The 72089-nt window shown below is 42.7% G+C and overlaps 1 protein-coding gene across 3 annotated transcripts; it reads left to right on the top strand.

Moving 5' to 3' along the window:
• The first annotated feature begins 28592 nt into the window (after positions 1-28592).
• Positions 28593-49737, top strand: KCNS3 (potassium voltage-gated channel modifier subfamily S member 3). Of its 3 annotated transcripts, XM_081264766.1 has the most exons (4): positions 28593-28730; positions 43704-44889; positions 45975-46037; positions 47750-49737. In XM_081264766.1, the coding sequence occupies exon 4, from the start codon at positions 47803-47805 to the stop codon at positions 49276-49278; it is 1476 nt and encodes a 491-aa protein (XP_081120892.1). In that variant the 5' UTR covers positions 28593-28730; positions 43704-44889; positions 45975-46037; positions 47750-47802; the 3' UTR covers positions 49279-49737. The 3 variants fall into 3 exon arrangements, with proteins under 3 accessions (XP_081120892.1, XP_081120893.1, XP_081120891.1); XM_081264767.1 differs by lacking the exon at positions 45975-46037; XM_081264765.1 differs by lacking the exons at positions 43704-44889; positions 45975-46037 and having other exon boundaries at positions 28645-28730.
• The last annotated feature ends 22352 nt before the right edge of the window (positions 49738-72089 follow it).

Raw genomic sequence — 72089 nt, 5'->3', positions numbered from 1 at the left:
AGTTTCAGGAACTTAGTTATCAGTCCATCTGTTTGCCCATCCAGCTATCCACTCATCCATCCAATCATTTACTTTTTCATTCTTAAGGCATTTGCTGAATATCTATGTTGGGTTACAAAGATACACACAGTTCCTGCCCTCAAGGACCTCCCTCTCGATGCATGAGACTCCATTCAAATACTAGTACAGAAACATAACTGTAACTGGAGCTTTGTACAAAGTAAAATGGGAACTAGTAAAAGCAACCAAATTTGGTTTTTGAGTCAGAGAAAGCCTTACAGAAGGGGTGACACTTGGCATTTTCCAGGTGCAGAATGGATGCATTCATTAAGGAGCAGGACACAGAAAGGGCCAAGACTCAAATAGCATACTCTGGAAAGATTGGTTAGTGCTGTGAGGCTGGAATGCAAAGGGCTTGCAGAGGGGAGGGAAAAGATGGGGTGAAACAGGAAGAGAGAGTGTAAAGAGCTTGAAAAAGTTAAGCTGTGGCCAGATTGAGTCCTCTGGAAGGCCATTTCATAGACTGACTTCTCAGACAGAGCCTTTACTAGGCTAACATGTGACGAGTATCCACCAGAATACAGTATGTGTGCTCAAAGGCTCTGAACAGGCACAGGCCGTCAGTAGAACTCATGCTGGGAAATCCCAGAGCATCCTCAGAGGGCATCTCCAAGTACTGGATGTAAACATTCTTTTGTGCCTGGAGATGTAGGCCCTATTCTGTCACAGGGTTCTTCTTTCTTTAATAATTTATACACTATCTCCTTTAATCTATAGAAATATAAAGCTTTTAGAGCTGGCAAGGACCTTACAGATCACATTATCCAAAACCAAAGAGGGAGCCAAAGAGGAAATACCACTGAGCTCATCAGGGCAGAGGTGAGCCCGAATTTAAACATTTGGACTCTAAGACTATGAAGATTTAAAGGACATTTAATTATGAAAATATGAGAGGGCAGTTAAGGTAAGCATATAGAATTTCATGAAAGAATCATGTTCCTTGTTGAAATAATCTGGAATAAGATCATTCTAGCTAATTAACAATTTAATTTAATTTAATATGAGTTTAGTCCTGAGCTTCCTGATATCCAAGCAGAGACAGATATGATGGTTTATATATTTTCTTCTTCCTGGTAAAAGGTAGCCTGGAAATAAAGGATTGAAGAGCCCACTATGAGAAGATAGAAACCAGCAGGCCCTACAACAGAGCCTTTGGTTATTCACTTCATAAACTTGCAGACATCCTGGAAATACCGTCTTGCAGGAACTCTCCAGTACTTAAAGGCCAACACATCAGGTGCCATGAAGGAAGGAAGCACAGGACACCGAGGCAGTGTGGAGAGGAGATATGCAGCCCATGGTGGGAGAGGGACCTCCCAGAGGGTCCTAATTATCAATTGGGTTATGTCAGTTTTCTGTTGAGCAAGAAAGGGGTTGGTAGATGGGAATGGTACTGTAAACAGAGGCAGCCCCATTGTGAATGCAGAGAAACCTGGAAAAAAAATCTGGTAAGTTTCAGGAATTGCAGGTTTTTCATGTGCTCAGATTGGCTGAAGCGACATTTAGTCTGCCAAGTAAAGAGGCATGAGTAAGAGACAGACTGAACGAATATTAACCATTATTACTAAAACTCCCTTGCTGTCCACTTTTCTTCTGGAGGTGAAAGCATCTTCATTTTCACCTGTAGATCTGTTCCGATTTAAGAAGCAAATTAATACTTCCCTTACCTTGTGTGTTGGGGGTGGGGGCAATATCCAGTAGATTTTCCGTCACTTAGACTTTAGTGAGAATTAAAGGTCAAAGACAGATTTGGGTGTAGAGAGAGCAAGGAGTGAGTATATGATAGGTGGGTAAGAGACAGACTGCCCAAAGCAGGTAGTGTCCAGAGCAAGGGGATACAGAGGTCTGGAAGACAGACTGGATGCATTTCACACTGGCTTTATATATCCCCAAAGACTTTGACTTTTCGGAGTCCTCTTTGAAACCACAGAGGAGTAAACAATATTGTCAGTGGATGAGTTACAGTTGACAAGTTAATGTGAGGTTCCCTTGAGGCTTTCCCATAGGTGTGATTAGTTAAGAGGGGAGTAGGTATCATGTCATGCATCCTGAGGATATTTTGATGGGTTAGGAAGTGGATCTGTGGGGGAAAGAAGGCAATTAGGTCAAAGCATGTCCCCACTGTGGTGGGGACAGATTGGAGGAAGGGGATCCACACACAGAGGTTCTCTCTCTCTCTCTCTCTCTCCATCTATCTCTGTGTGTGTGTGTGTTTTGAAATAAATTAACCACGTTTCCTGGCTCAACTGTGGTCAATGTTCAAGGGTAAATATTCTGGGAACAGACATGCTTTATGGTCCCTACAACATATTCCTGTTTATTATTTCATTTGTTTCACATAGTTATCCTATGAGTGAGAATGACCTTACAGATAATAGTAGCAGGACTGAAAGACTAGATGACTGCTCACATCCTTCAGCAGGCAGAGAACCAAGACATCTGACTCAAACCTGTGCTCCTCTGCATATGCATTCTACAGGCCCACAATGGAGGCTTACCCCTTTCCATCCCCAGCTCCTGCAGATGCTACAGGGCCCTTCCTGACCACTCCTACCAGTGCCTTCCCTCTTGCTGACACCCAACTAGACTCTCCTGCAGCACAGTTGCCTTCTGCGGGGCTTAGAGATGCAGAACATGATTCTTTGCAAGCAAACAGCATGGGCTTTTGGGATAAACTTAGTGATTTTGGAATGATTAAGTAGCTAACTGCTGGGGGAGACCTGAAATCATTCTTCTTAAGGTGCTGATAAAATGTAAACATCTTAGGTATAAACTTAAATCTTAGATGAAAGATGATGAATTGTGTATAAAAATTACCTTTTCCAGCCTCTTGCTAACAGCAATGTAGACAAAAGCTTTGGATCCTCCCTTTACTGGACAGGAGGCAGGCTTGGGGGAACCAAAGAACCACGGAATCAGGGACAGAGGAACCAAAGCATGGGCTCTGCAGCTACCTTGCCTTCCATGAGCCAAATGAAAATGCTGGAGACCAGTGGTCCCCAGTCCTTCAAGGGAAGATCATCTTATGCTTTGGTGGCTACCTCTCCTCTGGGCCACCACCATTTAAGGTTCAGGTTTCACCTCTTTGAAGCCTACAAGATACTGTAAGCATTGCCCCCCCCCCCCCAGTGGGTTTTGATTGAACAAAGTATAATTAGAAACCCCACAGATCATCATAGGGTACTTCCACGAGGTCAAGAAAATGTCTTTCACTCATTCCACAGATTCCTTTGAACCCATCCTCGAATATGTGTGGTTTCGCTAAGCGCTTCTCTGAGGTGGTGGTCAGCAGATGGTGGGTTTGGGGCGCCGGGTTGAGGGCAGCTGGCAGAGCTAGTGATGTCGAGTGGGAACCCAGGGAACACTGGGCGCCTACAGCTTGGAGCAGCTGACTCTGAGGAATTACTGCATGTCTGCACAATTTAAAAATCTGCAGTCTGGGGGTGGGAGGGGGAAGGCGGGGGTGGGTCCCCCAGCGTCCCATTTCTCCTCCAGTCTGTTGGCTGAGCGTTCTCGGATTGGTGGAGAGAAACCAGGAATGCCTTTTGAACCACACGCTGCCTTTTCTGGGGTCCTGTTTGTTCCCCAATCTGAGCGAAAGGCATCTCTTTCTGACTCTCTTCCATTCGTCCTTCTGAAAGGTGACCGGATTGGTTCCCCCTCTGCATATGAGGTGCATATGCTTGGTGCATATGTCCAGCCATCTCTTCTGACTTGGTAAGTCGAGGAATGGAACAAACCATCTTGTGAGTCTTCGAACAGCGGGAGGTGGCAAACGTTGGCAGAACTGGGGCTGTTTCCTCCTTCGCACTTTGTTTTAAAACAAGTTGGGGCCTCGCGACTTCCCAAGAAAATCCCGGCAAATTTGCTATGAGTTGCTTGGGCTGCGACTTTTGAGAAGTATTTTAACCCCAGCCGCTGAAGTCGCGGGGGAGTTGGTTTTCTTTGCGGGGCCGCGGTGCTCTCAGCCCGGGTGAGGCTGGCGCGCGGGTGGGAGGCCCGGGACGCGCTCTAGCGATCACTGGGGCAGAGCAAGTTGCTCCAGGGGTGACTGCACTGGCCTGGGCGCGGGAGAGGGGGGCACTTGTCCTGCAAAGCTGCGTTTCAATCCAATCATCTGTCCTCTTGTCTCGCGGTCTGACCCCGCAGTCCGCCACTGCCCGCGCTGGAGCACCGCGCCCTTGGCCAGGGGAGCCCAAGTAAAAGGCTAGATTCGAGGCAGCGGGCGGAGCCGGGACCAACGGGGCGGTGACTGAGCGGCGGGCCCCGCCCGGCCCCGCCCGCCGCCCTCGGGCGCCTCTCTCAAGCCCGGCGGGACCGAGGGACTGACCGACCGACGCGGGCTACCCCGCTCTCCTCGCCGCCAAGGCGGCGGGCGCGGGGCGGCGCGGAGAGGCCTGATCCCTGCAGCACTGGCGCGCAGCTTTGCAGAGCGGAGCAAGCCAGACGCACCAGGACTCCTGCAGGTACCTGCTCCTCGCGTCCCCACCTCGCTGCACCCTCAGGGGACTTCTGCGTGAGCCCCCTCAACTTTATTGCATCTTTCCCCACCTTTGATGCTCCAGGCTCCGGCGATTCGGGTTGCGGGTGCAGGTCTACTCCCGCAAGGGACTTTGCATCCTACTGGACGCCTGTCTGCAGGCGTCCCCCATCTTCCAGTCCCCGGAGCGTGCCGTCGCTGGAGTCCCAAGTCTCTGCCTGTTGCGCGAGCTGCGAACAGCCGAAACGGTGTGTGAGTCCCTTTGAAAGCCGCGGGGAAGGTATCTAGGATCAGCTTTCGGGGCTTTGGGTGGGTTGGAAAACAGACTGGAGGCGGGAGAATAGATGAGCCGCGGAAAGGCGGCACCTCGCGTAGGGGCATCCCCGGGGCGTTTCCTTAGTCGGGAAGCCCTTCCTTCCCTTTCTCGAGAGGAGGCGCTTTCCTGGCAAATGTAAGTGCTTCCCGGGCCGCCTGCTCCGCCTTCTTCCCTGTCATTTCTCCCCTCCCCTTTGCCCTGCAGCGGAGCAAGGTGCCCCGCGACAGTTGCAGGGAAGAGCGCACCCATGGCCCTTGTCCTGGTGCATCGTTGCGCCCAAGGACTGCGGGCACGCTCTGGGTGGGGGCGGCTTGGGGCTTGCGGAGCCGGCGTGGAGTCACCGGTAATGTCTCAGCATATAGATAAGCGGTAGTGGTGCGGGTCGGTGCCTCGGGGTCAGGAACTCTTTTTTTTTTTTCCTCGTGCCCCTCTAGATAGCTGGGTGCCTGACCTCCGGAGGCTCTTCAGCCTGCGAGAGATCCAGACCTGCCGGCAGGGGCCGTGGCGAGCCGGGCTAGGCGCCTGCCTTTCGCATTGCAGAGCTTGTCCCCCCTTCCTGCCCCCCCTCCCCGCCCCGTGTCCCTTCTCTTCGGATTTGGGAAAGAAACATCTTTTGTCCTCTTGTTATTTTCCTCTGTCTGGGCTGAGGAGACCGAGAGGATAGTTTAACTCGGGTAGCCTCTTCTTCAGCTGGTGAGAATGACCCCAGGGGCTCTGGTTTGGTGCCGAGGTGCAAAGAGCCAGGGGAGGTTTCTTATGGTCTTCCTGGAGAGTATTTATGGTTCTCCCAAGGATTTGTCTTTCACCTTAACCTCTGAAGAGTGTGAGGCAGGCGAGGGAAACCAGACCAGAAACCTTTCCCTTTGCTTTTCATATATTTGCTCAAGCGATTTGCATAATCGTGCGTTTAGAACTGTGTAAGTTACTCCTAGATGCTCCCCTTCTTACGCCACTTGCAAATACCTGCCCACGCACACAGGAAAGGAGTATTTTCCTGAGCACCTGCCTCTTTGCTAAAGGTATGAACCCTCATGCGAACTCTTCACCTGGGCATCGAACTCTTTGAGGACATTGATTCATTCACTGTGCATTTATAAGGAGCCCACCATGGGTAAGGCCCAGACCCCAGGCTGCACTATGGGGATGGGTTAGTGGAAGAGTTTCTGTTCCTTTTATTAACTGTTCTTTCTCACCAGATTCCTTCCTTCTCCTTGTTCGTCATTTCAGAACGAGATTGTCAGTATTAGGAGAGGAAGGAGAAGGATGAGGAAGTGCATTGGAACTCCGAGTCCAAAGCATGTTGTGAACATTCTAAGGAGTCTGGTGGGATCTGATGTAACTGAATCTGTGTCTGAGTCATCATTATTGCCTAAATACAGTCATTGATGAATGCAGCCAAGACAAACGTTTGCAGAAGAGAGCAAGTTGGGTGGTCAGAAGTAGTCTTTGCGTTGTTCCTATTATTACATTATTAAAAATCCAATGCTCTGACGTTTGGATTTGTCAGCAAAGTTCCAGCTAAGGTGGTTCTTGCTCCTTCTCCTCCTCCTCTTCTTTGGAAGGGGAAGAATGGGGATTCCAGTCTCCTCCTGTCTGTAATGAATTCACTGTAATCCTTCCCAGATTCTGCATTTCTCTGTTCTTCCCCACATCTCAATCTGCCCCCTATTTGGCATTTGGAGTTGAAATGTGTGTCAGCTTTGAGAAACTATGCACCAAGCGCCCCCACCCCCTTCTTTTAATAGATAGCATTTATTGGCTGCATACTATATATCAGATACTCTGCTAGAAATCTTTCCAGGCATTATCTCATTTAATCCTAGCAACAACCCCATGAAAAAGTGAGGCATGGGAGTTGCCAGCAGATGGAGCCTCTAGGGTGAGTCCTGAGTTTCATGGAAGCCCAACAGGATAGAGTGGGACTAAAGTCTCAAAAGTAGGGAAGAACAGCTCTCCAGGGCAAATCCCTGCAGAAAGAAAAGTGGGTGTATTTATTTCCCCTGTTTATCAAGCATCAAGATGGTGTACTCCTCCAGAGTCTCACTCCTCCAGAGTTATCTGGAGGTAATAGATGTAAGTAGAGAACAGCATATGATTTGGGGATCTGAGTTCCAGCCTTGATTTCTAATTCTTTATCTCCTTGACTTGACATCAGTCACTTTTCTTCTCTGCATCTTATCTGTTTAGCTATAAGGATAGATTTCTAATATTTATTGTCACCTTTTGCTAGGCACTACAAGCTAAAAACTTTTACATGTATTAACTCATTTCTTCTTGATGATAATATAGCAGATATTTCAAATGAGGAAAAAGACTGAAACTGAGCACATAATTGTGTAAGGCCACACAGCTAGGAAAACATGAAGCTGGGATTCTATCCCCAAAAGTCTGCCTGCAGGACCACTGGGAGATCGAACCCTTCCTTGTTTATTCTTAGTAGGACCTCAATCTTAGTAGGACCTAAGACTGAGTTTATTGAGTGGTGATTGGTAGAGCTGGCTTGAAGTTTCTGGTTTTACATCTCAGCCTTAAAAAGAATTTTGAAGGTTGCACTAGAAAATGAATCTCTTTCCTTTGCCAAAATAGTCTGCTTTTCAATGCAAGTCTTCCCATCTGGTTAGAAAAAAAGAAAGACAGAACTTAGAGACCATAGGCTAGGAAACTTTATGATTATTCTAGAAAACACGGTGAACAATATGAGAAACTCAGAAAAATCACAGAATGCATTGCCTCTGAGTCAAATCCATCTAGTAAGTCAACCAGTAACCAACCCACAAATGTTTATTGTGTGGGTGCCATGTGCTTGGCCTATAGGCACTGAGGGAAGGTGAGATCTGATATGTAGTCTTTGAGCTTGAATCCACAGTGGATCTCAAGACTCAAGATTAATAAGTACAAGACAATACAGATTCTAATTATGTAACTCCAGGTAAGAATTACAAAGACTCCGTCACATACAAACAGTTTGCAGGAACTTTCATGGTAGTTATTTTCATAGTAACTGAGTGTGATAAGCCTGTACCAAAGGTGAGGAAAATAAGGCAAGGTGGGCCTTGAACTTGGACTTGGCCTGGTATCTTCTGACTCCAACTGCAACATCTTTCTTTCTCACTTCTGTCTGGTGTGGAAGACAGAACAGGAAGGCATGAGATAGGGAACTTCCTTAGAGATGGCTGAGTTTGAAATTTATCCTGAAGCTGCTTTTTTGTTTGTTGACCTTGGCCACCTGGGGGCATTTAGTAGGGGAAGGAGAGTAAACAGGCGAGGAGGAAGAGAAAGTATTTTGTTTTGGTTTTACTTTTTCAGGGACCTGATCCTATGTGAAGCATGGAGGGGACACCCAATTTTAAACATAGTCACAATGTTTAGAATCTGTAGGGAAAAAAAGGAAAAGCTTTCATCCTAGTTTATAGTTTCTGTTCTTCATCTTTTGAAACTTTGTAACATATGTGCATTGTAAAAGAAAACTCTCTTTTATAAACTAAAAATAGTTACTAGATTAGGTTGTTGGCAAAGGGTTTTCTCTTTATGGAGTCCTGCAGAGCCTTAAACCATGATTTGCTTGGAGGAGATACTGTATGAATATTACCTTCATTTGCACAAGTGTCCAATAATAAATGCTTAAGATCAGCTTCCTTTTAGCTCACAATGTTACAGTGAAGCAGTTAATGTTTACATCAGCTGCTTCAGTTTCCTTGCTAAAGTTCCAAATAAAGAATATAGTCTCCCATCAACTGAGAACCTATTAGATTTCATCAAAATTAACTTAATGGTTGTCTTATCTAGTCATAAATCTGTTATCTTTACATAGTTAAATATAAACAAGCATTCATTCAATAAGTGATATGTACTATGTCAGGAGCTGGGCAGACTGTGGTAAAGGAAACTGTGGATAGGGTGTGGGTGGTGGTGGAAAGAGAGAGACATTAAACAAATTAATGCAAAATTTGAGCAGTAGTAGTGCTTAAAGACTTCATGGAGTGACAAGAGTGGGGAGGGCACTAGTTCAGATGGGAGTATCAGAGAAGACCTTTCTTAAGAAGAGATTTCATTCTGAGGGGTAAACAGGAATTTATTAAGTGAAGAGTAGGGGAAAGAATTCCAAGCTGAGGATTCTTAGACGGGAATGAACATTGACCAATAGGAGAAGAAGTCTGGAGATGTTTGGGAGGAAGTTGGAGAATAGGGCAGGGGTCAGATCATGTTGCACCCTTTATATAAGTTGAGGGTCTTATGGTTTATCCAGAGGGATATGGAAAGAAATTAATGGATTTGCGGTAAGGGACTACCATGAGCCTATTTGCATTTGTAGTGATCACCTCTTATCAGCAGTTTTGCTCTCTATTTGGTTTCAGTTAACCCACAGTCAGCTGCCATTCAAAAATATTAAGTGGAAATTTCAGAAATGAACAATTCCTAAGTTTTGAGCTGAAGGCCACCCTGAGGAATGTGATGGAATGGCATGCCATCCCACTGCGTCCCTCCAGGGATGTGAATTATCCCCTTGTCTAGCATGTACATACTGTATTCCTACCTGCCTGTTATGCAGTCAGTGACCATCTCAATTATCAGATCAGCTGTAGAGGTATTGTGGTACTTGTGCTTAAGTGACCATTATTTTACTTAATAATGATCCCAAGCTGTAAAAGGAGTGATGTTGGCAATTTGGATCTGTCAAAGAGAAGCTTGAAAGTAGTTCCTTTAAGTGAAAAGGTGAAAGTACAATAAGACATTTTGAGTGTGTGTGTGAACCACAGTAACATAACTTTTATTGTCTGTATTGTTATAATTTATTTAGTTTATTGGTCATTATGGTTAATATCTTATTGTGCCTCATTTAGAAATTAAACTATCATAGATGTAGCAAAAAATATAGTATATATGAGGGGTTGGGTACATTTGTACATTCAGGCATCCACTGGGAACATATTTCCTGAGGATGAGGGGGGACCACTTTATACAGGATGGCCTGAAGTCTGTGAAGAATAGATTGAGAGGTGCAGGTATGGGACTTGGAAACCTAGTTTGGAGGTGGGACCTAAAACCAGATTGGACTGGGTTGAAAAGTGAATGGGAGGTGAGGAATTGGAGACAGACATGGATAGCTTCGTTATAAAAGGGAACAGAGAGGCAGGGTGGTGTGGGAACAGATTTGTGTCTATGTGAAAGGCGACCTTGGCTGAGGTTAGGGAGCTGAGTTCCCTAATAAATCCACACATACACATCTTTACATGTAGATTTACATGGTAGTAAACACTTCTAGAAGATTAATTTGAATTCTAGTTCTAGCTTTGTCTCCAGTTGCTGGGTAACTTTGAGAATATTACTTGTCCTTCCCTATGCTACTTTTTTCCTACAAAGTGGTGATTTTATGATTAATATATATATATACATACAGGTACTAGGGATTGAACTCCAGGGCACTCGACCACTGAGCCACATCCCCAGCCCTATTTTGTATTTTATTTAGAGACAGGGTCTCACTGAGTTGCTTAGCACTTAGGTTTTGCTGAGGCTGGCTTTAAACTCATGATCCTCCTGTCTCAGCCTCCCAAGCCACTGGGATTACAGGTATGCACCTCGATGCCTGGCTACAAGTCTTTTTTTAATTGCATAATTTATACACATTAATTTGGATAGTTTATATAAATGGACTTAGGGGAACTCTCAATGGGAATGGAGGAACAGTTGTGATAGGATCTAGGCATTTTCTCATTGATGATCATCAATAAGCTGCTTTCAAATTGGCTTAAAGGAGAGACATCAGTTACAAGTCTCGTGGCGAGGAGACACAAGCCCCTATAATATAGATAGAGGGAGACCTGGTGGAGATCCCTGGGTATAGTTGTAAACTTCTTTTTGTGTCTCAGTAGACTCTTTCCTATCACATGGGACACTTACTCTGTACCCATTGCTACATTGTAAAGACGTGGAAGAGAAGTACCTCTGTTCTTTTTCCTGAGACTTCCCAGGGATTCATTTATAGTCATAGGGAAGGAAGGTCCATAGAACTTATTCCACAGAACAGTTAAGTCATTTGCTGCCTCTAGAAGATCTCTTCTTAGGTTCTCCAGAGAAACAGAACCAATAGGATATGTATAATTTTAGAAAGGTATTTATTATAAGGCTTTGTCTTACACAATAATGGAGGCTGGCAGGTCTGAAACCTGCAGGGTAGACTATCATGGTACAGATCCAGGAGAGCCAGTACTCTGGTACAAGGCTGGAGACAGATTGCTGTAGAAGTGGGAAGAGCTGATATTCTAGTGAAATTCAAAGGCAATCTTCTGGAGAGTTCACTCTTGTTTAGAGGAGGCCAGTCTTCTTTGTTTCATTTAGGCCTTCAGCTGATTTGATGAGGCCCACCCATGCAGGGATAGCAATCCCCTTTACTTAATTTTTACCAATTTATATGTTTAGCTCATACAAAATGCCCCTTCAGAAACCTCAAATAATGTTTGACTAAGCATCTGGGCACCTAGCTTCCCAGCCAAATTGGCTTATAATATTAACCATCACACCACATTTAGCAGTATATGCTGAACTAAAGGTCCAAAAGAAGGAAAGAGTACTCCCCTGGAGTCACAAGGAGTGAGCATGAAATAGGGCCACTGGATTAAGAGTTACTTCAAAGATCTGTTAGGTCCTTTGCTGCCTCAAGAAGACTTTTGTTTTGGTAATATTGACCTAAGTTCTGGTAAATATTTAGTTTGTGTTGAGATAAAAGAATGCCAGCAGACTAAATTTGGGGGCTTGAGTATGCTTACTTTCAAAAAACTTTCCTGCTATGGGCCACTTGGCTTTCCTAAGCCCTGATGGATGCGTGGAGGTGAACCTAAAAGCATTTCCTATGATTTACTTGAGGTAAAAAACGTAATTGGCCAAAGAGATGGGAGGACCTCGTGGTTAAAGACTGTGGTTTGTAAATTTGGATTGAGAAGAGATGCCTGGGTTCTGGCAAGGAAATCTCACTGGTTCTTGTCTTGGAGGTCAATAAATCATATGGTGTGGACAAGGTTTTTCTTGCGGGTTTTTAAGATCCCCATTTTCTAAGTATGGTAGCCTCAGGAGGCCACTGACATTAAGTCCCCCCTCCCCCATTTCCTTGGCAATTAGACATTGTCTGGCTAAGATTCAGCCCTGACTTATGTTTCAGAGTTGAGCCTCCTTGGCAAAGTTTATTTCCTCTGGGCTGAGAGTGTAAAAGGGAAGTGTCATGTGTGACAGTATCTACCTTCCTACCTATCTACCTATCTACCTACCTATCTACCCACCTACCTACCTACCTACCTACCTACCTACCTAATCTATCTATATATCTGTGTATCTATTCATCCATTCATTTCTATCTATCCATCTGTCTTTGTTTTTCCATTCATCTATCTGTCTATCTGTCCATTTAGCTATCTTTGCCAAAGTGTGAAAAGGTACCAATGTCCCCATATCCTCTCATCATCTCTGTAAATTCTGGAAAGCAGGCTGGCTTGAGATGGGAAAAGGAGAATCATAGACATTCATATGGTGCCTAAGACGTCACCCTTTAAGCCATTTTCCCAGACTTCAGGAGGACTCAGAGTCTGTTTTCTCAAGCATGCATTCCTATTTACTATGGGGTGAGGACTTTCTTGCAGCATGGGAGAAGGAAAGCCTGCAGCTACCTAGAGATAATGGCTAAAGCTGCCTTCTGAAACAGAGCCTTGAGCTGTCAGATGCCCCTGCTGGGCACGCTGGAGGATCTGTTTCTTCCTTCCAGTTCTAGTCTGTCTTGGTCCTCTGTATATGGAGAACTTGGAAACTCAGAGAGAGGTGGGAGTATGTAGGAAATGGGTTGAAGAAAGGAGAGGTGTGAGAATTAATTTTAATAAGTCAAATTGAAAACTTTTTTGACTTGCATTGCCTGGGGATCTCATTATTTTATAATTTTTTTTTCATATTCATGAAGTATAGAATTAGTCATAGCAGATAGTTCTGGGCAAAGCATTTAAAATATCCTCCTAGGATGGCTTCCAGGAATTGGATATGGATGTTTGTGAAGCATAAACACATTTTTTTCCTATCTTCCCAATGATGGACTACCTATCTACCTACCTATCTACCTATATAAGTCATCATATTTATTTCATTATATCTTTAAAAAAGTAAAATGCCCCCCCTCAAAAAAGAAGTCACTGTGAGAACTTGCTGCAGCAAAAGACACTTGGCCCTCTGAGGGTTTCATTGTAAATTTGCTGAGGATTTATGGTTTGGCAAAAGCATTCTGTTTTCTTCTAGCAGCAGGAAACACTTTTCTGAAATCCGTTTTGGAAATGCCAGAACATGTCGGGTGCTCAGGCGGGGTACAGAGAAACAATAGCTTATGTTATGCTTTGCAAGTGTCTCCCAAAATTTCATGTGTTGAAATTTGGCTGCAACTTTGATGACATTAAGAGGGTGGGAAATCTGACTAAAATTCATGTGTTGGTATTTGGATGTGAGGGCTTTGGGAGGTCATTTGGACTGCATGAGGCATGAGGATGAACTCCCAGGATGGCACTAGTGACTGTGTAAGAAGAGGAACAGACCTGAGCTGGCGTACTTGCTCTGCCTCACTGTGTGATGCCCTCCCCCATGTCGTCATGCAGCAGGAGGGCCCTCACAGATCTGGCACCATGCTCTTGGACTCCCAGGTCTCCAGAACTGTGAGCTAAATAAACTTCTATATAAATAACCCGTCTCAGGTGTTTTGTTCCAGAAGCAGAAAATAGACTATGACAACTAGTGGTAGATCTCATCACAGTGTCCTGAGCCCCCAGGAAAGCAATATGGTGGGAAGGCACCTCCCAGGCAACCCTTTCCACTCCATTTTGAGCAGGAAAACCCTTGTTTTGTAAGTGGAACATTCATTTAGTCATGTTTCCACCAGACATCTCCCACTTATCTACCATGAATCAGCCACTGATATCACTCTATGTCAGGGATATTGCTAAGAAATGGCATTCTGCAAGTGCAAAGGAGAGGTCCCTATTTAGTATTAGGTGTGTGTGTGTGTGTGTGTTGATGGGATAAAGGAGTGCACTGAAAGCGTCCTGAGAGAGGTGATATTTGAGCTGATTTCTTGAAGACAGAACTTGACTTACCTGGAAAAGAAGGGGAAAGAAGAGGCCCTCCTGAGGGAGCAGCCTCAGTGAGGTTTGGCAGGGAAAGTGCATGGTGTGGCTGGGGATGACAGTCAGTCAACGGGACTGAGGCAGCCGAGTGAGGAGCAGGTGGGTGGATGCTGCGGACAGAGAGGCAGGACGGAATGCTCCTGCTTAATGTCTAAGGAGTTTAGACTCTGCCCTTGAGATGCTGGAGGATACTTTGACTTGTGGTTTAGAAAGTTCTACTGACTCCCGTGAAAAGGGAATCGGCATTATTAGTGAGAAGGGAGATAAGTCGGTGCCACTGCTCAACTGCTGGTGTGATTTTTGTGGGTACGGGAGAGGGTCCTCTGCTCCTCAGTGTCTGAAATTCTCTAGACTTCTATTTCCCTCCCTCCTTCCCTCCCTTCCTTTCTTCTTTTTGAATGGAATTTTTGGTCCCATGTGTGTTTCCTCTTCCTAAAGTCTCCAAATTTCCTTGGGGTAATTGTCCCTGGCCCTACTTAATATTGTCTTGTCAGGATAGTACCTGCTAAGGATGTCCCTGGAGGTTCCATTCTTTCTGCCAGCTTCTTTTCCATGCTCCAATATAGCCATTAGGTGGACGGGTGGCATGGGCTTAGCCAGTCATGAGCTTTGTTAATTGAGTGACTTCCAGACCCTTCAGAAGGACCTTGGGTCTTTCTTATTTCAGGTATGGTTCTTTGGCCTTCTTTTAGATTCTAGGAGCTTCATGTAGCCTTCTGAAAAAATTTCATTTGCGTTAGCCACAGCAGTTGTTGCTTGTATTCCAAGAACCCCAATAGATGTAGGGAATGTCCGAAGGCCTTACTTCATACCAGAATCTAAAGTAGCCTTTCCTGCTGGGTTCAAAGGGGAACAGGGAGAGAGCACAAGGGTGTATCTGCAGAAACGGAGCCAGGGATGTCCTGAAAGGACAGAGGGAAAGTATGTCTCTGCAGACCAACTTAGTTACTTCCCAGTATTACTGTAGGGTCCTGCTTCTGTGTCTACCTGGAGTGGGTCAAATTAGCATCAAATAAATGGAGACACTTCCTAAATACTTAGGATTCCAGTTCTTATTCACTTAGGACTAGTCCTAACTCAGGACTCTTGCAGTATTAGTGATAAAAATAGTTAAGTGTTGATGGAGCACTTACATAATGCATCAGACACTGTTATAAATGTGATGTATATATTAATCCATTTAATATTCACAGAGACAGATGGAGATTCTTCACAACTTTTATGGATGAAAATTCTATTGTCATCTTGTCCTTGTATGCAATGGTTATTTTGTTACATCTATCTATCTATCTACCTATCTATCATCTGTTTTTCTGTCAAAGACAGATGAGGAAACCTCAGAGAAGACTTTTAATAACTTAGCGAGGAAGTGGAAGATTGGCTGGGTACTGAGCCTGTGCCTTTATCTGTGGGTCTGAATCTCTTTCTGACTGTGGCCTCAGTTTCCTTGTTTGCAGAATGAGAGTAATAATAGCATTTATCCAGCACTGTACAGCATCAAGTAAACACCATACAATGTTTTCTTAGAATAATCACTTTGGGACAGACACTATCACAATGCCAGAATGCACATGTTTATACAAGTGAGCTCAGGACTCTTCTGTCTGTCCCTAATGCTTTGCAGAGTCTGGTAGCTCCTAACAGAAAGGACGGGAGGTGATACAAAGCCATTGATGTTGTTCCCACACTCATTTAGGAGGACAAGACTGAAGGAAAGTTTATTTCAGGGGCATGAGCCTGAAATAAAAGTGTGACTCCCCGACCTGCAGCAAGGCCCTTGGTGAGCTCTGGCCTCACCAACTCTGCTCTGTACTCAACCATCTTGAACCTCACTTTTCTTACTCATCAGTGGTAAATCATGAGGATGCCTGCCTCTCCAGGTTGATCTGGAGATTCAAGAAGCCATTCATTCATTCACACCTTCATTATTTCTTGCAGGATATTAAAGACACAAAGATTGAGAGAACAAGGCCCTACCCTTGCAGAGTTCCCAGTGCAGTGTGGAGAGAGTGAGGAAATTGTTCTGTTGTAGTGGAACAAGTTAAAAACTGTGGCAAGGCAGGCACAGTGGGTAGGACCCTAGGAGGGGCCTGGATTCAGGGATTGGTCCTAGAAAATATCGTAGAGCTGAGTCTGAGGGCATTCTGAACAGACAAAACAAGTATAGGGACCTGGAACCATGGGAAATTGGGGCCCTTGAGGAATTTCAATTAAGTTGTCTTGGTTCTAGAACTTGAGTTGAGTTGTGCCAGGCAAGCATAATGGATGAAGAGTAATAGTAAGAGCTGACACTTAATCGATCACCTACTGTGTCTGTAGCACAGATAGTTTTATTTGTATCATCTCATTTTTAATCTTCATAACTACCCCATTTGGTAGGTGATATTTAGTATCCATGCTTTAAAGAGGAACTGAGGGGCAGAGAACTTCAGCAGCTTGCCCAAGATCAGATAGAGGTGAGGCTGGCATTCTGACTCATGCATCCTTAATCCAGAGTTTATGCTGAAGGCCAAGGGGGCCATCAGAGGACTTTCAGCTGGTGCATGTGCAATAGAGCGTAATCCAGCCTGCTTGGTATGAAGGAGAACGTGGGAGTAGGAAATGCAGATAGGCCTAAGCAAGGGAGACAGTAAGGAGTCTACTGTAGAGAATGAGTGCCAAAACACCCAGTATCTGGACTGAAGTGGGGGAGGAGGAGGAACAGAGAAAAGAAGTGGTGGGAGAGGTCTTGGGGATGTGTCTTTGCCCATCCTTGCTGCTGGCTGGGTGTCAGCTGACCTGGGAGGACTCTGACATGATCTCCAGGTGTTTGGGTTGGGAGGCAGGTGCAGTGGGAATAGAGGACAAAGGGAAGCTTTGGGTATGTTTATTTTAAAGTCCTAATGGGACATTCAAATGGACATGTTCAGCAGGCAGTTGTAGGAGTCCAGAATGTAAGAGGGAGGTCTGGGTTGGAGACAGACACCTGGGCTCCATAATTACATGGGGTTAGATGGCACTGGCCAGGGAGAAGAGCAGAGGGACAGGAGGAAACGTGGGGTGAGGTGGGGGGTGAAGACCACAATCTGGAGGCCAGCAGATTGTATCCAGGCTGTGGGTTTCTTTGGTTTGGCCTACAGTATTAGCACATGCGAAACAATAGTGCCAGCATTTAAAAAACTGGGAAAGCGCCCATAAAAATAAGATTTGTGGGTGTTCTTGACAAATCGGGTGATCTGACCACCTGATGCCCATAAATGAGGGATGGCAGTCAGCAGCCAGGTCCTGTCAGCCAGCTGGTACTCCCCAGCGCGTTCCAGTAGCCAGGTGTCTTCCTCCTTCTCTCATTTTGGGCAGCTTCTTGGTCCCTGAAGATATTTAATTTGTAGACTCAGATTTAAGACTTGGGCAGAGGAAGTAGAGTTTCACAGGGAACTAAAAATGAGTAATCAGACAAGTGGGAGAAGCAAGAGCGAGTGGTGGTAGTTAATTGCAGGGGTGGGGAGATGGGGGGGCAAATGCTGTGGACAGTTAAGTCAGATGTAGACTGGGAAGTGTGCCTTTTAGGATGCCCTTCGCGAAAACACTTGGCGGGGTGCTGGGAGAAACTCGTCTTGAGAAGCCGTGCTGCAATGAAGAATTTGGGTTGGGAAACTTTGTTTTCTGACATTTTACAATGTGTGAGTGGAGTATATATATATACTCTCTCTCTACACACGCACATACATGTATATATATGTATGTATATATGTGCCTATATATACATATATACATCAGGATGACATATATATCAGGATATACATACACACACATATATGTGGGTGTATATATATGTATGTATATATATGTGTGTGTGTGTGTGTGTGTGTGTGTGTGTGTGTGTGTGTGTGTTTGTGACATAAAATAGTATTTATTTATTTGTGCTTGACTTACATTTTATAAGAGTGACAAAAAATCCAGTCTTAGCCTTGGTTGGTAGATTATCCCCAAAGAAGAGGCTGTTCTTATTAAAACAAAACCCTTTAGGTTTTAAAATGAAATTAGGTGCTTTTTATTCCTTGCTGCCAAGACAGCCCTTCTGATTTTAAATGTGTTTGGCCAATAAATGTGACTTTACTACAGCAAGCAGCGGTCCCTTAAATGGGAGTAACTTTGCATTTTAGCATCAGCAGGTGAATGGAGAAGTGACCAAGCGGTGATTTGTCACCTCATTTACTTGTGAGTTCCTTTGCTCTCACTTCCTTTTGTCACTTGCCTGGTGGGGTCTGTGGGATGGTCTCATTACCTAGCACCACTTCTGTTGCAGTCTAGGCCAGGGTGCTTTTCTTGGATTTAAACCATATCCCCAATTTTTCCAATTTTTTTTTTTTAGTATTTGTTTTACAATATACTTGGATTTAATAATGTGGGATGTGTGTGTGTGTGTGTGTGTGTGTGTGTGTGTGTGTGTGAACTATTCCATCTTTGATACAGCTCTCTTTGTTAAAGAAAAAAAATATATATCTCCCATCTGCTGGTGGTTAATAATTAAGCTACTTTTCTTGGGTGATCACAATTTCAAAAGCACATTTGTTATGATTTTTCTTTTCTCTCAATTACTGCAATGGGTCAGAGAGACTTTAAGATTTAACATGAATGGAAGGAGCCAGGAGCTGAGTGTCATGACAGATGTCAATCAACTCATTAATTGATCCAACAAATAATGTTTAAGGTCTTACTGTGTGCTAGCTAGATGAGGTTCTAGGCACTTGGAATACAGTGGTGTATAAAGCAGAAAAATCTCTGCCTCCCAGAGTTCACGTAGAAGAAAGGAAAAAACAACTATATAAAAAATGAAAATACATATTTCTATGTATTTAAGGAGTGATAAAGACTCAGGATTAAAAATCAAATGGGAACAGCATGGTACTGGTACCAACAGGCAGGTGGACCAATGGTACAGAATAGAGGACACAGAGACCAATTCACAAAATTACAACTTTCTTATATTTGATAAAGGGGGTAAAAGCATTCAATGGAGGAAGGATAGCATCTTCAACAAATGGTGCTGGGAAAACTGGAAATCCATATGCAACAAAATGAAACTGAATCGCTTTCTCTCGCCATGCACAAAAGTTAACTCAAAAGGGATCAAGGAGCTTGATATCAAATCAGAGACACTGCGTCTGATAGAAGAAAAAGTTGGCTACGATCTACATACTGTGGGGTCGGGCTCCAAATTCCTCAATAGGACACCCATAGCTCAAGAGTTAATAACTAGAATCAACAAATGGGACTTACTCAAACTAAAAAGTTTTTTCTCAGCAAGAGAAACAATAAGAGAGGTAAATAGGGAGCCTACATCCTGGGAACAAATCTTTACTCCTCACACTTCAGATAGAGCCCTAATATCCAGAGTATACAAAGAACTCAAAAAATTAAACAATAAGAAAACAAATAACCCAATCAACAAATGGGCCAAGGACCTGAACAGACACTTCTCAGAGGAGGACATACAATCAATCAACAAGTACATGAAAAAATGCTCACCATATCTAGCAGTTAGAGAAATGCAAATCAAAACTACCCTAAGATACCATCTCCAGTAAGAATGGCAGCCATTATGAAGTCAAACAACAACAAGTGCTGGCGAGGATGTGGGGAAAAGGGTACACTTGTACATTGCTGGTGGGACTGCAAATTGGTGGGGCCAATTTGGAAAGCAGTATGGAGATTTCTTGGAAAGCTGGGAATGGAACCACCATTTGACCCAGCTATTCCCCTTCTCGGTCTATTCCCTAAAGACCTAAAAAGAGCATAATACAGGGACACTGCTACATCGATGTTCATAGCAGCACAATTCACAATAGCAAGACTGTGGAACCAACCTAGATGCCCTTCAATAGATGAATGGATAAAAAAATGTGGCATTTATACACAATGGAGTATTACTCTGCATTAAAAAATGACAAAATCATGGAATTTGCAGGGAAATGGATGGCATTAGAGCAGATTATGCTAAGTGAAGCTAGCCAATCCCTAAAAAACAAATGCCAAATGTCTTCTTTGATATAAGGAGAGTAACTAAGAACAGAGTAGGGAGGAAGAGCATGAGAAGAAGATTAACATTAAACAGGGACGAGAGGTGGGAGGGAAAGGGAGAGAGAAGGGAAATTGCATGGAAATGGAAGGAGACCCTCAGGGTTATACAAAATTACATACAAGAGGAAGTGAGGGGAAAGGGGAAAAAAAACAAGGGGGAGAAATGAACTACAGTAGATGGGGTAGAGAGAGAAGATGGGAGGGGAGGGGAGGGGAGGGGGATAGTAGAGGATAGGAAAGGCAGCAGAATACAACAGATACTAGTATGGCAATATGTAAAACAGTGGATGTGTAACCGATGTGATTCTGCAATCTGTATACGGGGTAAAAATGGGAGTTCATAACCCACTTGAATCAAAGTGTGAAATATGATATGTCAAGAGCTATGTAATGTTTTGAACAACCAACAATAAAAATTAAAAAAAAATAAAAATCAAATGGGGAAAGGAATAGGAGTTTGGGGAGGTAGTGACATCTCCATCTTTTTTGTGTGTATGCTTCAGAGGATTGAACCCAGAGCCTTGTGCATGGAAGGCAAGCACCCTACCAACTGGGCTATGTCCCCAGCTCAGAGAACATGTCTTTCAAGTAAAGCCTGGAGGAAGTGAGAAAGGAAGCCATGCAGTCACCAAGATACAACCATCGGGCAGAGGGACCAGTTGGAGCGGAGGCTCTGAGGCAGGGATGGGCCTCACTGGCAGGACTGAGGATTGGCCTGGAGTCCTGTGCCAGTCGAGAGAGGAGGGCAAGAAGAGCAGGAGATGAGACCCCCCAAGTGACGTCGGGAGGGGAGGGGAGCTTGGCCTCTGAGGTGGAAGTTGCTAGAGGGTTGGCACAGGAGTGACACAATGTGACTTACATATTAATAGGACTCTTGCTGAGGGATTAACTTCCCCTTTAGTGTCCCCGCCCCAAGGACCATTTTTCAGATAGTGTTTTTAAATGCAAAACATGAAAGCCACAGAATATAAAGCAATCTGATTGTATTGAGATGCATTGTCAAAATAGTCAATCCAGTTTATGATTGAGCAGTGTGCATGCTTCTTTATTATTTCATTAAATAAGATCCAGTGGTAGGTCAGTAGAGGAGGCTGGGTCTTGGGCCTCCAAGGGTGCCCATTTGCCTGCCTGTTTCCCATCTACAGCTCCAACCAGGACAGTTCCTTCCTGGGACCAGTGGAATGGTGGGTCATTTGGGCCAGTAGGGTGACGCAGAGCCCTCTCAAGTCTCAGGGGTGACCAGGCTGGGGTCAGTGGCTGTGTGATGTACACACGTCTTTGAACACCTTGGACTCCTTACTGTGGGTCCAAAGTCACACCACTTATAAGTGGTGTAACTTTTGAGATTTCAGTAATAAATGACAGGATATAGAATTATGTTGAAACGTCTACTGCTGCAAATTTGTGGTTACTACTAATACTACCCTGGACCAGACCCACAGGTTTTTAAAAAATATTTTATTTATTTATATGTGGTGCTGAGAATCAAACCCAGTGCCTCACACATGCTAGGCAAGCACTCTGCCACTGAGCCCCAACCCCAGCCCCCAGGCCCACTTTTGTAATGGAAGGAATGTTCAGTTTCAGTTGGAGATTAGTGAAAATAAAGATATTTCCCCCATGTAATTTCCAGGACTTCCTGAATTCTCTCTACAGACCACTGCTCTGTAAAGTAGAGAGCAAATTCAGTGGGATCCAAAAGTGAAGTGGGATGTTTCTGTTCTTGTCTGCATTGTCCCTCAAACCACTGGGGTTCCCTGCCAGCTGTTTCAGATCCTGGAATTCCTGGTGGAATGGTGCCTACAATGGTGGCTTCTCATGTTTCAGACACCCTAGGGACCCGAGGTAACTCCAAGAGGTATTTGTTTATCTGGTTCCTGTGGCTAAACATTTCGGGAGACTTGGGATGTTGGCAACTTGGCTCAGGCAGTCAAGACCCTTCTCCCAGAAGTACCTCTCATCCTGGCTCACAAAGGTGTGGCCAGTATAGGCAGAGCTCTCTGTAGTCTAAGAAGCAAGAGTCTAAACATCTCTAGGTCACAGGTCTCCATCGGAGCCAAGCTCACCTCCCTTCTGCCTCCTGTACATCCCACAGGCTTTCTGGTTTGGCATCTTGCATGTGTTCCTTCCCCTCCTTGGAGAGAACCTTCTTACCCTTACCTGTCCCCTTTACCTGATCACACCCAACCTTTTCACGCAGGGACCCTACTCTTATGCCTTTGTTCTAAGGGACAATTGACTGCCTCTGAACTATGGTGGCTCCTTCTCTGTACCTTCCTCACAGAGATGACACACTCCACTTCACATCTCAGTTATATATTTGCCTGTTTACCCCCCTGTCAGCCCTTCTGAGCTCCCATGATCTCTGAGGGCAAGACCCATGTTGTCTTTTGGTCTCCATCTTCCCAGGATAGTGCCTGCTGTAAAGCATCTCTGGGTGAATGAAAAAGAAAGAAGCTCATGATTTCTACACATGACCCAGGAGCACCTTGGCTGAGGATTCTGAGTCTCGCCAATCTGTAAGTTCACCTGATATTTGTCTTTCCCCACTCTCCTCCTGCTCAAATACTACCAAGGCTGCTTATGCCCTTTTACCTTTCTAGATAGAATTAGCTATTTCCTAGGTATTTTATACCACCTACTCATTTGAAGAAACTCACATGAGGTTGAGAAGGTGCACAGTAGAAGGCAAAAAACCCTCCAAATTCCATCATCCAGAGAGAATGCATCTGTATGACTTCATGGTATAATCAAATAGATATTTTTTTTACTATAAAATTTCAGGCACATTTGACAATGATAGGATCATACCATCTATTGCATCATCATTATTATTACTTTTGACTTGGTATATTGTGACTGTTTCCCCCAGGTCTGCAGCCAGGGAGAACAGTGGATAAGAGAATGGCTTCAAAGCATTGTTTGGATTCAATCATGAAACCATCACTTCATAGCTATTGACCCTGGAGAGTCAGTTAACTTCTCTATTTTCCATTTACTGCATCTTTGAAGTGAGTGCAGTCAAAACAGTACTTTGTAGGAGTGTGGTGGGACTTGCATGGGTTCAGAGCAGGGAGAGGTGCTATGCTTATGTGTACCCCATTGCGTGGCTGCCTCAAACCTACTTAACCATTCCCTTTTTGATGGACGTTTAGGTTGCCTCTGACTTTTTACTCTTATGAATAATTAATGACGCACGGAATATCCTTGTACATACATCTTTGAACATTTGTCTGAGTCGTCTCCTAAGGATACATTTGGAAGTGTGAAGCAGTGGGATTTCTAGATTCACATTGCTGTAGTGTCCTCGGGGGGAAGGTTTCCCTGAAGTGGTTGACACTGCTATTATCACTGCATGATGTCCATTTTTCTTGTACCCTCCAAAGCTGCTGGCTTTCTATCAGTGCATCAGTGTAGTTGTTTGATACATCCTTGTTCATGACACGGGGGTGTAAGAGGCTAGGGCTGGGACACAGGCCCCCAAGTACGCCTGTTTTCTGCCTTCAGCCCAAATCAAGACTGCTCCTTCCAGGGGCTGGTGGAATGGTGGCAGTCATTTGGCTACTAGGGTGACCTCAGAGCCCTGCCAGCACTCAGGGGTGACCAGACTGGGGTAAGTGGCTGTGTTGTGGCGTTCCTCTTCCATGGGACACACCTCCCCAGGGCAGCTCCTGGCCTGATTGTAGATTGTCTTGGTGAGGTGACTCAGCAGGATGCATGCTGTTCCCTACTGTCCCCCCAGGGAGGTTGTCTAGAAACACAGAACCCTGGGGAGGGTGGTGTTTTGTTACCCATGATACAAGCCTTTGGGCTTTCTGGAGATGGTGTTGCAGTCACAGTCTGAATAGTAGAGAGAAATGTCATTTATATTAACCTTTCAAATATAATCTACAGACTTTGCTCTAGAAAGCACTTACTAGCTTTCTCACTGAAAATCAGAACCTCTATAAATTTATTTTTAATCCCTGAATATATTAGACTCTGAGAAGTTTTCATTTTTTCCCCATGGGATAGATAAGAAAATCATGTTAATTTAAGGATATTAACTTAAGGTACTTCTTGAAATTTGATAGTTTTGAAAAAGTATGTAGTTCAGGGATATTCTTAGTAATCCACTGTCTGAATCAACTGGAAGGTGTTGCTTTAATCTGATTGCTTTGGATTATAGGATTTAAATATCAGTATAATTTTTCTAGCACAGTAAACCCAATTGTGGCAGTCTGACTGAGATATTTTAATATTATTTAAGCAAAACTCTGGATGGCAATTCTCATTAGCTAAGCAAGTTAGAAGTAGGGTGGAATTTCCTCTAATTCCATTACTCTCAGGTTTTATTGAAAATTGGTCTGTGATTGATGAATAGTGGCAAGACTACCAAACTGACATGTATTTGCCTTTTCCCTGGGACATTAATGAGTTTCCACAAGACTGGAGCTCTGTCCAGGGGCTGGTGTATTCAGTAGGATCAGCACTATTGCAGAACGCTGCAGCAAGCTGCAGAGCTAAAACTATTAGTGCATCACCGTATATCATTCTGGGATTGAAAATGTTAGGAAACAATTCAGACAGCCCCTCTGGGAGAAAATCAACAATAGCCTTTACACTCATGTGAAACATGTTTTGAGTTTCTACAAAAGGTTAAACTTGCTTTTTATCTCTCCTCATTCTAAAAGTTTTGGTTGTCTGATACCATGACATGAAATGTCACGACTAAATTCTAAAGGCGCAAGTGTTGGGGGACCTTCTCCAGCCCTGATCAGCAGAGGTACTAATATGATGTGGTGTTCTGAGCTTTCTGACCTTCCGGCTCCCAAGAAGTTACCTGAAGTCCTTTTGTTTTACTTATCGAGTGTTGATTCTCAACTGGGGATGATTTTGCTCCACAAGGGACACTGGGCAATATCTGGAGACATTTTTGGTTGTTGTTACTTGGCATCTAGTGGGTTGGGGCTAGGGATGCTGCCAACCACCCTACCTTGCCTAGGACTGCCTTCACCAGAAGGAATCATCTGGCCCCAAAAGGTCAATTGTGCTGAGGTTAAGAAGCCTCACTCTAGAGGTATGGAAGGTCAGGAGGTATCCAGGAGGTTCTTAAAGGTGCCATTTACCTGATGGCCTTGTCATAGGTCAGTGTCAGCTCTCTAATAGGCTTTCAACTTCAGAAACTCACTTTCAGGTGTCCTAAAGTTGACCAAACTCTAGGAGATTGACTTTCATCAAAACTCACAGAAATTGTATAAACAGACTTCTTCCCACCCTATGAAGCTCCACTCACAGATGCAACTAGTGGACTGAGTGGATGTTTTTGTTGGTGACATAGCTCACCTGCTCCCGTTGACAGAGTGCGTGAGGACTCACACCACCAGCAGGTGCCTCCTAGAGCCTCCGGGAGTCAGAGCAAAAAGGAGGTGTTTGGGTATTTATGGATACCTGAAACTGGAGTATTGACCTTAAACTTCACTCTTGACATGCCCCCCCCCCCACCTCAGGGTAGGAGGCGTGGAATCTTCAGGATAAGATTTTTTTCTCCTTTATCTGGTGCTGGGATAGGTATTGACAACCAACATGTCTTTTTCACTTTCCTCCTGTTTCCACTGCTGCCTTTCATTATCCATATTAATTCTTTTTATCAATTACATTTAGCCTTATTGGATTAGGGGAGAAGACTGTTTTCTTAAAGTGTGTCAAGCACCACGGTATGAGAGGGGTAATTAATATGTGGATGAATATTAGGACAGGCTTCTTGACTGGAGGCTTTCCCTGTCTACTGGATGGCCCTGACATGACACAACTCAGCATATGACAGGGGACATAAGAGGATTCTGTGCCAGTATAGAGGACACAGGCCTATGCCGCAAGGTCACACAGAGTGTCTGCTTTGATCTATCAGGCACCGATTTCCTCATTTCTGGAGGACAACCTTATACCCGTGGGAACAGTGGGGGGAGTCCTTGTGACTCTTGGTGGCTGTCTGCTGTCCATTTGCAGTTCCCTGGGTACAGTTCCAAAATTGCATGTCAGGTCTCTGGGTGAGGAAAGAGTCCAACGTGCCACTTGCTCCTCACCTTTTTCCTCTGATGGAGGCAGTCACTTGGGGCCTTTTGAATGCGATCGTCTACCCACCAGGAGACACAGGCAGGCTGCAGGGGAGGAGTCAGCGTGACGCAGAGAGCTCTTGCGAAGACAGGAATTCTGCAGAAGGCAGCAGTCCTTGAGTGAGCTTGATGTATTTTGCCAGGATCCTGCTGAATCACTCAGCAAAGTCAGAGACCTGTTAAGTGCGAAATCGCAACCAATATTCCCTTCTTTTGAACAGGTCAACGCTGATCCGGTTGGGAGGGACATAGAGAAATAGAAACACTGTTGGGTGGGATTGTCAAGCAGGGAGGGGGACATAGGTCGCACGTAAAATTTCCTTCCCCACAGCCTGCTGGCTGGGGTCATGTCTGCCCACCTCCGCCGCCAGTCCACCCCTGACCTTTTCCCAGCCACTAAGAGGGATCTTGATATCCATGCTAATTGTAATCAGACAGACCTGCCTGATTTTGAATCCTGGTCTATACTCTGTGGAAGTGGCTTCAGAGCTTCCAGTGGCTGAGGACAGAGGAGATGTGCATAAAACCATCCATGTACTTGGCATGTTGTGGGGACTGAGAAAAAGTCACATTTAGAGGATGCAAATTGACATAAATGCATAGTAAGAGGCATTGATTGGTGTGTCATCTTTTCTGGAAATCTGGTCTGTTTGTTTGTTTAGATAGGAATCACTCTGATAGAAAATGGGGATAAGGCATAGGAATTCTGAGTTTTGCTGGCAGGGGAGAAAAAAAGGGACAGACTGGATGTCATTCATTCATCAGGCCTTGACTGAAGGTACCCTCAGTACCAATTTCTGTAAACAGGATACACTTGGCTACCCTCATAGTCTGTCCTTGGGCCAGCCCTGACCTTTCTGTGGTGACCAGAGCAATGAGCTTCTAGCCAGTGCTGGGGAGTTCTTGAAGTACTGAAAAGCCAAAGTACTTGGCTATTTTCTTCTTTTCAGTAATTAATACAGTGATATCAAAGCTGTTTGCAGTTAATTAATTATTCCTCAGATTAATCTTACCTTCCCTTAAGACACTCTACAGCTGGAAAGGCGTCTGATAGGGAAAAAACTATATGTATGTGCTCTAAATTCTTTTCAAAAGGAGTGGCATTTCTGTGTTTCATTGGAATGCAGGTATCTAAGGCTGACTCAAGGAGGTGTTGCTAGGAGGTCAGGAGGGGTGGACTTTAGCCTCTGAATTAATTTTATGCATCCTTGTAGACATTGCTCAACCTCCTGTACCAAAAATTCCATCTCAGAAGTTCACTTGCATGGAGCTGCATTTTGCTTCTGGATCTTTCTTCATTATGTCTTTGTTGGAGGTGAAAGTTTACTCCTATGCAGAGCAGGAATGTGCTGAAGAATTGCACAGCTCCTGTTGGGACCAACTTGGAAACTGTTCAACTTGGCTCTGGCTCCACTGCCCCCGCTTGATTTGGAGCATGAGCCCTTGTGGGGTTGGGGGCAGGTGCTACAGTGTGGTTTGTGATCTTCATGCCTTAGGTAATGCCCAACAGATCCTAGAACATATGAATGTTTGTTAATAACTGAGATAGCCAGAGGCATTTCTTTCATATCTTTTGCTCAGAATCAATGTTTTTTTTTTTCCCCCTTCTCCCTCCTTTTGGATTTGGTGTTGATTGGAAAACATGAAAACCAATGGATGGATGCTTAGATACTAGTACAAATCTATGGGGATGCTTCAACTTGAGGCAGGCTTACCTGGTGGGGAATTGGAATGTTTTTCCTTTCTTTAATTTATTCAGAGAGAAATATTGAAATTTGCCTTGTTCGTTTTGCCAAACTTTAAACACCCTCCCCACTTGTGCATTTACTGCATTAGTTAATCAGAGGACTCCGTTAGCACCTGTAGTCATTTCTGATCTGCAAAATATAACAACGGGAAATTTTAAGGAAAAAAATGAATTTGGTTAGTCTTTAAAATGTATTGATTTCAAATTACAGAAGCAGAGTTAATTCTATTAGAGCAGTAACCCTGAGAAGTTGGTCTCTGAATGGATGAATATGTGTTCATTTAGAAGTTTGCACATATGTCTGGAGTGAATTGGTTGGAATAGAAGAAACAGTGTGGGATGGGGATGAGGTCCTCATTCTGGTGCCTCGTCCAGCTTGGGTGTTGGTTGGCCTGTGTCAGTGGAGGAGGCCACAAGCATTTCACTTGTCAAGTTCTGAGAATCCTTAAACCTAGCCACGTGTCCAACTAGAGTGATGGTTCCACAGGGGAAAGACCACCCTCTCACTGAGAGCTCAGTGAGGCTCTGAGATTTGGGTCTGATCCATGAAGTACTCAGATCACTGAGTCAAGATCAAAGGTCCTAGTTACATTTCCTCCCTGGAATTACGACTTGGCTGATGATTTCTTCTGCAGGTGAGAGTGGTTTCCCAGCGGGTGCTTGGCTTGTACAACCAGAGAACAGGATTCTTCTCTTCTTTCTGGCCACTAAATGCCTATGTGCACTCCACGTTCCAAAGAGGGAAGAAGGGCGAAGCTTCTTGGATGACAATGGACGTTCTACTGTGCAGGATGAGGGCAAAGTGTGTGACATCACCACCACAAAGGTAAGAGTTGCCTTTCTCCGTCATTGTCTCTGACACCCATTATTATCAGAGAAAGAGGAGAATGAATCTTAAAGTATCGTGGCAAAGATGAAGACTAGACACAGGGGGGCCATTCTGGTTGGAAATTCCACTGGATGGTTGGGATGAACAGCTAAAGGAGAAAGAGCATAGTTCCGGAAGGATTGGGGGGGAGTTGTGTTGACAGACACCTCAGGCCACCTTTTGGAAGGTGTCTAGTACACATTCAGCCCCCTTCTCTTTGTTTGTAATTTATACACACAGAAGTAACACTACAGTTATTGTGAAAAGATTCCATTTGTGTCCATTTGAGTCAGTTTGGCTTAAAATGGATGCTGTGGAGCTGGAACTGGTGCAAGTCTGGCTCAGGTCACAGTGGGTGGTTTATGGAAATACTGGCCCAAGGCTCAATTTGTTTGAAACATATAATGTTTAAAACATGCTGGATCGATTCTAATTAAACTTGAGATATTCCACATAAAAATTAGCATTTCTCTGCTCTCCAGGAACATGGAATGATAAGTCTACACTGGGCCTCTGTCCCCAAGAAAGACTGCAGTGCTATGTAGCCTCTGCCTCTTATACAAGTAAGGACAGTCCACCCACCAGCCCCTGTATTTGCTCGACTTACTCGTTTGGCCACTGAAGGTGCTGACTTTTGCAATGCCTGGATCTTTCTGCTCAGTCTTAGCTGGATTTTCCCTTTGCTTTTGTCAGTTCCTCCAGGGTAACATGAGTATTTTTCACTAGATTATGGGCAACAGATAGCATAAGGAACTGTAGCCGTAGAGAGGACAGTAGATGATCCCTTCTGAGAAGGAGCTTGGGGTTTAGAGTGAGCAGCTAACAGAAGTGTGCAGAGCAGGGAGGAATGCAGAGAGCACTATAACGGCTGTGAAAAGTGCTGGTATAAAGGTGTGCGTTAGAGACAGCGAGAAACGGAGTAACGCAGGGGAGATGGGGAAGGAGAGCTGCTGATTTATCCCCTGTGCATCTGAGTTGTCACCTCCCTTCCCTGAGCACCAGGGCTTTGCAAACAGACCTTTGTATGTGTGTTACTCCAAGTAACAAGGTTCAGTTGGAGAAGTGCTGGGGTATTTACACAGGTTAGAGGCCTCTCTTGGAGAAAAGTCCACATTTCACTGGTTGATCAAAGCTATGATCTGCGATGCTTTGCCTGTTACAAGTAGGACAGCTCTCTGGCTATGTGGCTTGCTAAGTCACTCAGCCTTCTGAGTGGCTCTCTATTTGTACTTGCAGTGTGAAGTAGATCCCTGGAGTTTCCAGAGAGGAGCAGTCACTAAATAGAGACCCAGCAGGAATGAACACAACTTTTAATGGGATTGTACCAGGTAGTGGGAGGAAGAGAGTTCATTTTGTTTAACTCAGTGTTTAAAAGGTGAGTTCAGGTTAGGATTGCTGTAAAGTAGGGTGACCTTGGGGGTCAGAGACTGTGCCAACAGTGTGTTGTCAGCTGTGGCCCATGCTGGGAGAACATGCCAAATGCAGAACCGGCCTGGGGGGAGTTTCCTTGTCTGACTGACTGCTGAGATGGACATTTACATAAAGGCCTCCTCCGTGGGCTAGGCTGAGCCACGTCAAAAGCTCTTGGAGGGAAGGGCTTCATGCAGGACCTTGGAAGGCCCAGGTGATGCTGACCCCTGGGCACAAAGACTTAAATTCAGAAGGTTCTTTGAAGATTCCTGTCTTCTATTTTGGCTCTGGACTTGTCCATCTAAATGCCTCACAAATATTTATTTCTCAGAATAACACTATTTAGCTGCTGTGAAGTTGCTGACTCATGAGGTAAGAATTCAGGTGTCTCCATTTCTAGATCCACAGCCAGGGTGCCCAGTGCCATTGCATTTAGTCACACTCTTTGCTCTTCCTGATCCATCACTGATTTCTGATCTTTTTTTTTTTTTTAATTTTTTTGTAGTTATTTTATTTGTTTATTTTTATGTTATTTTTATTTGTTTATTTTTATGTTGTGCTGAGGATCGAACCCAGGGCCTCACACATGCTAAGCAAGCACTCTATCACTGAGCTACAGCCCCAGCCCCCGATTTTCTGTTTTTTATATATTACCCAAACTGGGATATGGGGAGCCTGCTGCAAAAGAAGACTATCAGTGGGCGAGGCCCCTGGTGTGAGGTCCTGAGGGGGAGACACTGGTGTGAATCAGACTGAATTTAGATTTTCAGTTGATTAGACTTTCTTGGTTTTCTATGGTATATTCTCACATGGTGTTGTTAATCTCTTTTCTGTTACTATAATAAAATATATGAGGCTAAGTAATTTGTAAAGAAAAGAGGTTTATTTAATTCAGTTTTGCAGTTGAAAGTTCAAACAGCATGGTTGGCCCTGCTGGCTGCATTGTACCATGGAGGTGTGGAGACATCATGTAGTGAAATCAGGAAGACAGAAAGAACAATGCAAGGGTCAGGCTTTCTCTTTGCAACAACTTTCTTTCATGAAAATCTATTCAGGGTCCCACAAGAACGACCTTAATCCCTTTCCAGGTCAGTTCCTTCAGTGACCTGAACAATTCCCAGTAGGCCCCACCTCTTAAGGGTCCCACCATCTCTCAGCATTGCCACACTAGGGACAGAGCTTCTAACACTTGAACCCGTAGGGGACAAAGCCCTTTCACACTGTAGCACATGGTGTAGTCAGGAATTGAAGTTAGCAAGGCCGACTTTTAAAAATCAAGATGATTCCTTTTTTGCACTTAATATAATGAAATGAAACTCTTAAAAGAATGTTCTAATGCTGAAAATGGCCTGGTTTTGCCTTTGATGAAATGACTAATATAGATTTTTTTTTGAACAAGTGAAAGGAAAAAGGTATTTAGGATTTTATTCATTTTTATGGAATTGATTTTAAAAAATGTTTCTGTCCAATAAGCAAAACTGTCATGTATTATTATACTTTTTTTGCTGAACAAAGCAAGCATTATGAAAGACAGTCATGCTGTGTGTATAGGTATATGTGTCAGCTTTGAAAACACAGTATCTAGAGTATTTTTTAAGTGAATTTGAGTGTATAAAGCAAAGATAGCAGAAAGTTGACTAAGAAGAGAAAAATAGGGATTAATGTTTTTGAAGATTTCATAGGGCAGATAGAAGTGAATCAATGTAGGGTTTTTTTTCCCTCTTCTTTTTAATCTAACAAACACAAAGAGAGAGAAAGTGACCAAATATTGTATATAGTATTATCACCCTGAGTGATTTGGGTTGAAGGTAGATAGGAAAATCAATAGTGCGTCTAAGCTTTTCCTTTGGAAGAACATGAAAATAATGATTTGTCCTTCTACATTGTGGCTAAATGTCCACAGATATACCTAATTTGAGAAGGCATGGGTCCTCAGCATGCTAGTACCCACACACCTACAGAAGGGATAACATTCTTTATTGAGGATGGCAAATTAGAACATAAGATGATGTACTTCTTCCCACTTAAAAAAAAGTTAAGTACTCCTATTTGGGGCAGAGTAATAACAGTCTTGATTAAAAACTGGATCATGTTGGCCAGACTGAGCCTCAGATTTCTTCATTTGGAATATGGGGTCAATGATCTACTTGTCAAGGTGGCTGCATTTGGCTATTATGAATAATATTATTATGAACACTAGGTTCATGCTTTTTGTTTAAACACATATTCATAAGGGAAATGATTCATTTATTCAGTTACTGCCTGAATAGTCATTGCCTACGAGTGTCCAGGTACGGCACCAGTTGATGGGAATAAAAGGTTGGACAATAGTGTAGATGAAAGCACTTTCCATGGTATGTGGCCTGAAAAAGGTGCTTAGTAAATTTTTCTTAAATCCTTTTCAGTGGAGAATTTTAATGTGCATAGAAATAGAATAATACATTCAATTTCTGTGTACCCTTTACCCTGCTACCATGACAATTAATGCATGGTCATCTTGTCTGATCAGTGTCCTTGCTTTCTCCATGTATTATAAAAATGATCCCAAATGCTGCATAATGTTTTGCATAAATATTTTAGTATATATTTACAAAAAATAAGGACTCCCTTTTAAGAACATAATTGCAATACCATTAGGACACTGAAAAATTAATAACAATTCTTTTATATTATGAAGTGTCTACTTGGTGTTTGAATGCCCCTGACTTTTATATATACTCGTGCATTTGGCTTATTAGAATTGGGATCCATACAAAGCCTATATGTTGGTTCTAGTTAAGTGTCTCTTAAATAGACTTGACCCATGTCATTCACCCTTAATGGTTTCCTACAGTCTGAATTTTGCTGAATGCATCCCATTGGTGTCATGAACAGGGTCCTCTAAAATCTCTTATTTTATTTCAGCTGGAAGTTAGGTCTAAAGGTTTAATAAAATTTACGTCATTTCTTTTGACTGCCATATTGCAGCCTTATATGTGTACTTCTATCGGGGGACATGCAGTCTTATCTCCTTTTGTTACATAGGTCGTGCAGGAGGTCAGATATCATCAGCTTTTAAGTTGGGTTTTAGCAGCCACTGATGACCGTTGCCTAGATCTCTTATTTCATGATGAGTTGCAAAATAGTGAGATTTTAATTCTATTATTATTTTATTCAACAGCTGAAACTCTTTTTTTTAATGACAATTTTTATTGAGATGTACTTCATATCACAGTAAAGTCTACTTTTAAAAAAATGTATAGGGCTGGGGATGTGGCTCAAGCGGCCCGGGTTCGATCCTCAGCACCACATACAAAGGAAGATACCACATACAAATGAAGATTTGTCTGCCGAGAACTAAGAAAAAATAAATAAATGTTAAAATTTTCTCTCTCTGTCCCCCTCTCTCTCTCACTCTCTCTCTTTAAAAAAATGTATAATTTGGTGGTTCTTAGTATATTCACAAGGTTGTGCAACCATTTTCATACAGAATATTTTTGTCATTACCCAAAGAAGTATATACTCATTAGCAATCCCCATTTTTTCTTCCCCTCAACCTCTAGTAATCACCAATATGCTTCCCATCTCTACAGTTTTGCTTATTGTGAGTATTTCATGTACAGTTATGTTACACATAATGATATTTCAGAAATTGATGCACCACATGTACAACAGTGGTCCCATTAGATTGTGTCTCATAGCTGTCTTACTTGGTATAAGTAGATTCTATGATGTTTGCACAATGACAAATGGTATATAGGAAAATCAATAGTGCGTCTAAGCTTTTCCTTTGGAAGAACATGAAAATAATGATTTGTCCTTCTACATTGTGGCTAAATGTCCACAGATATACCTAATTTGAGAAGGCACGGGTCCTCAGCATGCTACTACCCACACACCTACAGAAGGGATAACATTCTTTATTGAGGATGGCAAATTAGAACATAAGATGGTGTTTCTCAGAACTATCCCCATTATTAAGCAACATGTGGTAGTAAGTGGAATCATACAACATGTGACTTTTATTCATCTAGCTTCTTTCATTAGCATAATATTTTCAGGTTGATTCATGTTGATACCTATAGTATGTATCAGAACTTCTTTTTTTATGGTCAATAATAAATGTGGATACACCACATTTATTTATGTACTAATCAACTGATGGGCCTTTGGATTATCTCCTCTTTTTGGCTATTATGAATAATGTTATTATGAACATTAGTTTTGTGCACTTGTTTTTTTTTTTGTTTGTTTGTTTTGTACTAGAGATTCAACTCAGGGCCACATCCCTTGCCCTCATTTGTATTTTATTTAAAGACAGGGTCTCACTGAGTTGCTAAGCTCCTTACCATTGCTGAGGCTGGCTTTGAACTCTTGATCCACCTGACTCAGCCTTCTGAGCCACTGGGATTATAGGTGTGTGCAACCACACCTGACGTGCATTTGTTTAAACACAGATTTTCAACTATCTTAGTAACTATCACAGATTTTCAACTATCTAGGAGTAGAATTGCTGGGTCACATCATAGCCCTATGTTTAACTTTTTGAGGAGTGGGCCTAAATTCTTTCCCCAAATGGTTACACCATTTTACACTACCACCAGTAACACACAAAGGTTGAAATTGTTCACATTCTCATCAACAGCTGCATCATAATATAACACTTGTATTACTTTTTGACTAGCCATCACAGTGGTGTGATGTGGTGTCTCCCTGTGATTTTTTTTCCCTTTTTCCTGGTGATTTTGATTGCATTTCTCTAAGGACTAGTAGTGTTGAGCATATTCTCTTATACTTTTTAGACATTTATGTACTTTCTGACAAGTTTATCATTTGCTTATTTTTAAGTAGATTATTTATCTTTTACTGTTGAGCTCTTTACTTATGGATATTAGAGCTTCTTAGATACATTATTTGAAAGTATTTCTTCCCATTTAGTTTTTTCATTTTCTTTGTAGTTGCCCTTGATTTGATAGGGTCCTTAAAAGCACAATTTTAATTTTGATGAAGTTAATTTATGTAAAAAAAATTACTGTAGTAGTTAGTGGCTCTTTTCTGTACTCTGAATTGTTCTAATCTTCTTTCTGTCTTCCTATGTCAAGATCACCCTGTCTTAATTACTGGAGTTATGTAAAATATTTTGACAGTCACAACATCAGAGTCCTTCAACCTTGTTCTGCTTTTTCAAGTTTGTTTTGGCTATCTTGGATCATTTGCTTTTCGTACGAATTTTAGAATCAAATTGTCAATTTCTGAAAAAAGAAAACAGCTGGAATTTTGATAGTGATTAGATTGGATTTATAGATTAGTTTCTGGAGTATTGCTGTTTTAACAACAGTAAATCTTCCAATTCATAAATGTGGAATGCCTTTCCCTTTATTTATGTCTTCTTTAATTTGTTTCAGCAGCATTTTACAGTTTTCATCATGTAAGTTTACACTACTTTTATTAAGTTTATTCCTTTATTCCTATGAGTTTTATTATTTTTGAATCTATTATAAATGTAATTTGTTTTTTTAGTTTTTAAATTTTTTAATTATATATGACAGTAGAATGTATTTTGGCATATCATATATACATGGAGTATAACTTCCCATTTTTGTGGTCGTACATGATGTGGGGTTCCACTGTTTGTGTATTCGTATAAGAACATAGGAAAGTTATTCATTCTACTGTCTTTCCTATTTGGGGGATTGGCTTGTTTCACTTAGCCAATTCCATCCATTTACCAGAAAATGCCACAATTTCATTCTTCTTTATGGCTGAGTAATATTCCATGGTGTATATGTACCACATTTTCTTTATCCATTCATCTGTTGAAGGGCATCTAGGTTGGTTCCATAGCTTAGCTATTGTGAATTGAGCTGCTATAAACATTGATGTGACTTCGTCACTATAGTATGCTGATTTTAAGTCCCTTGGATATATTCTGAGGAGTGGTATAATTGGGTCAAATGGTGGTTCCATTGCAAGTTTTCTGAGGAATCTCCATACTGCTTTCCACAGTGGTTGCATCAATTTATAGTCCCTCCAGCAATGTATGAGTGCACCTTTGTCCCCACATTCTTGCCAACATTTATTGTTACTTGTATTCTTGATAATTGCCATTCTGACAGAAGTTGAGATGAAATCTCAGTGTAGTTTTAATTTGCATTTCTCTAATTGCTAGAGACGTTGAACATTTTTTTCATATATTTGTTGACTGATCATATTTCTTCTGTGAAGTGTCTTTCAGTTCCTTTGCCCATTTATTGATTGGTTTATTTGTTTGTTTGTTTTTTGGTGCTATGTTTTTGAGTTATTTATATATCCTGGAGATTAATGCTGTATCTGAGGTGGAAATGGCAAAGATTTTCTCCCATTCTGTAGGCTCTCTCTTCACATTCTTGTTTCCTTTGATATGAAGAAGCTTTGTAATTTGATACTATTCCATTTATTGATTCTTGATTTTACTTCTTGCACTTTAGGAGTCTTGTTGAGGAATTTGGTTTCTAAACCAATATGAGAGAGAATTAGGCCTACTTTTTTTTTTCTATTAGGCACAGGGCCTCTGGTCTAATGCCTAGGTCCTTGATCCATTTTGAGTTGAATTTTGTGCAGGATGAGAGATAGGGGTCTATTTTCATTTTCCTACATAAGGATTTCCATTTTTCCCAGCACCATTTGAGGAAGTGGCTAATTTTTCTCCAATGTATGTTTATGACATCTTTGTCTAGTATGAGATAACTGTAGTCATGTGAGTTTTTCTCTGTGTCTTCTATTCTGTTCCGTTGGTCTTTGTGTCTGTTTTGGTGCCAGTATCATGCCGTTTTTGTTACTATAGCTTCGTAGTATAATTTAAGGTCTGGTATGGTTATGCCTCCTCCTTCACTTTTCTCACTGATGATTGCTTTGGCTATTCTGGGCCTCTTATTTTTTGAAATGAATTTCATGACTGCCTTTTCTATTTCTATGAAGAACATCATTAAAATTTTAATAGGGATCACATTAAATCTATATAGCAATTTTGGTAATATGGCCATTTTGACAATATTAACTCTGCCTATCTAAGAACATGGGAGATATTTCCATCTTCTAAGGTATTCTTCAATTTCTTTCTTTAATGTTCTATAGTTTTCATTGTAGAGGTCTTTCACATCTTTTGTAATATTGATTCCCAGATATTTTATTTTCTTTGAGGCTGTTGTGAATGGGATAGTTTTCCTAATTTCTCTTTCAGTTGATTGATCACTGTTGTATATGAATGCAATTGATTTATGAGTGTTAATTTTATATCCTGCTACTTTGCTGAATTCAATAAATGTAATTGTTTTCTTAATTTCATACATACTTTCTTATTATTGGTATATAAAAATAGTATTGATTTTTGCATATTAATCTTGCTTCCTGAAACACTGCTGAGTTTACTAGTTTTTATAATTTGTAAGTGTGTGTGTGTGTGTATTATGAAGTATTTTCCATGTACATGATCACAAATAGGGATAGTTCAACTTTTTTCTTTTCAATCTGAATGCATGTTATTTCTTTTTCTAGTCTAATTCCCCCCCACCCCCAAACTTCCAGTTTATTGAATAAATGTGACAAGAGTCAGCAACCATGTTATATTACTGAGCAAAGCTTTCAGTCTTGCAGCTTTAAGTATGGTTTTAGCCATGGGTTTTCAGCTTGGGAAAGTTCCCTTCTATTCCTAATTTGTTGAATATTTGGGTTTTTTTTCATAATTTTCAAAAAATATTTATTTTTTTTTCAGAGAAAAATGGCAATAGCCGATTGGAACCTACTTATTCTTCAACTCTAATTTTTTTTCTTTAAATTTAGAAGTGACTTACTGATTTACTATTTTAAACACCCCCCCTTCCCCTTTAAATGTTTACCATCTACTTGTGCTGAGTTCTTCCAAGGAGACTGCTCGAGCCTATATCTCTAGGTCCTCACTTTGCTCCTTTTATCAAAAAATGCAAAACACAATTCCATCTTGCATTTTAAGGGCTCCAATTGTCAAAAATAGGAAAAAAAATCTTTGGATTAGCCAGTTAAGTTGTGAATGTTTGACTTTTGTGATCATGAAAATGTGCTGGATTTTTATCAAATGCTTCTTCTGCACTCACTGCATTGGCGATGCAATTTTCCCCCTTTATTCCATTACTTGGTTTATTTATATATGTTAAATCAACTTTGCATTCCTGAAATAAATTGCAATAGTCAAGGTATGTAATCCTTTCCGTATGTTGTTAGATTTGGTTTGCTAGTGTTTTGTTGAGGAGCGTTGCGTGTGTGTTCATAAGGTATATTGATGTGTGGTCTTTTTGTCCTGTCTTGTTCCAGTTTTGGTATTAGTGTAATACTGGCTTCATAGAATGAGTTAGGACATGTGTCTTCCTTTTTTAGTTTTTGGGAGAGTTTGTAAAGAACTGGTGTTTGTTCTTTAATTATGTGATAGAATTCACCAGTAGAGCTATCTATCTCTATCTGAATCTTCCATGTGGAAAAATTTTTATTACAAAGTCAGTATCTTTTTATAAAATTATTAAGATTTTCTTTTTCTCCTGTCAGTTTCTGTAGGTTGTGTCTTTCTAGAAATTTGTCCATTTTTTCTAGGTTATCTAATCTGTGAACACACAATTACTTATTGTATTTCCTTTTAATTCTTTTCCATTTCAGTAAAGGTCAATAATGATATACCCTCTTTCCTTGTTGCTTTTGCTAATTTGGTTCTTCTCTTATTTTTTCTTGGCTAGTTTGACTACAGAGGTATCAATTTTGTTGATGTTTAAAAACAACCAGATTTTGGCTTTGTTGATGATTTTTATTCATACTCTTCATTTACTTCTTTCTATCTATTTTAATCCTTACCATTTCATTCTTCAGCTTACTTTGGGTTTAGTTTCCTCTTCTCTTTCTAATTCCTTAAAATGGAAGGTTGTCAGATTGTGATCTTTATTTTCCCACAGGTGTGTAAAGGTTTAAATTTTGTTCTAAACACTGTTTTAGCAGCAACCTGTAATTTTGTTGTATTGAATTTTTGTCTTTGTTCATCTCAAAGTATTCTTTAAATTTCCCTTGTAATTTCTCCTTTGATTTAATGCTGATTTCCATTTTAAAAAAATCCCGAATTTTCTTTTGTTACTGACATATAAGAGTATTACTTTGCAGTTGGTGTATATATTTGTTCTATGTCAATACTTTTGACTATAGTTTGGATTTTGAAGTCCGCCAAAGCCCGAGTATTGTTGGCTTGGTCCTCAGCCTATGGTGCTATTGGGTGGTGATGAAACCCTTAGGAGGTGGGGCCTAGTGGAAAGAGGTTAGGTCTTTGTAAACATGCCTTTCAAAGGGTTATTAAGAACACTGTCCCTCATTTCCCTTTGCTTCTCTTTGCTTCTTTTTTTAAAATTTTTTTTTTTTAAAGAGAGAGTGAGGGGGGGTGGAGAGAGAGAGAGAATTTTTTTTTTAATATTTATTTTTTTTTAGTTTTTGGCTGACACAACATCTTTGTTTGTATGTGGTGCTGAGGATCAAACCCGGGCCGCATGCATGCCAGGCCAGCGCACTACCGCTTGAGCCACATCCCCAGCCCTTCTCTTTGCTTCTTGATTGCTGTGAGGTGAACAGGGCTCCTCCACCAGATACTCCCATCATGATGTATTATGTCTCCACAGACCCAACATGACAGGGCTAAGTGATGATGGACTGCAACCTCTGAAACCATGAGCCAACCAAACAAACCTTTCCTCCTTTCAACTTGATTATCTCAGGTGTTCTGTCACAGTGATGGAAAGCTGACTAGCACATGTTAATATTTATTGAGGCATGTTTTATAATTTAATGTGGTCTAACTGGAGAATTTTTCATGTACATTTGAGAAGAATTTATGTTCTGCCATTGTTAGGAGATGTGCATTATCGTTTTCTGTGAGATTTTGTTGTTTTATAATGTTCAAATCTTTTTTTTTCTTGTGGATCTTATGTCTAATTTTTCCATTTATTATTGAAACTGGGCTATTGAAATATTTTTGAACTATTTAATTTTCCCTTCAGTACTGTCAGTTTTTTCATCGTGTACTTTGGGGGGGGGGGTTCTATTACTATACACGTACACATATATTATGCTTTCTTGATGGATTGACCCTTTTATTACTATAAAATGCCTTTTGCCTCTAGTAACAATTTTTGTCTTAAATTTTATTTTTTTTCACAAAATAATGAGTTAGTACTCTAGTGCTATCCAGAGATAGCCAATGCATTTTTTTCCTTTTCATAAATCATTATGCTGAACTTAGGAATTTTTGTATACTTGGTGTGTTTCAGTCCATTACAGACCTTTTCCCCTTTTTGAGGGACAAATTTTCTGTCTTTGACCAGTAGGAGTCTCCTTAAGTTGGCCTTGAGTCCTTTTGACTCTTGCCCCTGTTCATTTTGATAGTTTCAGACTTTCTGGTACAGCAAGATAGTGTAGGCTCATTTTGTCCATTTGCCCCAGACTGGGGATTGGCCATTCCTCCAAGGATCTCCAGCTCTTTTTAGTGAGAAATTATATTTAGAGGTGTCAGTCTGATCTAACTCAGGATGCTCCTTGCTTCTCTGTTGCTGTCTTCCATTTGGTTCTCCAAGGAATAGAGTGATTGATGTGCTGTAAGTTTGTCGATATGTGCCCTTGGGATCCGTACTTATGGAGAAGTGAAGGGCAAAAGGAGGAGTTTTCAACAAAGACATCAGCTGATTCCGGGAAAGCTCTGGAGCTGGGTTGAGCACCTCAAGAAAAAGATGTGGGATCCTTATACTCCTCTCCTGGACGAGTCACTGGATGTGGGCTGGACTGAGGGATGAGTGTGACCCTGGGCAAGACAGTTATCTTTGGCTGAGGGTGATTTCCAAAGAGGGGCCTTGCTGACAGCCTTCAGCTATTAACACTCCCCGCAGACACAAGAATGAGTGCCTCAGTTCTGAAGCGGAGATAGGAGCGATGCCCAAGCAGCTCCCACTGTCTGGTCATTTATTCCAGGCCTTTTTCAGTGAACAGAGCAAGGAAAAGAAAATAAATTTTTTCCCTTATCAAAAAATAAACCATGAATTTATTGTAATATCTCCATTTAAAATCCAGAGCAGTGGATTTTTACTTGATTTATATGTTTTGTATTTGTGTTTCTTTTATTCTGTATCAGAATCTTGGGGTGATTAGTAATAGTAACCTAACAGATTATTTGCTTATCCTATGTGCATGTATCAGAGTTTCAGAATAATCATATCAATGTGATTATTAAAAGTATTTTAAGATCTCTATAATTTTTTTTCCTAGGATATATACCAGTAGGGATGCCCGCATTCTTGTTTTAAAATGCCTTGAGATAATTAATCTCTCTGAGGTTAAGCCACCAATGATACATAGTAGGATTTACTTTTTTAAGAAATGCCTGTTTCATTTGTATTTGACTTTGTTTCAGAATTATGTGAAACATTCATGCTATCCTCAACTTCAGCTTTCAACACTGTCCCTTATACACTTGTTCCCTTTCTCTCTAGATGGGAAAGCATTTTATTAATTTTTTAAAAATATCTGTTTTAGTTGTAGGTGGATACAATGCCTTTATTTCATTTATTTATAAGTGGTGCTGAGGAATGAACCCAGTGCTTCACACACGCTAGGCAGGGGCTCTACCGCTGAGTCGTAACCCCAGTTCCTGCATTTTATTGATTTTTGATTGATGTTTCCACTGTTTCCTTTTCTTCATATAAGTGTGCACCCCGCCAACACAGTGGATGTGTGTGTGTGTGTGTGTGTGTGTGTGTGTAGTCATAAATGCCCCTTGCTAGGTAAATTGTGGCATGTATTGACACTTTTCTATGACTTGTAATTTTCCTCCCACTTAACTAAAGCATCTTAGAAATCACTCTATCACATATATTGGGAGGTAGACCATAATTTTTTTTTTCAACCAGTCTTCTATTGATGGACATTTGGGCTGTTTTCAATTATTCAAGTGTTTTCACTTTGTGCCTATCTTTGGGAAAGATTTCTAGAAGCGAGATTGCTGGGTTAAAGGGTAAATGCCTACACATTTTTACTAAATTTTGCCAAATCCTCCTCCCTAGGGGTTCTCTTTCCTTTTGCATTCCCACTACAGTATGAAGAGTGCCTGTTTCTCTGTAGAATTATCAACAGAATATGTAGCCCTATTTTTGGATTTTTTCCCCCAAATTGATACATTAGATGTGATGTTTCAGCATAGTCTTAATGTGCATTTCTTTTCATGCTTTTTTCCCTGTGAACTGTCTGTTCCTTTTCTCCCATTTTTTGGTATCTCTAGTATTCTTTCTTCTTTGCTTTAAAATTCTTTATATGTCAGGCATATTAAATTCTTGTCTGTGATACATAAGGCAAATATATTTTTTTCGCATTCCTTTTTATGTTGCTCTGGTATGTTTTTTTTTTTCCTATACCAAAACAAACAACAACGAACCAATACAAAAAAAAAAAAAGCAAAAATACTTAAATGTAATCCAATTTTCTTTCTTTCTTGTTTTTCTGTGTTTCTGAGTCAGAATACTTTATTCTGGTTTATTTTAAAAGAACTGACCCATGTTTTCATTTAGTAGATGTATGGTTTACTATGTCTATATCATCAATAGCTATATGTACAACTCTATCAATATCTTCACACATACATTATATAAATACTCTTGCCTTGGTATCCATAGGGCGTTGGTTTCAGAACACCTGTAGGTATCAAAACCGGCAGTTGCTCAAGTTCCTTACATAAAGTGGTGTAGTATTTACATAAAACCTATGCATATTCTCCCAGGAACTTTCAGTCATCTCTACGTTAGTTGTAATAACTAATACAATGTAAATGCTATGCAAATAATGTTAGACTGTTTTGTTTAGGGAATAATGACAAGAGAAAACAGTCTGTACATGTTTAAGATAGATGCAATTTTTTTTTTTAAATTGATCTATGGTTGGTTGAATCCTTGGATGAGGAACTCATGGATAGGGAGGGTATTTTAGTTAGCTTTGTCATCACTGTGACCAAAAAACCTGACAAGAACAATTTAGAGGAGGAAAAGTTTATTTGGGGGCTCAACATTTCAGAGGTCTAAGTGCAGACACGGCTGATTCTATTGCTCTGGGCCTGTGGTGCAGGGGGAGAAAAGCAGCTCAGAACATGACGACCAGGAAGCAGAGCAGGGCTTTGCCCACCAGGGGCAAATATATACCCCCAAAGCACAACGCCCAGTGACCTACCTCCTCCAAACACATCCTACCTGCCTACAGTCACCACCCAGTCAATCCAGTCTGATGGATTAATGCCCTGATTAGGGGAAGGCTCCCATGGCCCAATCATTTCACTTGTAAACTTTGACACTTGAGCTTCTGGGAGACACCTCATATGTGACCCATAACAGAGGGCTGATTATAAACATATAGACCTTTAAATACTTATGTAAGTGTATAAAAACATGTAGAGATATGTCTTTGATTCAATAAATAGTTCCTGAAAGGAGCAAATGAATGTTTATTAAATAAGTTCTTTTCTGAATTTAGGAATCTTGAAAGCAATGATGGGCAGCATCCTTCTTCTTTAACATGACCTCCAGAGTGTGTGCTGTACTGCTGTAGAATGGCGAGTCCTGGGTCAGGCATGGCCCCCTGGCTTGGGCCTCTTCCTTCGACACTTAATAGCTATATAATGCCCACTCATCAGTTCTGGTCCTGCTTCCTTACCTGCTAGGTCCCTAGCTGAGCAGCAAATGAATAAAGACCATTCATAATTGTGGAACACCGTCTGCATGAGGCCACTGCAGTTTGCAAAGGCGGGAACTCTGTCTTTCCTGCCCCTAGTTGGCTGCTGTGGGCCAGACTCAGCCAAGGAAACTGACACCGATTTGGCCTCTCAGCTTGCCTTCTGAGCTGGAGCGTTTGATTTGACCCAGAAAGAGGTGCTTTCCCTTTTCTCTCTTCTGAAAGCTGCGTAACAAGAGATCCCTGGTTTTATGATGTGTGTTGCTTTTATGACTAGACTTTGTAGAATGGATGGATCACATTATGGACTCTCCTTCACTCATGCGGAGTAAATAAAGCACCAAGAAGACAGAGCAGGGAGACTGATATTATGGGTGATAACCATGTGCTTTAGAGAAGTGATGTGGAGAGGATAGGAGACGGAGCACACACTCTCTGATGAGGAGACCGACACAGGCTGCTGCCTTTCTACTGTGGACTTCCAGGACAGTCAAGCCGATGAAAAATAATCCGCCAGAAGATAACTTCCATTAAAGTCTTAACATCCACTTAGCTAAACCAGCTTCTTGGAACATTTTACTACCATATTTGCCATGAGCATGAGCTGGCTTTCAGAGATCTGAAGTTACATAAATATTTGGACCAAGTCAGGAATTCTGATTTGAGCCTTTCAAAGAAGATATCTAATTAAAAATAGAAAGCAGAGGGGGAAATTTTGAGTTGTTTGACGAGATCAGCAAATCTATTAAGAGGTACATTAAGCCATGCCATGGTCTCTGGTTTCATGGGGCATAGTATTGGCGTCCTGGGAGCCATCGCTGATGTATCCTTTGGGACTGGAGACTTCTTCCTGGGGTGGATGGCTGTATTTGAAAGCTGTGACTTTGGGTGTGACCCTTTCAGAGGAATCTGCCTCTATGACGACCTTGGCTTTGCATAGCACAAGGGGGAATGAAATTCCTTTCTGACCTTCCTGCTTCCTTTTATGGTATTACTGTCCACCCGCTTAGGCAGTTTAGAAAAACACATCCTCTTTTAGCCCCTCTGTGTCCTTGTCGCTTCTTTCCAATCAATAAGCCAAGTTTTTTTTTTTTTTTTTTTTTTTTCAATTCTGCTTTGTAGACTTCTCCTGAACTTGTCTGTGTCTCCTGAGACCCACGCCCCTGTGTGGACTGGGGTCCTGGCCCACTCACCTTTTCTACCATATCCTGGTGTCCTTGGCTCCAGCCTTTCCCTGAGGCCTCTCTACCCTGCTGCCTGGAGGGTCTTTATCATTATTATTAAAAGAAAGAGGTTGATTTTCTTTATGGTTCCGGAGGCTGGGAAGTCTAGTAGTAAGGACAGAAGGGTGAGCCTCGGTGGGGTCTTTCTAAATCACAGACAAATGTAGCCACTCCTGCTTGTTGATTAAGACCCTTTAGTGGGCTGGGGATGTGGCTCAAGCGGTAGTGCGCTCGCCTGGCATGCGTGCGGCCCGGGTTCAATCCTCAGCACCACATACAAAGCTGTTGTGTCCGCCGATAACTAAAAAATAAATATTAAAAAAAATTAAAAAAAATAAAAATAAATATGTCTGCCTTGGCCTTTAGCGACTGTCTTCTAAAAAAAAAAAAAGACCCTTTAGTGGTGCTGCCAACAGGGTCAAATCCAGATTCTTCAGACCAATGTGCCAGCCCCTCCATCATCTGCCTTCTGCCCACTCTGATAACCTCTGTTGAGACACCCTTTACCCTTCTGATTGGTCAGCTCTGCCTGAACTGTCAACATTCAGGCTACTTGTAATCTCAGCCCTCGAGTCTCTGCAGCCTGGAGTCTCTGCTCTTTTCTCAATGATTCCAAGGAAGCTTGAGCCACTTCTGGTATAGCCCTTCTGATACTGGATTATTGGATCATAATAAGGGAGAAATGGGGCAGAGGAATCTATGTAGTAGAGAGAACATGGGCTTTGAAGTTAATTCAACCTGGGCTTAAATCTTGGGTTTAATATTTACCTATTGTGTAATCTTGGACTTAAACTTAGACCCAAATCTTGGACTCTGCATAATCATTTTTTTTTTATGCACTCTGTTACAGTGTTGGAGGGATTAAGTGACACATGTGAGCCAGACATTTGAGTACCTGATGGGACTGAGTATGGTAAAGTCTCCTATCTTTTTATCTGTACACTCTGTTCTGAGGAAGTATCAGTCTATTGAGTGATGGCCGAAACCTATTATTTTCTCTTGGAGAAATGGATCTGGTACATCCTGGTTAGTGTCAGAACTGAAAACAGGCTGTGCATTCAGCCGATGTAGACTATCTGTGGAGAGGTAATCATAGATTAGGGCTGTGTGGGAGACTGTGAGGGGAGGGAGATGGGGGAAGAGTGTGTTTGTGTCAGGAAACTGATAGTGCAATTAAATTAAAAAGGTTTTCCTAAGTCAGCTTCCTTCTATGTGGAGGTACCTGAAATACCATCCTATGAAGTGTAATAGTATCTGCAAGATATATGGTACTTAAAGATAGGGAGATAATTATATCCTCTTGATTATCCATCCCAAACATAGGGAATGGGGCTCTCTTAAAGGAATGACATTGGTGCATAAAGGGAAACCCACATCCTTTGTAAGAGCTGAGCTTAGCAGAGCCCTCCTGGGTGGGCTGGGGGCACGGTGTGGAGAAGAGCAGAGTGCTGTTACTGTGGGTGCATGACTGAGCCCTGGGGACCAGGAGGTATGAGCTGTAAGCCTGGCAGCAGCTAGCCTATGGTGTCGGATGGGTTGAGACCATGAAGATGCTTATACTGTGTAAGTGATCTAAAGTGCATTTTTTGGAGGGTGGGTACAAGAGAAGGAGGTGAAGTTTGAATGCTTAAAAAATAGAAAAATAGGAATTAGTCTTCATAAAAATTATTTTGCATATGGTGTTTCCATTCCTTATAGAGAATTTGAGGAATCTCTATACTGTTTTCCAGAGTGGTTGTGCTGATTTGCAGTCCCACCAACAATATATGAGTATATTTTTTAAAGAAAATATGATAAACACATACACACAATGGAGTTTTACTCATCCATAAAGAAGAATGAAATTATGGCATTTGCTGGTGAATGGATAGAACTGGAGAACATCAGTCAAGTGAAATAAGCCAGACTCACAAAGTCAAGGGTTGAATGTTTTTTCTCATATGCTGAAGCTAGACCAAAAAAAAAAAAAAAAAAAAAAAAAAGAAAAGTGTGTGTGTGGAATCTCATAAAAACAGAAGAGAGATCAAAGGAGTAGAGGAAAGGGATTGAGGGGAAGGAGGAGGGTTGGGAAAAGGGAGGAATGGAGGAATAAAATTGGCCAAAATATTCTGTGTGCATATATGAATATACCAAGTGAATCTCACTTTTCTGTATATCTGTAAAGCACTAATCAAAAAAAAACCAAAAAACAAAAACCTATAACTAAACAGAAGAAAGACCAGTGGAGCAAAGGAAAAGGAATAGAGGGAGGGAGGAGGGGAGGGAAAGGGGGAGTACTAGGGACTGAATTGGAACAAAGTGTATTTCATGCTTGTGTGATTATGTCAAAATAAACTCCAATATTATGTATCACTATAATCCACTAAAACTCAATATTATGTATAACTATAATGCACTAATATAATTCTTTGTTGCAGTCGTTCCTAAAAAGCAGATTTATAAATTCCAGATTTTTTTTTTTTTGTCTTGGTTTTCTTTTCATCAGAATGTGTAATCGTGTGTTCCTCTTTGCTGCATTTCCTGCTGTGCTTTTGGTGTAGCCCGTCACCCTGGAAAGGGCAGATTAAAAATAAGCCTGGCAAGCACAGGGGGACTCTTGCTAATGCCATCCTGTGCTCCTTCCAGGTGCCTCGTGATCGTCCCCCTTCCCAGCCAGCTCTCAACTTCCTGGATCCATAATGGTGTTTGGTGAGTTTTTCCATCGCCCTGGACAAGACGAGGAACTTGTCAACTTGAACGTGGGGGGCTTTAGGCAGTCTGTTGACCAGAGCACGCTCCTGAGGTTCCCTCACACCAGACTGGGGAAGCTGCTCACCTGCCACTCTGAGGAGGCCATCCTGGAACTGTGTGATGATTACAGCGTGGCCGATAAAGAGTACTATTTTGACCGGAACCCCTCCTTGTTCAGATATGTCTTGAATTTTTACTACACGGGGAAGCTGCACGTCATGGAGGAGCTGTGTGTGTTCTCCTTCTGCCAGGAGATCGAGTACTGGGGCATCAACGAGCTCTTCATCGACTCCTGTTGCAGTGGTCGCTACCAGGAACGCAAGGAGGAAAACCACGAGAAGGACTGGGACCAGAAAAGCAACGACGTGAGCACCGACTCCTCGTTTGAAGAGTCCTCTCTGTTTGAGAAAGAGCTGGAGAAGTTTGACCAGCTGCGGTTCGGTCAGCTTCGGAAGAAAATCTGGATTCGAATGGAAAACCCTGGGTACTGCCTGTCTGCCAAGCTGATTGCCATCTCCTCCTTGAGCGTGGTGCTGGCCTCCATAGTGGCCATGTGTGTCCACAGCATGTCGGAGTTCCAGAATGAGGACGGGGAGGTGGACGACCCTGTGCTGGAGGGTGTGGAGATCGCCTGTATTGCTTGGTTCACTGGGGAGCTTGCCATCCGGCTGGTAGCTGCTCCCTGTCAAAAGAAATTCTGGAAGAATCCTCTGAACATAATTGACTTTGTCTCCATTATTCCTTTCTATGCCACATTGGCGGTAGACACCAAGGAAGAAGAGAGCGAGGACATTGAGAACATGGGCAAGGTGGTCCAGATCCTTCGCCTTATGAGGATTTTCCGAATTCTGAAGCTGGCCCGGCACTCCGTAGGACTTCGGTCTCTGGGGGCCACGCTGAGACACAGCTACCATGAAGTTGGGCTGCTGCTTCTCTTCCTGTCTGTCGGCATCTCCATCTTCTCTGTGCTTATCTACTCTGTGGAGAAAGACGACCACACATCCAGCCTCACCAGCATCCCTGTCTGCTGGTGGTGGGCCACCATCAGCATGACCACCGTGGGCTATGGAGACACCCATCCTGTCACCTTGGCCGGGAAGATTATCGCCAGCACGTGCATCATCTGCGGCATATTGGTGGTGGCCCTTCCTATCACCATCATCTTCAACAAGTTTTCCAAGTACTACCAGAAGCAAAAGGACATTGATGTGGACCAGTGCAGTGAGGACCCACCGGAGAAGTGTCATGAGCTACCTTACTTTAACATTAGGGACATTTATGCACAGCGGGTGCATGCCTTCATTACCAGTCTCTCTTCCGTGGGCATCGTGGTGAGCGATCCCGATTCCACAGACGCTTCGAGCATCGAAGACAATGAGGATGTTTATAACACCGCATCCTTGGAGAATTGCACAGCAAAATGAGCAGGGACATTTGTGCCTGTATCTTGTGCCCCTTCCTGACATTAGGTTAACACAGCTTTATAAACCTTAATGGGTTTGTTAAATTCATTTAATTCTCAGGGCGTACCTTTTAGCCATAGTTGGACATTCATTGCTGAATACTGAAATGATAGAATTATCTTTATTTTTCTCAGTGAGGTCAATGAAATGCCTCGTTCTGAAATTTATTTTTTACAAGAGAGAGTTGTGATATGGTTTTGGAAAAAAAAAACAAAAACAAAGTAAATGATATTGGGTGGGAGTTTTGTTCCGGCTTATGCATCATCCTGTATTTGCCATTTACTCACATTGAGCTAACTGTAAATTACTGACAAGTAGACTCCGAGGTCCAGCTGATGAAGACTACATGCATGTAAGATCCACAAAATGAGACAATGCATGTAAATCCATGTTTACATCCTAGACATGGAGATTAGGAGCTTAATAAACTTCCTAATTCAGTATGGAGAATGTCTTGTTTGCATGTTTTTATGTCGAGTAAGTACATTTCAGTATGTCTAAAATTAGTTTGGAAGGGAAAAGGTTTTTTTTTTTTTTCCAAATATCAAGAGTGCTTTTTCTTTATGTATTTGAATTTTGGACACCCATCAATAATATGCTAGTTTTTTGTTCAATTGACTCTTGGCAGGTAGAAGAACAGGTCCAAGATTAAGCCATACTGTATGCCAAGTAAACATGCAGGTATTCAGGACATAGGAATGAATTAGGTACCCCTACAGGTACATTTCCAGGATATATTTTTAATTTTACAATAATGTCTACTGCTAGGATGAACCCGCATTACCTGAAAATTATGTAGAGAAGAGTAAACCTACACACTCACTCATAGAGACACATTCAGGGAGTGGAAGGAAGGGGAAGTGTTGTACAAAGACACAGAAGTGATTCATTATGGCCACAAGAACAAAACCTAAATCACTGAAAGGATCTAGCTATCCCAATGGCTAGCCAACATTTACAAATAGTGGCAGAGAAGGCAATCACTGCTTCTACCTAGGAGTCTCTCACAGTGAAAGAAGAAACATGTGATAATCTTCAGGGAAGGGACAGAGCAATGCTATCTTGCATGGAGAGAATTTAGCTCAAGTCCTGATTCTGGAGATGAACAGCGACACCGTTCTTTCCCTGAGCTCTTGCAAATGGAGGAGCCATATGGACTCATTATCCAACTTTTATGTTTGCAGATGCATGTCTCTGAGAAAGGGGTGTTCTTTGCAGTTTCCTAGTACCTCTTCATCTCATCCCTCTTCTTGTGTGTCTGTAACTCCTGAGATGGATATAACGAAACAGGGTTCATGGTCACTTCAAATCTGCAGGTTATTTACACACTGTGTGTGTGTCATTCCCTACCCATAAAAAAAAAAAAAAAAATTCTGGGCTGGGGGTTGTGGCTCAGTGGCAGAGCACTTGCCTAGCATGTATGAGGCACTGGGTTCGATCCTCAGCACCACAGATAAATAAGTAAAAAATACAGATACATCAACAACTAAAAAATATATTTTTAAAAATCCCTCTTATCACCCCAAATGCCTTCTTGATAGTGACACAGATGTAGTTTTGAGGCCTAGCAGTAAAATGTGGGATCCTGTTATTTTAAGGATTACCTGATGAGTCGTGTAGCAACTAATACCGCTTGCTTGGTAACAGCAGTAGTAGCAGTAACAGCAGCAGCAATATACTAATCATAATAATAGACTATTTAAGCAAGTGCTTTATGTACCCTTATAATCTCTTATTCCTTACAGCATCCCTAGCGGCAAGTGTTTATTACTGTCTTCATTTCATGATGAAGAAACGGAGGTTGACAAGGAAAGAAAGCAGCTTGTGGAAGTTCACACAGTGAGTGTTGCAGTGGGGTCCTGAAACCAGTCAGAGCCCAGAGCCCAGGCTTGGAACTGCTCTTGCCTTGTGTGTTAGGGAGCAGAGTCAAGCAAACGGCAGATTAAAGGAACAGGTCTCCTCTGTAAAGACCTGGACCTGCAAGCACTGTCATGGCTTGATTTTTCCAATATGTGAATCAAAATAGAAATGCTGACTTGTCTACCTTTCCTTTTTTTTTTAAGAGAGAGTGAGAGAGGAGAGAGAATTTTTTAATATTTATTTTTTAGTTCTCGGCGGACACAACATCTTTGTTGGTATGTGGTGCTGAGGATCGAACCCGGGCCGCACGCATGCCAGGCGAGCGCGCTACCGCTCAAGCCACATCCCCAGCCCTACCTTTCCTTTCCTGATCTAGAGATCAGACACTTTATTTATAGAGACAGAGTTTTTTTTCTTTTTTTTATTCTTCAAAAAGTTCAATGAACTTGTTGAGAGCAAGACCAAGTGAGAGAGAAAAGCACAATAAGCAATACCAAATACAAAAGACATCTCACCAGGTCCTAAGGGATTACAATAATGAAGTACTGTGTATCTTCTTGTAAGGATATATATTTTTTATATGTTATATTAAAAAATTTAGCTCAATGACAACATAGATGAAAAACAAATACTCAAAATTCATACAAGTGAAAAATCTGAATAGCTGTATACATGTGATAATAGCACAGTTTTCTAGAATGCTAGGCAGACTGAGTGAAGGCCCTTCACTGGGAACTCTGAGTGAGAAACCCATGGTGGTCCTCTAAGAATTCAGGTGTTTTGGCTGCTGGGCCCTGATTGGAGCTGCTGCAGCTGGCCCTGTACAACAGGTGTGTTTCTGCCTGTGTGATGTTAATTTCCAGAGCAGCTTGCCAGGTGGCACGAGTAGTGGATGTGGCTTCCCTCTGGGCTTGGCCAGCTTCTGTCTCTCTCCCAGCGCCTTCTTGACCCATTCCCTGCTGTGCTCTTTAGATGAAATCCATGCAGAACCAATCGGGAGTACTCCTGTTTATCTGGGCCTCTCTCTCGGCTTTTCCGCAATCCACACAGGCTTCCTCTCGTTTACTCCCACCTGGAGACAGGGTGGGTCCCTTCTTTTGGGAAGGGCCAAGTCAGTGACTCATTGCCTTCTCTGCAGGGATGCTGGTGAGGGCCTGGGGCTCAAGTGGGCAGGGAGGAAGCCAGGACCCTGGAGCAACCTGGGCACTGCCTCTTTCTGCATTGCAGGGCCCTGGGCATTGGGTTCATTTGAGTAGGACAACATCAGGGAGACTTATCTTAACAGCTCTTTCAAATTCTTTCTTCCTACCCTGTGAATTCTTTCTGTCCTTCCAGTTCCTGAGACTTTTTTTCCATTGTCGGCTGCTGTTCTGTAGGGTTTGGAAGGTCATGGAATCAAGGACCTATTCCAAAGTGTAGATCTTCCCCTTCCCTGTCCTTCACAGGGGCGATCATTTTAGCTTCCTCTTGTTTTTTGTCTGTATTTCCTGAGGGCTCACTCTAAGGTAAGTTCTGGTGGGCACTGGGAATACAATGAGCTCATTCTCGCCTTCAGGCAGCTTCAGGCTAACAGGAAACAGACAAGTGAATGGAGTGTGTGTGTATGAGCCAAGGAAGGTTCCTGGAGAAAGTGACCCAGTGCTGGGGGCCTGGGGAGGAAGGCTCCACTGATCCTGGGCAGGTGGCCTCTGTTGCCTGGCAGACTCCACCTCCCAGCCAGACGCACTGCTGATCTTTGCCTCTGTGGCATCTCTTTTCTCCCGCTTTGCGGATCATCCTGCTTTTAGAGAAAGGATCCTTTATAAATGCTGATTCCCTGTTTTACCTGTGGAGATGTAGATGTGTGGATCGATAGTCTTTGTGATTTTGTTTGCTCTTCCTATTTTTTTTTTTTTAACCAGTAATATTTGGCCTCTGTTATGGTTAGGATCTGGAATGTCCCTCAGGTCTGATGTGTTCAGAGGTGGGGCTTTGGGGGAAGTGATTGGATCCTGTGGGCTCTGACCTTACCAGTGGGTTAATCCACTGATGGCTGGATGGGTCACCTGAGGTGGAACTGAGAGAGAGGAAGTGGGTGGGGGGTGCACCCCAAGGTTTATCCACTCCCTGCCCCTCCTCACTGCCCCCCCACCTCCTCCACTTCCTGGCTGCCATGAACTGAGTTGCTTTCCTCCACTACACCTTCTGCCATGTTTCTGCCTTGGACGAAATATCGGAAACTATGCACCAAAGCAAAACTTTCCTCCTCCAAGCTGTTTTCCTTAGATATTTGTCACAGCAACAAGAAGCTATCACAGACCCTCAGTTGCGTCTGTACATGCCTGAGTTCTTCCCTGTGTGTTAATCTGCTCTTCTCCCTGTCTCAAGGGTCTTGAGGCCTCTACACTGTGAGACCCCTGTTCTGTTTTATAGAGGGTGATTTCCATTACTGGAGAAGCTTTTACTAACATTCAGAAATGAGTGTTTTGCCAATATCTATCATTCTTGATCTAGACTAACAGCAGTTTCAATATGGTTCAATTTAAGTGTTTGCCTCATGTTAGCAAAAAAGTGTTTCTCAAGTTCTTAGACAAATTTGTGAAGTCTGGTTTAAGGACCACATGGGTCTGGAGTGGTGGCGAATGCCTGTAATCCCAGTGGCTATGGAGGCTGAGGCAGGAGGATCATGAGTTCAAGGCCAGTTTCTGCATAAGTGAGGTGCTAAGCAACTCAGTGAGACCCTGTCTCTAAATAAAATACAAAACAGGGCTGGGGGTGTGGCTCAGTGGTTGAGTGCCCCTGAGTTCAATCCCTGGTAAACACCCCCTCCCCAAATAAAAGGATGACCTGGGCCCAGGGAGCTTGGGATGAAGGGTGCAGCTCCCTAGCTGTATGAGCCGGAGGCCAGCAGCCCCTCTCAGAGCTTGTGTTCTCAGACTGAAGGTGAGGGGGATAATTGCTGGGAACCTTTCTGTCCCTCATACATGGGTCATTTTCACTGTTTCTGTAAATTGACTAGTTCCCATCTAAATTTGTTTGCATTGTAAATTTGTGTAGCAAGAGTTTTAACCTGCTATTTATTCTTTCTTACACTCTCTGCTAAGAAGAGTCCCAGCCAATGATGTTTCATTTCTTTTCAGGGGGCCTGGAGAGTTGACGACCTTAAAACTTAAGGTTTTTGAAAACATTCGTAAAGGGTCATTTATTTCCCTTCAGTGGCCAGGAGTGGAGGACTCTGAGTGCTGGAAGCGTGTGGGGTTAAAGGCCTCTTGAACATCAGTGGATGCATATTTCTGTTTGCTTTAAAATCACCATTAACCTTTGGCCAATTTCAGCGTGTTGCTTTGTCCTTCCCAGGAAGAATGCCAAAGCATTTAGGAACACTGGAGAAAGGAGCAGATAGGTCCTTGATGGCTAAGCCCTGCTCAGAACCGTGGAGTGCAAAAGCTCAGCGGGATCCCAGAGCTCATCTGGTTCCCTCCCCATTTTACAGATGAGAAAGCAATGAATTGCCCAAGACCACGCAAATCCACCAAACTGGATTTAATCCAGAACATCGTCACAGCTCCTGGTTCCCTCCCTCCCTCCCTCCTTCCTCTCTTCCCTCCCTTGACACACCCCCCCCACTTCCTTTATTTCCTTTGTTCCTTCCTTCCTTCTCTTATCAAAAATTTCAAGTGTATACACAAGTGGCAAGAATGTCATCATGTCCCTCCTTGTGCCCAACACACAGCTTCAGCAACTATCAACTCACAAGAAACTTATTTGTTTCCATGACTCACTTCCTTCCCTCCCCAGTTTATTTTGAAGCAAATGTCATCATATCATTTAATCCATAAATATTTCAGTGAGCATCTCTAAAAGAGCAATCTTCCAGAGCACGATTGCAGTGCCATTAATAAAACAAAAACCGAATCATGATTCCTTAATACTATGAAATATCCTGTCTTAGAATATAGTACCTAACCACTGCTTTCTAGTTGTTTGACATTGGTGAACACTTAGTTCAGGTGAGAATTTCTAGAAATCCCGTTTGAAGGAGCCACAGGAACATAGTGACCTCAAAACATAATTGAAGTGGATTCTGCTTAGATACTCAAGGTTTATCTGGGACAGATACCTATTTTCTCCATTTTTAAAGACCTCCAGAGACTGAGAGAACAAATCTCATGGTTACATTTAACCTAAATGTTGCTGAGGGTAGTTTCAAGTTCATTTGTCTTTTCACACTCACTGAGGGTGAAATGGATGACTAAGGACCCCTGGAATCCTTCAAGTGCTCTTGAATTCCTTCAGTTTTCATTTGGAGCACTCTTCTATAAAGAACCCAAGTTTAGTCAGCAACTCTAGAGGTTGAGACAGGAGGATCCAGAGTTCAGAGCCAGCCTCAGCAATTTAGCAAGGCCCTATGCAACTTAGTGAGACCCTGTCTCAAATAAATGGGCTGGAGATGTGGCTCAGTGGTTAAGTGCTCTTGGATTTAATCTGCGCTACTAAAAAGCAAAAAAACAAAAACACCAAATCCTCCCAGATTTAAAAACTTTGCTCACTTTATCATTTTCCAGGAAAGTAGAAGAAGAAAAAGAGAATATTTATTAAGTTCATTCAATTTAATCAACATTGCTGTAGAGAACTTAAACAACTTTCCCAGGAGTGATAGTTTCCTGTAGCGGCTGTAACAAGTTATTGCACGCAGTGGCTTAAAATGGTGTGAATTTATTTTTTCTAAGTTCTGGGATCCAGAAATTTGAATTAAGTTTTAGGGGCTAAAATTGAGGCAGCGTAGGGCTGATTTCTGCTGGAGGCACGGTGGGGGGGGGGGGATCTGTTTCTTGCTTCTTCCAGCTTCCAATGGCTGCGGGCATTCCTTGGCTGGTGGCCACATCATTCTAATCTCTGCCTCTGGTCACATTGCCTTTTCCTCTTCTGTGTCATATCTGCCTCTGTCTCTTCTCTTGTAAGGACATTTGTATTTACATCCAAGACCCAGACTAATTCAGGCTGTTCTCCCCACATCGCGGTCCCCAGTGATCCCCAATGTAATTACATCTATGGAGTTTTTTTGTGATGTGAGGTGGCATTTACAGGCTCCAGGGATAAAGACCTGGATATCTTACATTAGCAGACAAGGATGACCCCAAGTGTGTGTTACTAAGCTTTAATTTCAATGGTGTAATATAAATGCATCTTATTGGCTGGGAAAGAGGAACAGTGGATAAGAGCTTGAGTTTTTGTGTCAGACAAATTTGAGTTCTCATCCTAGTTTGTCTTTGATCACCGGCACATTCTTTAACCTCTTTGAACCTCATTCTTATGATCTGTCATTGGGGATAAAACCAACTGTCTCACAGGAAAAGTGTGATAATACAATGGACTGGTCTGTAAGCAGTCCCTGGTGCAGTGCTTGGAGTATATGCACTTCATTATGGTCTTTGTCTTAGGCAACCTTTTTTTTTTTTTTTTTTTTGCCATGACCAAAATATTGGACAAGAACAACTTAAAGGAGTGAAGGTTTATTTTGGTTCCTGGTTTCAGAGATCCTAGTCCATGGTCAGCTGAGCTCATGGCTCTGAAGTGAGGCAGGATGTCAAGTTGGAGAAGAGTGGCAGAGGAAAGCTGCCCATTCATGGCAGTTGGGAAGCTGCGGGAGAGAAGGGTCCAGTGAGAAGATGAAATCCTTCCAGGGCATGCCCCCAGAGACCTGCTCCCTCCAAGGAGGTCCCACTTCCCAGTAGTCCATTCAACTATCCGTGGATTAATCTTTCAAGTGAATTAATTCACGGATGGGATCAGAGTCTCTGTAATCCAATCATTGCCTAACAGCTCCATCTCTGAATCTTGCTGCATTGAGGATCATGGGGCTTTTGGGGGGCCATTCCAGATATATATCATAACACTCATCTATGTCATTATAATACAAGGCTCCTTTTAGTTTATCTCAGGTAGTACCTATGCAGAATCTCACATTCTCTGCAAGATTATAGTACATTGATGAAAGCAAACACAATTTGATGGTCAAGACATTCACAGGTGTTAATAGGTAACTTATGAGATATTGTTGAGTGAAATGGTTGTGTGACCCATTATCAAATCAAGAAATATTAATTTAAGGGCTGGGGTATAATTCATTGGTGGTGGAATGCTTTATGAGTATGTGCAAGGCCCTGGGTTCAATATGAATTGAAATTGGGGGGGAAAAAAGAACTGCAAATTTAAAATGGCAGAACCACAAATAATATTGGAGAAACTTTTAAGTAGATTTGTCAGGATTTTTGTACATCAGAAAACGTCAGTGAGGTGCAGAGGATTTAAAGATGGGAAGGAGCCCCGGACCTGGGGCTAGAATACCTTTGGTTTGTGTTCCAGATCTGTTTATTCCTCTCTCAGTGGGCTTGGGGAAGCCACTTCTCCTCTCTAACTTCCCCTGAATGTATGAAAGTGGGGGTGAGGTCATGGTCTTGAGGACATCAAAGTGCTTGGAGTATGTTCTATAAACCCTTCACAGTCAGAAGCCACTGGTGACCCTTTTCCCTGACAAGAAAGACAAAGTGGAGAAGCAACTACATGTGGATCCACGATGGACTTTATTGCATTATTTAAAAAAAGAAATCAATGAACAGAACATTTGGTTCCCGAAGCCTTGTTCAGCATTTGGACACAGCTTTCTTTCCAAATGAATCCTGCCAGCCACTGCAGTGAATGTACATTTTATTGAAAAGTCCCACGGTACTGTAGGGCCAGATGTAGGAAACACACAGAACTCCTTTTCCAGTAGCAATTATCTGATGAAATTGTGCCTTGTCTGCAGCAGGCAAACCAGCTACACTCCCATTGGAGTAGGGATCACGTGCTGGTGTATTTATAAACTGTAAAAGATCTTTGTCAGCATGCGCAGCCCATGCATTCATCCCTAAGTGCCAGCAAGAAATAACTTCGCTGTTTCTGAAGAGCTAATGATGGATTCATAAATTCTGTCAGCAGATCTGTTGCTGCAAGGGATTCGCTGTGTAGACAAGGACGACTCCAGCCTGTGAAATTTTACTTGTGGCCTGAACAGAGTGTATGGCCCTGAATCAGACACTTGGCCCATCCTCCCCTGAGCCAACCTCAACAGACTTCAGAAGCAAAGCAAGAGTCCTGGTGCATGGGGATGGTGTCACAAGAAAGGGAGCCTTCGGGGCCAGCGTGCTCAGCATCTCATCTCCTCTCTCCTCCCTCTGAGCAATAGATGCTTTCCAAGATGGTGCACACACTGTCTCACCTCACTGCCAGGGTCTGCCGAGGCCAGGACTTCTGGAATCTTTTCCAGGCTCTCAAGGTGCGGTTGTGTTGGGAATGGGCATGGGAACGGCTCCCGTTTGCCTAGACTCTGTTTTGGGGTCACCTCAACAGCCCAGCACACCATAGAAGTGCTGGAGGCCCACCCTGGTGTTCACAGGGCCTTTTCACTCGTCTCTTCCTGCTTCCACTGGGTCTGGGTGTGTTCTGGCTCCTGACTTGGCCTGAACTTTTGTTCATCATCTGCCCGTGAGTCTTGGAAAATCATCTCACTCCAGCTCTGCTCATATCCTCAGTCAATGTGTCAGTTTAGGCCATCTTCAGTGTGAACTTACCACATCCCCCCAGGTCAGCCCCAGTCCCCTTACCAGCTGGGGTTCAGTCCTCTCTGCTGGGAGTCCTGCAGAGAGACACCTGGGTATTCCATTTGTTCAGTAAGCATATGTTAAAGGCTACTATCTGGTATGTTCCACTCTACTGTATATAAACTCTGAGACAGTGGTAAAGAGGGTACTGTTCATGAGAAGCTGTTAATCTGATTGGAGCTATCATGGCAGAGTCAAGGAGGAAAAGATCATGATCCTTGGAAGTCAGACTGTGGGTCAGGACCTGACTTCACCACTTGCTTGCTTTGTGACCAAGGTCAGGTTGCCTAACCTCTCTGAAGTGTCCAAGTTCTCAAGAATACAAAGGTGGTTAATAAGTCTCACTTCACAAGGCTGAGATAATATACATTAAGGATACAAAATAGCTGCTCAATAGTGTTACTTTCTTTATACTTTTATTGACTAATTTTATACTCTTGAATGTTTTCAATACATAAGCTGATCTTGATTCTTAATATCTGTTTAGTGAATCTGAGTAGTGTAGACAGTAAATTAGATGATTCAGATTCACAGTCCCTTTTTTCCTGCTTTACTCTCTGCCTGATAAACTTGTGCTCCTTCTTAGTATGATGTGATATTAAGTGTCAATCCTTCTCTGAAGCCAAGAGCATCCTTCTCTGATTGCAGCTAGAGACCTTTCATCTCTTTCCTCATGGTCATGTGCATCATGACTCAGGAAACCCCTGATCCTTGGAAACTTCCATGAGCTTCTACAGATCTGTGAACACCTGTGAATACAGCATTCTAAAAACAACACTGTTTTAGTCTGTTTTGTTGTTGTTGTTGCTGCTGCTGTGACCAAAAGACCTGACCAAAAAAAAAAAAAAAAATGTAGAGGATGAAAAGCTTATTTTGGGCTCACAGTTTCAGAGGTTGCTGTCCGTAGATGGCTGACTCCATTCCTCTGGAACTGACATGAGGCAGAACATCTTGGTGCGAGGACTCGGAGGAGGAAAGCGGCTCAGGACAGGGCACCAGGAAGCAGAGAGAGCTCCACTCACCAGGGATAAAACATAAACCCCAAAGGCATATCAATAGTGAGCTAGCTATTTGCCTGCAGTTATAACCCAATAATCTCTCTCAGTGGATTAGTTCTTCCGATGTAATGAATGAAGGTTACATGAAATAACATGTGGAGGACACTTGGTGCAGTACCTAGCAAACAGCAGGTGCTCCATGTATGGCATCAGTTGTTACTACAGAGACGAACTGTATTCATTTGTTTTGTTTTTACTTACTACCACTTTACCTCACTCAAAGGAAAAAAAAAATGTTAGGGGTGGTTTACAGAAAATTAAAAGAGATTGGTTCCTCAGTCCTGTTCCAGCTCCAGCTATCCTTTGATCAGGATTATAATGAGTAGAGATCAAAGAAACAAGAAGAGTGAATTAGATGAGAAAGAAATGTAGCAAATGTAAAATAAATGGGAAAATATGCATAGCTGAATATTTAAAAGCATATAATTTAGCTATTTAGTCTCTGACTTGTTTTAGGGAGGACTTAAGTGGTTTATGAAGATATGTACACATCACAATGAAAAATTAAAAGAACTAAAATATGCACTTATGTTCTGAGTGCTTCTCCAAAGGAAATTGTTAAAATTATGAAAATTTAAAAGAAACAAATGTCAAAAAATTAATAGTAAAAATAAAAGTGTGAGTCAAAAAAGAAAAGAAAATTAAATAGACTGAAGCTTCTACTTGTGTCCTCCCTGTGCACAGGAATGGCCTTGATATCTGTCAAGGGCATAAAAACTAATGAGGGTGAATTGAAATAGTTGAGCCTGGCCGTCTGGCTTTGTGCTTAACTTGTGCAGATCCTCTTCTGCTTCTGACTTCCCCTCTTTCTAGTTCTGCTCCTGCCCTCTGGTTTGTGCATTACTATCCTTCCACCTTGACCTCAGAAGCATCTCTCAGGGCTTTGGCTCAGGATCCCTCCAGCCTTGTTTCTGGCTGCTCCAGCTTGGGTTCCTGGAATCCGAATCCCCATTTGCACAGCCATGATGGTCTCCTTTATTCAAGTGTCCATTTTACCACCCAGCCGCCTGTCAGTGTGAAATCTGGGCTCTGTCCTGCAGGTCTCTTCTGACTGCATATCAGGCCCTGGGCTACTTGGTGCACATTTGGTGGTTTCACTAAGTCACCAGCTGGTTTGTCAATCTGAGATGGGACATTGTGAGGCATTACTCAAGGGAAACCACTTTATAAAACATTTTCAGGTTTCTGTTAAATAACAGTTAGATGTAGGAAGGTTTTCCTTCTTCATTGCAAAACAATTACAACCCCAACAGCACAAGCAGCAGTAACAGTATTATTTTCAATTTTTGAGCATTTCTGTGCCGGGCATTGTGGTAGACATTTTTATGTTTTCAAAAAAAAAAAATCCTGTGAGTCAAGTACAGTTTTTAACATCATTCTACAGACAGCAGATTCAGGTTCAGAAACTCAGATTAGGTGCTTCTCCCCAGGTCACCTAAGTAGTAAAGTTTAAGTGGCATTAACACCTAAGTCTTCCTGACTCTGAAGGCCATATCTCCACACGACGCCCCTTTTTGATTCACTCGGTGGCATCCACAGCAGCCAAGAGAAATGGGAAGGGGCTGGATTCCCACTGTCTCTTTTGAAGCCATGTCCCCAGTGCCCTAACATCTCCCCTGAGCCCTATCTTTTCAGAGTCCCACAGTTCCTAGAGGTGCCAAGCTGGGGACGGAGACATTGACACGGGTCCAAAGTACAGCCGTCAGTATTTCCCAAAGCTTGCTCTTCCCGTGTCTGTGCGCTCTCCACTCATGTAGCAATTGCTCATTTAATATGTACTGCCCATGCCCTGGTGCCAGGCGCTCTGCCAGGCGCTGGGGAATAGCATTTGCTTGTTTGCGGCCAGTCCCTCTACCTTCCTCAGGCCTTCCTCCCATCCATCTGCCATCCCCCTGCCTGTCAATCATCCCCCCTCTTTCTAATGCTGCTTCATTCCAACTCAGTCTACAAGAAAGTGCCCAAATCATTTCCAACTCTCCCCTCCCTTTCTTTCTATCACCTTGTTCTCTTCTGCTCAAAAGAGCTTCCAGAGCATGGCCTACAATTACAGCCTCCTGTCTGCACATTCCCTTCCAGTCCCCACGGTCTGGCTCCAGCCCCCCACTCCCAGAACTGCACAGCCAACTGCCCAGTCCCTCCAGCGAACCTTCTGGGTCTCCTGTCCCAGGCCTCCAGCCACCTTGGGCAGCATCGGTCCCTCTCTCCTCCTTTGAACTCTTCTGAAAGGGCTTTCCCCGTCTTCCTTAAAGACTGCCCCCTCTACCCTGTACGTAAACGAGGCCCATCTTGAAGCTCCCCTCTGCCCTCTGCTCTTGATCCCTGAAGGTTCTTTCCAGTGCACTTGAACCCTCATGGGTGGCGGTTCACCTCTAGTCATGCCTCCCTTCCTCCTTTCATATTTCCCATGTCTGGTGCTGGTTAGTGGGAAAACAAGTGGGCGACAAACAAGTCCCAGCCTCTGCTCTCAGGAACTTTACTCTGGTGGGAAAGACTGAGAACTGTAATATAAAAAAGATTTTTCATTTATGAACAATAATGGTATGAGTACATGCAATAAGGATTTTTTCCATAGGAAATGAGAATCAGATTGAGACTGAAGGAAGAATGTGAGGTAAGGAGGCAAAGAGTAGAGGATGGAGGTGTGGAGTGTGGAGGTGTTCTCAGCAGAAGGAACAGCCTGTGCAAAGGCCCTGGGGAGAGGAAGCCCTGGCATTACTGAGGGAGGCTGGAGTGGCTTCCACAGGGAACAGTGAGGCACTAGTGAGGCAGGAGTGGCCAAGCGGGGCCTGCTGGGTCAGACAAGGGTTCTGGTATTTATCCAGTGAGTACCTGGGAAACTGGTTGAGGATTTAAGTGGAGAGGAGCCATGATCTGGTTTTAATTTTGTCTTAGAATGTGAAGAATGGGGAAGAGAAGAATATATAGATGTACATTCAGAGGCTTGAGGTGATGTGGCTTGTTAGTAAAGGCAAGAACAGAGACCATAGGTCACTTTACAGACAGTCTATCAATGTGCTTGAAATAACTCAATTTGTCTGCGTAAGGGGAGCAATTATAGAGCCGTGTTCCTTCCTCTGAAGAAGGGACTTTGTTATATGGCACCACTCCTGAGGCAGCATTTTTGCTGCATATGGGCTGTTCTCTATCGTTTCTCTGTCAATGTTGAATCACAAACCAGTGGATTGCACAAGTCTTGAGGCTGAATCCACGGGACAGCCGCACCCCAGATCTCTGTCCAGCTTGCTCACCGTGCCCCCTCCAGGGGGCAAAAGTTGGTACCCAGACACCAGTTGGCACCAGCTCCTGGGGAAGTGTGGCTGCCCTCCCTCCCTCTTCAGCCTCATAAGATGAGTAGTGACTCTTTGCACTGAGGCTGTGATATCAGAGGCCCCACTGGGGTCACAGGCAGTCTGGGTCACATAAGTCACTTTTAACTGCCGGCAGAAGTGCTGCATGGATGTGTTTTTACTCATTTCACTTTACCTCCAAAATGTGGCGTGGAGCTGGAATCGGAATGTGAAATGCATCTTTCATTTTTCCTATGACACTCCTCCCCCTCAGTTATGTGGATAGATGAGGAGCTCAGCAACTACTGGGTGAATGAATGTGCAGTCTATTTCAGGAAGCCTTACCTTGCAAAGAAACCACAGCGGCGAGACAATGAGCAGCGGACTCAGAGCGTGCTGGAGAAATCCTAAACTCATGAAAGGAATGGAGGGCACTGTTGGGATACACACAGAGAAGGGAAGGGGATCAGAGGGTATCTGCAGTGAGGGTACCACATGGAGTGTGAGAGGGGAGTAGCTGCCTGGTGTTATCAGATTTGGAGGAAGAAAGGCATGTTCAAAAAAGATTTTAAAGAAATCTTGCAGCATGTTCTGTGGGGGTAATTCCTCTTTTAAGTTATTTCAAAAGCCTCATGTTCTTCAAGGTCTTTGCAGTTAGATTTGTGCCTTTATTACATGGTGGAGAGACAGGGACATGTCTCGAGGAAGCCCAGATGTTCTGGGTTTACAAACCCATGGAAGTGTGTGGACTGCCTCTCTGCTCTCCGCGGTGTGGTGGGGTCTTAGGTTGACGCGAAGCTTCCTCCGTGTGGCAGGCTAGGGGTGGAAGCTAGCACATGTCCGGCAGTTCATTCTGAGCTTCCCCAAATTTATCAGTGGGACTTCAGAATTGGCGGGCATCTTGGAGATCATTTTACAAATGAGGAAATTGAGACTCACCAGGAGTGATCACATGCTATCACACAAGCCCTCAAGTAAAGGCAACAACTCGAACTTGATATTCTTAATCCCTGGGACAAAGAGCTCTTCCTTTTCTGGTGTCTTTTTCCCAGTGCTGCCCATGTCCTTAGGTTTAATAGCTCTAATGGACTTGAATAAGAAACTCCTTTTGTCTGTTAAGACTCTTTTGATCATAAACAACAAAAACAGCTCTTAGCTAACGTAAGCAACAAGAGGAATGCTGGGGCGACTCACGGATGGAGGAGGGGCAAATCCCCAGGCTGTGAGTGTCAGGCCTGGCAGCTGCCGGACAGCCAAGCTGCTGTATGGTTTGCACACTGTTGGCCTCCATCTGTGAGGTTTGGGGCCTGTATTAATCACGTAGTTCTTGTGTGTGTGTGTGTGTGTGTGTGTGTGTGTGTGTGTGGTGCTGGGGATTGCACCCAGGGCCTTGTGCATGTGAGACAAGCACTCTACCAACTCAGCTATATCCCCAGCCCTCACGTGATCCTTAAAAAATATTTTCCTCTTCTAAAATCTTCATCTAAGGGCATCTGAAGAATCAAAAATGCTTCAGTGATTCTTGTTTGTATCAAATAATCAGAACTTTTGTTGATGGCAAAGATAGTTTTGGCCACTTTGTGGATTAGATTGATTCAGTACTTTTATGAACTGAATGTGTCATTTCACTCCCTCACTCCCAGGCTATAGAGTTCGGAGAGGGGGCACCGAGAAGTAACGGGGTTAGAGGAGGTCGTGAGGGTGGGGTCCTCATGCTGGGGTTAATGGGAGACATAGGCAGCTCTTTCTCCCTCTGTGCCATGAGAGGCAGCCATGAGAAGGCGCCACCACCAGGAGCTAGACGCACTGGCATCTCCGTCTTAGACGCTGGTCCTCAGCACTCTGTGGAATAAAGGTCGAAACTGGTCATAGGAAAGCATCCCTGCCGGGTCACTGGCCAGTTAGGTCACAGTGCCAAGACAGTTAAGGAACCCCAGCCCTGGGCCCTTGTCTGGGTGCCCAAGGGCACTGCGGGTTCTGAGACTGAACTGTGGTCACCCCTTGCTGGCCAGCAGGGCCAGTTTGCAGGCAGGCACTACAGCAGTTTCTCTGTCACTCTGGTCAGCTGGACCAGCAAGTGCGTCTGCCTGCCCTGCCAGGTCAGTACTTGGGAAGGACAGAAGCTTCGAAGCTGGGCGAACCCTCCTTGTGGCTTCTGGCAGAGAAGCAGGGCAGGGAAGCAGGGCAGTGGCCAGGAGGGACCTTCCCTCTGCGGACTTGGGGGCTGTGCCTGTGCTATTAGCCTCATAGCTTCTGTGTCTACAGCTACCTTCTCCCCACTTAATGCACATTGTTCACAATGTCATGCCCGTTATATCTTCATGATCAGGTCATTTAAAAAAAATGAAAATAAAAAGTAACTGTAAAATATAGATAACATAAAATTTGTCATCTCAGACGTTTTAGGTTTATAGTTCAGTCGTGTTGAGGATGTTCACAATGTTGTGTAATCTCCAATCTCTAGAAGTCATCTTGTAAAACTGAAACTCCATTCCCATTGGAGAGAGCATCCCAATCCCCCTGCCCCAGTCCCTGACCACCATTCTACTTCTCTCTGGTTTTGACTACTCCAGGTACCTCCTATGAAGGGGATGATACACTATTTGTCTTTTTATTATGAATGGCTTTCACATAGCACAATGTCTTCAAGGATCATGCCAGATCATATGGTCATCCCACATTTTGTTTATCCATTTGTTGGTCAGGGGACACCTGGGTTGCTTCCACCTTCGGGCTATTGTGAATAATGCTGCTCTCTATCTGGGTGTGCAAGTCAACTGTGTCATTCTTTGAAGGAAGGCCCAGCTCCTGGGACCTCCCTGACTTTCTCCCATCCAGACAGCAACGACATGGCAGGTTTTCCTGCTCTCTGACAAGACGCCTTCCATCCAGTGTGATCAAAGAAATTTCCATAACAGGGGCATTCCACAGTGTGCCATTGGGACTTTCCGTCCTTCTCCTTCAACTGCCTTGGAAAGACAGGGATGGGGGGAAGAGAGGGAGAGGAAGGGAAAGGGGAAGGGAAAGAAGGTTTTTTTACGGTGACTCTGAATTTTTTCTCAGAAGTGTTGCCCCTCAGTTTCTTCTTCGTTGCTTGGCTCCAGGGAGAGGAGGAAATCAAGCAGAAGCTTGAGTGTGGAAAGAGAAGAAGCTCCCAGAGTCTCTCTCTTTTTTTTTTTTGTATTATGTAAAATTTTTAATTGATTTTTAAAAAATAAATGACAGCAGAATGCATTACAATTCGTATTTTATATATATATATACAGCACAATTTTTCATGTCTCTGGTTATATATTAAGTATGTTCACACCAATTTGTGTCTTCATACATGTGCTTTGGATAATGGTGTCCATCACATTCCACCATCCTTGCTAACCCCCTGAACCCTCCCTTCCCCTCCCACCCCTCAGCCCTATCTAGAGTTCTTCTATTCCTTCCATGTTCTGCCTCCCTACTTTACTGTGAGTCAGCCTCCTTATATCAGAGAAAACATTCATCATTTATTTTGGGGGGGATTGGCTAACTTCACTCAGCATTATCTTCTCCAATGCCATCCATTTACTTGCAAATGCTAATGATTTTATTCTCTTTTATTGCTGAGTAATATTCCATTGTGTATATATGCCACATATTTTTTATCCATTCATTTACTGAAGGGCATCTAGGTTGGTTCCACAGTTTAGCTATTGTGAATTGTGAAGGAGGGGAGGGGAGGGGTAGGGGGGAGAGGAAGGGCAGAAGAATAAAATAGACACTAGTATTGCTGTATGTATATACGTGTCTGTATAACCAATGAGATTCTGCAACCTGTACACTCAGAAAAATGAGAAATTATACCCCATTTGATTCAAAATGTATGATGTCAAGATCATTGTATTGTCATGTGCAACTAATAAAAAAGAATGGAAATCCATATTTAACAAAATAAAATTAAACCCCTATCTCTCACCATGCACAAAACTCAACTCAAAGTGGATCAAGGACCTAGGAATTAAACCAGAGATCTGCATCTAACAGAAAAAAAAAGTAGGCCCTACTCTCCATAATGTGGGATTATGCTCCAACTTCCTTAATAAGACTCCTATAGTGCAAAAAATAAAACCAAGAATCAATAAATGGGATGGATTCAAACTAAAAAGCTTCTTCTCAGCAAAATAAACAATCTGTGAGGTGAATAGAGAGCCTACAGCTTGGGAGTAAATTTTTACCCCTCATACATCTGATAGAGCACTAATCTCTAGGGTATATAAAGAACTCAGAAAACTAAGCACAAACAACAACAATAAAAACAAGTAATGGGCCAAGGACCTGAACAGACACTTCTAAGAGGAGGATATACAGTCAATCAAAAAATATATGAAAAAATGTTCATCATCTCTAGCAATTAGAGAAATGCAAATCAAAACTACTATAAGTTTTCATCTTACTCCAGTCAGAATGGCAGCTATTATGAAGACAAACAACAAGTTTTGGCGAGGATGTGGGGAAAAGGCACACTCATACATCGCTGGTGAGACTGCAAATTGGTGCAGCCAATTTGGAAAGCAGAATGGAGATTCCTTGGAAATCTGGGAATGGAACCACCATTTGTCCCAGCTATCCCACTCCTCAGTCTATACTCAAAGGATTTAAAAACAGCATATTACAGGAACACAGCCACATCAATGTTTGTAGCAGCACAATTCACAAAAGCTCCCAGAGTCTCTTGTAAGGAAAACAATCAGAGCCAAAGACTTCACCGCAAAGGAGGCCCCAGAAACCCTGGTCAGGGCAGGAGGCAAGGCAGACTAACAGGTGTGAAGCTTCTGGATCCTTCAGCTGGACAAGCTGTCAGGAACAGCAGCCCAGGAGGGTGCAGGGCTTGGCACAAGGCAGCTTCTCATGCACAGGTGGAGGAAGAGGGGCCAGGAGAGGGGAGCAGAGTGCAGTGGCACCTGCAGGCCTGGGGAGTGGAAGGGAAAGCAAACAATATCGAGGATATTTCTGGGGAGCTTTTTGGGCACCGAGATGTGTTAAGACCCCCATGCTCATCTCCCTTTCTAATTACTTACACTTCTCTTCAGTGCTACTATGAGTGATTTATGTTTCCTTTGACTGCAACTCCATGCAGGTGCCGGGCCATATGGGGCTCCCCAGGATTTATTAAATGCTGTGTTGAGATATCATGAGATGGGATTCACCCAGTTCTTCCTCTGTTAAACCTCATAAACACACTGATAGTCTTCTAGTTACAAAACATAATATTTACTCCATTTTCTCTTTGTGAGTAGTTAGCTTAGGGAATATTTCTTAGCTCTTGGTCTGATATTTGAGGTCATATATTCAAAAAACTATTAAAGAAACTGTTTTCATTGGTGAAGAAGCCATGGAGGACTTGGGAGGAGGGTTTAGGAAGCAGAGCAGGGGAGAGCCTGGGAGTTCCCGTGCCAGCTCTGCACTTCCTCTCCCCCTTCACACCACACACCCACAGACTTTTGCAGCGCTCCCTGCAGAAGAGCCACCATGCACTTCCCCTGCTCTTTTGAGAGACATATCTGCAGATTAAACTTTAGTATTTGCATATCTGGGTCCTATCCTGAATTCCAATTAATATTTCCTTTGAGATATAAGACATTCCCTCACTGCTTCATAGCCTCCATCTCTAGCAATCATTTTGAGCTATTTGTTTGATTTCAGGGATGACTGGTCTCCAGAAATGTTGTTTCCATTAAAGCCAGTCATTTCAAGCTTGCAGCATTTAATAATTATCAAAGTCTTCCATTCAGAAAAATCTCCCCAGGACACGACTATCAGATTAGAAGACAGCTCTAGAAAAGCTGACATGATAACGCTCTGTGTTTGTGGGCATGAGGGCATCCTACAGAAGAGTTTAGGCAGGCGTAGAAATACTTTCTTACTTGGTGTTTTAAATATGGTTTCAGTCCCCTCCTTCTATTTGACAGTAATACCTTTTTAGTTCCAGTTAGCAGCATTGATAGAATCATGTGATTACTTTGTTTTCTATTAGTGCCCAATAATATATAAATTTTTTTCCAATGTGGATTTCACCCTTATTTCAGGTAGACTATAAGGGGTGGAAACCTTTACTTTCATTATGTCCTTATTCCCTCATCCTTTTACTAGTTCTACCTGCTTTATTTAGAAGATGGCAGGTCAATTATTTTTCATCCATTATTGTATCAGTCAGGGTTCTCTAGAGGAACAGAATCAAAAGGAAGTATAATGATAAAAAGGGGACTTATTTGGTTGGCTTATGTGACCAGAAGCTGGACAGTCCACAGTGGCCATCTGTAGCCTGGAGAGCTGGAAGAACCAGTAGCTGCGCCGTCCAAGAGACGGAAGCCCCGGAACAAGAGGGATCAACAGTGCTACCCCAGTCTGAGACCTAAGCCTTCTGGAGAATCACTGTCAGAGTCTGCTTTGGAAGAGTGAAGAAGTGAGAGTCCAATATCCTCAGATGATCGCAGAAGCAATCAAGAACCCACTGAAGAAGAATGGAGCTTGCATCTGCTGCTCCAACTTTTCTCCCAACTTTTATTCCATCCAAGCCACCATCCTATTGGTTGGTGCTGCCCATGCTTAGGGAGGTTCTCCATTTCAGTTGGATGTCCCATACGCCAATCATTCCTAGACACATCCTCATTAACACACCCATAATCTTTTTAATCCTCATCATCTCTTAATCCAATCAAGTTGAAATTTCAAATTAACCATTACAATCATATCCCAGCTTTGTTTCCTTATTTCTGCTATTTTTGAATCAATAACAATGATACTCTTCTTTGTTATTGGAGGACAACAAGCTTTGAGCAATATATCCTTTGGTTTTTGTTTCTTTTTATGTGTGTTTTCCTCGTTTCAGTTCTTTGGTGGCAAAGACTATCTACCTTTCCTATTTCTTATGGGAAATTCATTCATGTGTTCTCTGCTGGCGCTAATGCATTCACTTTTTGATTTCACAAGTGGGCACAACCAAGCCCTGAAGAGTCCTTTACAAGAATTTTGCAGAAACAAACAGGAGAGAAGCACAGCTCCTTCCCATCCTAGGATCATTAGTTATAAAAATGGTATAAACTGAAACTCCTGTTATCACCACATGGGGAAAACTTGCCTGAGGATGAAGCTGAGACAGAAAAGCAGAGCTGAAAGATTAAGAAAAGTAGATGTTCTTGAGGATGTCCTTGAGCCTCTTCATCTTGACCCATCTAAGTCTGCTCTCTCCCTTGCACTTCCAGCTGCATGGGGCAATACCATCCCACCTTCTGTGTCCTCTAGCTTGAGTTGATTCCCTGTCATTTGCAGCTGAAAGTGTCCTAAGTGGTACGTCTGTCGGGCATGTCATCTATGGAAACCGTGTTAGTCAGCTTTTCACTGCTGTGACCAAAATACCTGACAGGGACAACTTAGAGGACGAAAAGTTTATTTGGCTCACAGTTTCAGAGATTCAGTACTCGGTGGGATGACTAAATTGCTCTGGGCCCAAGATAAGAGAGAACATCATGGTGGAGGAGCAGGGCTCTCTATTCATGACAGCTAGGAAACGGAGAAAGAGAGGGGAAGTGGTCCCAGGGAAGATGAGCCCTGCCAGGGCATTCCTCTAGGGACCCACCTTCTGGAGCCACACCTCCTCTACCTTGAGTTACTATCTAGTCAGTTTATTCAAACTATGATAGACTGAGTAGATCACAGCTCCCATAATCTAATCATCTCACCTTTGAATATTCCTGCATGAAGCTTTTGTGGATGGTACCTCATATCCAGACCATAAGAGAAGCTTTTCTGTATTTGATTTGGTCACTTACATAATTTACTTCTCTTAGATTCTTCAATGTTAGCTGGTCCAGTGGTCTGCATGGAGTAGATAATGGCTGAGACATCCACCTTATATTTAGGGGAGGAGGAAAGAGATTTTTAGTGAGTTGGGAAGGTCTAATGGGTTGCCAGATAAAATACAGGCTGTCCAGTTAAATTTGAATTTCAGGCAACTAAACAATTTTTAATATAAGTTTGCACCACCCAGTATGTGGTACATATTTATAACCCCAACATTACTGTTTATCTGAGATTCAAATTTGAGTGTCCTGAATTTTACCTGGAAAACTTAGTCTCATCAAAAAAACATTTTAAGAATGCACTTGAAAAAAATATTATGAGGCTACTTAAGTTAGGAGAGCATTTTATACGAGTATCTTTCATACATATCATCTGAAATTCAAATTTAACTGGAATCCTGTGTTTTTATTGGCTAAATCTGGTTACTTTAATGCCCTTCCAACCCAAATTGTTTTCCTGATGCAGTTGACACCATGCCTAAATTCTGGTTTCCAAGAGCTATCCTGTCTTCCCATTCATGGCCAAAGAAGAAATGTCTGGGTTCAAGCCTCTTCAAACACCCCTCTAGAAGGCTGTTTGCAGGGGTAGGTTTTGCAGTTAATTAAGTTCAGGAGGGAAGGCAGCTCAGGAGGTTGACGTTTCCTGAGGGCCTCTTCTTGGCCTTTGGAGAGAAAATTCATGTTCATTGACTCAATTAATTCTGTGACTATCATGTGAAATAGAGATATTCCATTCACCCCCCTCTTTAAAAATACAGAAGCTGAGACTCAGAGTGGTGAAGTGATGTGCCTCAGACCACATACTGAGGAAGTAACTCCAAGTGGGTCTTACTGTAAGCCCAAGCTCTTTCTATTATATACGGAGAGCTCTTTATGCAGGTTCAGTTTCCTGGAGAGAAGATAGTGCCAGAGAGGGACATTCTAGGGCACTGAGACACAGAGCCAACAGATGGACAGTGGCTGCCTCTGTCCCAGCTTTGGTCCAGCAAATCTGTGATCTTCACCCTGCCTACACCTGGCCTGGGATGAGTGGACACTTTGACCAAGTTTGTCTTCTGTGCCTACTTTCCTTGGGATAGCAATGAAAGCAAAGCAGATAGCCCTCAAACATAT

This window comes from Spermophilus citellus, assembly GCF_964194105.1.
Source record: "Spermophilus citellus genome assembly, chromosome: 13".
NCBI classification, from domain to species: domain Eukaryota; kingdom Metazoa; phylum Chordata; class Mammalia; order Rodentia; family Sciuridae; genus Spermophilus; species Spermophilus citellus.
Note: the sequence above shows the minus strand (reverse complement) of the source record. Positions and strands in the feature narration are given on the sequence as shown.

Coding starts and splice junctions, on each gene's coding strand:
- KCNS3 (XM_081264767.1), top strand. CDS start 47,803: ATGGTGTTTGGTGAGTTTTTCCATCGCCCTGGACAAGACGAGGAACTT.